Raw genomic sequence first — 71388 nt, forward strand, 5'->3', positions numbered from 1 at the left:
GAATCTCACACTCCGAATCGCTCTCGTCGCCTCCGCGACGCAAGCCCGAAGTGTGCTCGCTCTAGCGCTGAGAGCGCCGGTCTTGGCTTCCCTCGCCCCTCCGACCGGAAGGGCGATGCGAGGAAGATCCTTCTACATGATGCTGACCGCTAGGGTTGCGGCGTGCCCCGGGGTTGGGTCCCGGGGACTCCGACTAAGCCTGACTGGGGTCAAGCCGAGCGTGTTGCTGGTTGGCGGCGTCAAGGAGGTCCTTGACCCGCTTCTCCTGGAAAGCGCGCTCCTCGTCTTCCAGGCTCGCCATCTCCTCCATGGCTGCCTGAGCCGCTCGCATGTTGGCCGCACGGGTCTCGTAGGTGGGCAGATCGCCACCTAGGACTTCGGCGATTAATCGGCCGCGGCTGCGGACCGATCCAAGAAGGCTAGGGGCCTCGAAAATCGGAGTAAGGCCGTATGCGGAGTTATACTCGCGCTGCGTAGCCTCCATCCGACGTTTTGCCGAAGCTACGGCAATGCCCTCCTCCAGGATACGCTTGCGAGCCTCCTCCAGCGAGGCCCGAGCGTCAACAGGGTTTGCGGAAGCGGTGAGGGGTGTCTTCAGGCTGGCGATGGCGTCCCGAAGGGTATCGGCGGTGGCAGCGGCAGGCTCGCCAGCGCCTGCTGAGGCCTTGCCGGGAGCTGTGCTGGTGCCGACGCCGATAACCATCACCTCCACGGTGTTGGAGACGACAGCAACGTGGTATGGGGTAAAGAACCCCACCGGCGGCGGAGGGCCGTCGAAGACGAGTACGTTGCTGGGATACATCGTGGGCAGGCATCTCAGCGATAGAGAGCCTGCTGAAGCTGGCGCAGAGCGCCTCAACGTCGAAGTCCTCGTTGAAGTAGCGCGGACCGTCGTTGAGACGTAGGTCGCTGAAGAGAATGCCGAGGTTCTCCATAGCAGCGATGGCAGACGGGGACGTCGATCATCATGGGTGTTGCCTCGTCGAAAGCGGGCTCCATGGGCATGCAAACTGATCCGGACGCGATGCATGCGGTGGTGTAGGTGCGGGGCCCTGCCGAGCGCGTAAAGCCAGCCGATGCCGCGATCGGCCCCAAGGTGGGCGCCAAATGTCGGTGAATACTCACAACATATGCCATAGGTAGGCTAAAGTCGGTGAGAACCGAAGGGACAAAGGTGGATGCTGGGAACGAGGTTGGTACACGCATGGGACGCACGATGTACCCAGGTTCAGGGCTCTCCGTAGAGATAATACCCTTAATCCTGCCGGAGTGTTTGATGTGTATGAACAGAGTACAGGGTTGCTCCTGGAGCTGTGTTGGGAGGAGGAAGAGGGGAGCAGCCGGCTCGTCTCTTCCTCTCTCTCTGTGGTTGGTGAACGTAGAGTGTTGTGTGACTGTGGAATGATCGCCCCCCTGCATGGAGGGCGACCGGGGGGTTTTATAGACGACCCCGCCGGCCTACAATATGAATAAAGGGTACAAGCGTGGGACCCGGCTGGCAGCCTCGTCGGCTGGCCAGGGGCCCACAAGAGTCTTGTCTTGTCGCTTGGGGGGCCCGCCGCCTGCATGGTCTCGATTGGCAGTGGGACCCGCCGCTAGCCAATGAAGCTCTCGCGTAAGGTTGACGCCGAGCACGCGTTGTACGTCAAGCGTCGCCCCGCGAGATTCGTCATGAGCAGGTAGTACGGCTGCCTCCACTGTTCCCCATTCCGAGTGCAGTAATGGAGTGGGAGTGTGACGGTCCGACACTATGCTAGGTGATGGATCAGAGCTAGGCTAGGTCAGCGGCGTGGCCGCCGACGCTCGTACCTGCCGGGCGCCCCGATCCAGTACATTTGCTGACGCTTAGCTACCTTTAATCGTAAGGTCTTATCCTGACCTACGATCTGATGTGACTTGTGATCTTCGGCCGGCTAGCCTGCTTGGCTAGCCGGCTTGTGTGCGGCCGCCTCATTCCTAGCCGGGCTGGCGGGACCAGGCCGGCTTAGAAGAGGTAGCCGCCTCGACTCTATCCGGCGGGGGTTGCCTGGCCGGCCAGAGGGATGGCCGCCTCGTCCTCTAACCGGTAGGCGCTGCCTAGCCGGCCGGAAGACTTGGGCCTTGGGAATCTGTATACGTTCATGTCCTTTGGGCCGGAAATGAAGGAGCAGGCTTGATGAGCCTACCCCGGGGTTATCCCCCCGACACCTACCCTTACACCGGCAACGCTGCCTCACTCCCCATTCTGGGAAGTTGTCTTTATTTTGTATTTCCAGTCCAATCTTGAGATAAAACAATCCCTAATGACCTTTATGCACTAAGCGCTGACATCCGATATCTTCACTTAATGTACTATAAGTACTAAGAAGTGTCTACATGCTAAATTATTGCAAGCACTTGCTCATTTTTGAATAAACAAATTGTTGTGTCTCATACTGCCGTTTAACATTTTGTATTTTTTTAGTTCGATTTGTTTCACAAATAACAAGAAAACCATGTACTTGTCCTGGAATGACCTATACAACTTCTTTTGGGCTAAAAAGACTATGTGTTCCTGTAGGCTCTTTCATTCGTTGTTGCACACCTCAAACGTCTTTCCTAAAGTAAGAAAAAACTTTAGTTTCTTGAAGAACCCTTTAGTTTCTCAAAACTAAAGAAAGAAACAACTTTAGTTTGTGTAAGATCCCTTTAGTTTCTGAAAGAAATAATCTTTGTTCAATATTGTACATTCTTGAAACAACTTTAGTTTTAGGAAGTTTTGCAAGATAGTATGTACATTCTTTATTATTTTGACAAGTTTAGGTTATTTTTGGTACGCATTTACTTTTTGCAAGTTATGATCTAATTATACAGGAAGTTGTGATTATTTCCGTAATTGTTAAACAACTTCATTGCCTTGTTTATTCTTTTGTTCATCTTATTGATATATTTTCTTCCTGAAACGAATGATAAAAAAGTTACTTTTTTTAGTAACAAAAATTACATGATAATACGTGTGTTGCACGTGCAAGCTAACTAGTACTCCCTCCGTTTCTAAATATAAGTCTTTTAAGAAATTCCACTAGAAGTCTACATACGAAGCAAAGTGCGTGAATCTACGCTCTAAAGTATGTCTATATACATCCGTATATAGTCTACTAGTGGACTGCTCTGCTTCACAAAAATCAGCTCTGCTCTCAAAATCGCTAGCCAAACGGGTCAACTCCACGATGTCCAGCTCCACGAAAAAACTCGAATCTGAGGGCCAGCTTCGTGTTTTCTGTGAAGCTCCTCAAGGGGTACTCCGAAAATTGTAGTTTGATAACTAGACGTGAAGTTGTGAGATAATTACCCACCACTGCCACCCATAAGTCATATATCGTTTCGTTCCTTTCATTTTTTTTTGCCCAGCGACACCCTAGCTCGTTCGTTCTCCACAACGCAGGACCTCCAGCCGCCAGAACAGAACGCAGGAGCTTCAGCCGCCGCCGCGACCTGGATCGGCCGACCGGAGTACGTCTGCGGCGAGGAGACCACCGGAATGAGTCGATCTGATGGTCCTCCTCCACCTCCCCCCAATTCCTCCTTCCATCCCCAGCAGTCGGACCTTCCCCCAGCAGCAGCAGCAGCGAGGACAGCCATGGCGCCCGTGATGAGGGTCGGCCTCTCCCGGCCCGATCCATCCTCGACGACAGCAGGGATGGCCGGTGTGGCGTTCGTCTCTTCTGGGAGTACCCATTCAGCACCTGCTGCTGCTGCCGACATGGATTCGGTGCACACCACCTGCACGAACAGCACCAAGAACGGCACGAACAACAGGAAGAAACGTACAACTCCTAAGGAAGAGCAAGTATATAAATTTTTTCAGTTGTATTCGTTATAGATGACTAAATAAATTATATGGGTATGTACAGTAGAGATTGCCACAGTAGACATCCATGAGCGTGTATGGCAAAATAATAGAGGAAAATTGAAAATACACAAAAATTGATACATGAACACTGCAATGCAATTTGAGAATACACAAAATTGATGCAAAGTCATACTGAATCATACTATTATGTTCAGGGTGATTCAATGGAGTGGACCGACGAGTACGTCCAAATCATTTGTTCCTTGATGGCCGAACAAGTGGAACTAGGGAATCGTCCCAACACTCATTTGAACCCTTCAGCTTATAATACAGTGTCAGAAAGGTTCTATCAAATGACTGGAATTAGTTTATCAAAGATGCAACTGAAGAACAAGTGGGATAAGTTAAAGGGAGATTGGTCTTGTTGGAATAAATTAATGAGGAAACAAACTGGAACAGGTTGGGACAGTTCGATGGGGTTTATTGTCATGGACAATGAGTGGTGGAAGAAGGCGAGAAAGGTGAGTGTTCATAAATATTCCATTACGATGGTAATTCTAGTTCATACATGTTATGTTGATCATTTGTTTCTATATATAGGACATTCCTGGATGTGGCAAGTTTAGAAAAAAGCCTCTTCAAAATCAGCTGCACCTTTCCAAAATGTTTGGTAATATTTTGAATGATGAACAAGATCATTGGAATCCCATGAGTGACAATCCCATCATACCCCCAAGTCAAGAGAATTTGGTTGACGTTGATAATATTGTTGAAGTTGGAGAGGAAGAGCTTTATGAAATCCCTGAAGATGTTGGTAATGTGGTTGGAGGTGAGGAAGATGAGGTCCACGAGGTTTCTCCTTGCATTGCTAATGCAAAGAAGAGACCTCGTGTGCTTGTTGAAAAAAATAAGAAACAAAAGTCAAGCACAGCAGTTGTCATCCAAGATAAAATTACAAAGATAGCTGAATGTGCCGCCTCTTTCACATCAATGAAGCAAGGAGAGGTGACAATCAAGGGAATCATGGATATGGTCTTGGAATGTGAGGCCGTGTATGGTTTCGATGAGCATGATATTGCCACACAGTTATTTGTGAAGAAGGAGCAACGGGAAATGTTCAAGACCCTTCCTAAAGAGTGTAGGTTTAATTGGCTTAAGAGGAGATACAACGGCAAGTATGGAAATTGAAGTAGTAATGTGTTGGCGCGTGATTTTTTTTGTCTCATGTCATTTGAACTATTTGGTTTATGTATGTCGGAGTGAACTATTTTAGCGTTGTATGTCATTGGAACTATTTGGTTTATGTATGTCGGAGTGAACTATTTTAGCGTTATACGTCATTTGAACTATTTGGTTTATGTATGTCGGAGTGAACTATTTTAGCGTTATATGTCATTTGAACTATTTGCGCTACATATGTCAACTAATATTTGTCGGTTTTTGTTATTGTGCTATATGCAGATATCTGAAAGTGATAGTGATGATTCCGATGATGATAGTAACCAGTTTTTTAATCTTGTTTTGGGTGCTGCTACACTTGCACAAGTATATTGTCATCAATATCTTCATAAGAACCCACCGAGGACATCAATTCTAAGTGGTATGGGATGGTTGCAAGAGACTTTGAGGACTCCGGGCGAGTGCCTTTCACAGCTTCGCATGAACACGGAAGTGTTCATGGACCTTCATGACTTGTTGGTGCGAAGGTACGGGTTAGAATCATCCATGCATGTGAGCACATATGAAAGTCTTGCAATTTTCCTATTCACTTGTGGTGGCAATGAGTCCAACAGAAGAGGTCAAAATCGTTTCAAGCACTCGGGAGAAACCATTAGTAGGAAATTCGATGAGGTTCTCAACTGTTTGATGAAAATGGCAAAAGATTTCATTACACCTAAAAACCCCAACTTCCCCACTGTTCATAAGAGGATAAAAGATGATAGGCGGGCGTACCCACACTTCAAAGATTGCATTGGTGCACTTGATGGCACACATATTTCAGTGTCTCTCTGTCCCGAGGATAGTATCAGATATATTGGGAAATCAGGGATACCGACTCAAAATGGTCTTGCAATTTGTGACTTTGACATGCTATTCACTTATGTGTCTGTGGGGCAACCAGGAGCTATGCATGACACTAGTGTGTTATACAATGCAATAAGTGTTGATGAAAGGTTCTTCCCACACCCTCCAAAAGGTAACATTTTAGCATATGATCATACAATTCACTAATTGTTTAAATATGAAATGTTTGTACAAGAAATAGATGATATCATTTCCTTCTTTTATAGGCAAATATTATGTTGTTGATGCGGGATATCCCAATCGTCCGGGATACCTAGCTCCTTATAAGGGTGAGAAGTTTCATATGCCAGAATGGCGTAGAGGTATGGAGTCAAAAACTCCAACGGAAAAATTCAACCGAGTCCATTCATCTATCCGTAATGTCATTGAGCGATCATTTGGAGTGCTAAAAATGAAGTGGCAGATTTTGTATATGATGCGACCGTACCCGATGTTCAAGCAAAAAATGATCGTTGTTGCTACTATGATCCTTCACAACTTTATTCGTGAGCATAACAGCGAAGACTTGGACTTTTCTCGGTTCGACCGTGATCCTGATTATGTGCCTACAATACCGAACAGGTATAACAAATTTGTTGCTGCCTCTGATAGATCTACAACGGAACCGGATGCTCCGACCATGGATACATTCCGTAATGAGTTAGCCACCGCTATTGCCGATGGTTGGAACTAGATTTCTACTGTTCAAGATGGTTCGGGTTTTATTTGCATTTTTTTTATTCGAGGGAGTAGAACAATTGTATTGTTGGACATTCATGTGGATCTTTTTAATTATGTATCGCAATAGTTCACATCATTTTACAATAGTTCACTTAACATTTTTTTATGGTTGCCATTTATAGTTCACTTAAATTTTATGATACATGTACAAGACTTTAAAAAATATCTCAAGGCGCACAAATGTTGGGCCGTCAAAACATTACGCATAAAAAATAGGGGCAGAATAGACTATTTCCATCAAATACTACTGTTTTTGAAGTTGGAGCTAGCTGCAAGCCAAACAGTATAAAACTGCTTCAAGGTGGAGCTACAACTCCTTGGTGGAACTGCTCTAAAGTGAAGTTGGTGGAGTGAAGCTGAATTTTTTGAAGTGGAGTAGTCCCAAACAGGAAGGGAGGGAGTACTATTTAAAAGAAAATTCGTGACTGGCCCATCTATACAGTAGGCCTGCTTACATTACGGGATTAACAACAAACATGTCGGCCCAGTATCACAAGCACAGCCACAGAGCACAAACGACCAACAGTTTCCATTTTCGCTTGCCTCACCGCTCACCGGCGGCTCACACCAGTCGCCGCACGCCGTCGCAGCGTACGGTCTCAAAACCCACCGCCGCCCACTCCTCGCCTCCTCCTCCTCCATGGCGGCTTCAGTGCGAGGCGGCCTGGTGGTCCCGCTCCGGCCGCCGCTCGCTTCCCCACGCTGCCTCGCCCCCTCCCCGCGGAGGCGCCGCCGTCGCCTCCCCAGGGTCCGCGCGGCGGCCGCGGAGCCCGTCGAGGTGGTGGGCGTCGGGAGCCGGAAGGACGCCGTCATCGACTTCTGCCTCGGCTCCCGCACCCTCTCCTCCACCCCGATCCGCTTCTGGTACCGCACTGGAACCCTCGCTCTGCAGCGCAATGTGGTTTGGGATTTGGGCGTAGACCTTGTTTGAAGCAATGCCGGTGTTAATTTTTGAAAATGTGGAACTGTAGGACCATTTTGCATTCTCCTCCAGACAATGCAGATGCTAATTTAGTGCATGGCTTCGATTTTACACTAGTCTTTGCAAGTCGTCAGCAGATGTTTTTTTGCAAGTCGTCAGCAAGTGTTTTGGTTACAGTAGGTAACTAGTGGAGTGGCATACCATGAACTCCCGTCTGTCACAAACTCACAATGTTAGGCAGTAACTTCGAGGCCATTCCCTTGGCTGTCACCACACTTCCGAGGTTTATGGGGTGATGGATTGGAAATGCCTGGTAAAATTCTGTAGAGAAAATTAATCACATGAGTTTCTTGTAACCAGATACCTCCCTTATATCAAAATAAAACAGAAAAGATCGTAAGCAGTCAAATGTGGTATGAAATATTGAAATGATAGTCATGTGCGTCATGTTCACCACTTTGTAACTTGCCCTAATATGCTTTCCTTCACAAAATAGATGTCTTACACTTAGTTTGGTTTCAGGACAGTACGTGTGGATAATTCTGAAGTACAATTCATACCGAGAAGTCAGGATACAGGTCTCAAACTTTTCTATACCTGTACTTCTTGACCCGATTGTTTATTCTGCATTAACAACTTGTACACATTTTTCATGCATTTATTCTCAATCATTGAGTTTTTAGCATAAACCTAACAATTCCTATTTTCAGATACAGCAGTCGGAGACATGGAACACCCCTTATCTCTTCATCCTTGCCCGTCGGCGGTTATTATTGTTTGTACACTTCTCATCTCTTTGTTTGATGCAATTTGTTGTTTTCTTGTTCTTGTTTACATCAGAATATGAAATACGGATCAGTTGCTCTTTCGATATTAGAAAATCTGACTAATTGTTGTGTTTTATAATGTATTGTTGTCTTACTAGTTCTGGCTGTGATCATTTGTTTTTAGAAATAAATAATTGACCATGACAATTTCAACCCATTTTGCCTGCTTTCGGCATAGTTCTATTTTTATTACAAATCTGTACTGTCCCTGCTATTAATGTTATGTTTGGTACCTACACAAATACAAGGTCAAGGCAAGAAAACATACCTGGCTTGCCAACTATTAACATTCCAAGTATCAGTCCAGCGCATGTTTCATGTTTTCATTTTCCCGAGAGAGAGGTTCTGGTTCATGGACCAATTCTTGGTGTAAATTCAATATTGTGATTTGCCCCAAATATGAGAACACTCCTGGGCTAGGTTTAGAGATTTTATATAGAGGGCACCAAGTGAACTTACCAATTTACGATGCTATATGCAGTGGTACTCCACACATTTCTTGCTAGTTTTTTAGAAGCACTTTTAACCAATAATAGGATGAAATGACTTTTATGTGGAAAATGTCTGGCTATTTTGAATCTTTTAGAAGAAGAAGGTAAAATTGGTCTTTTTGGTGCTGATATAGGTGTCTCTGGATCACAGTGACATATGTTAATATGAACTTCCGGGCTCTATATCTTACTACTGATTTTCAGATTTTGTCAGCTAAGGTCGGTTAATTTTTCATCTTACAGTGAATGCAATCTGTAGGTTGCAAGTGCCGGACAAGAGGCTGATCAACTTGCTGCACTGGAGCTTCTAAGTACTACCAAATCTGCTAATAATCTGGCCGCATCAATATTTTTGAAGCCCTTTTGTTTTGAGGGACAAAGACGGCAACTAGAGGTGGAATACTTGTGCAGTAATATTTCCTTCATTTATTGAACTGTGCATTGTTACCTATAGCCTGCTTAAAAGAGTATAGGTATTCTATTGGTCTTTGTGATTTATCATTAACTATTGTACTTTTTGGTTCTGCAGGCATCTGATTTGATTGTTAAACTTCAAGCATGCTCGAACTTTCACATTGGTAACTAATTTTCTGACCTACTACCTCCGTAGCAAAATTTAAGACGTTTTTGTAGGCTAGTCCACAAAAATGTCTTGTATTTTGGTACTAGAGATGAAGTAAATTGACGATACTAAAAGAGAACTTATATATTTTTTTTCTACTTAAACTTTATCTTTGCTTTGTTATGGATCTTGATATATCGTTCGCCATACCCTTTGCTTTTGGATAGAATGAGAGTAAAAGTAGGTTGACATTTGAGCTTGTTAGGTATTTTTTATCAAAGTTGTAGTAGAAGCTCGTGATCAGAAAAGGCTAGTCATACGGAGATCCCTTATTTCCAAAAGCTAAAAAGGAGCCAAGGGAGCATGGGCTTCTGGTTCACTTTGTAAGGATCGCAGAAGGGATGATAGAGTAGCAGTATGTAATATGTTGACATTTTCTTATGGTGCTATAGGTAGTGAAATAGTAATGATCATCAACAACAACAGCAGCAAAGCCTTTTAGTCCCAAACAAGTTGGGGTAGGCTATAAGATCTCCAAACCTAGTCATGGTTCTTGCACGTGGATAGCTAACTTCCACGCACCCATATCCATGGCTAGTTCTTTGGTGATATTCCGGTCCTTCAGATCTCTTTACGGACTCCTCCCGTGTGAAGTTTGGTCTACCCGGACCTTTCTTGACATCATCAGCCCGTTTTATCCTTTCGCTATGCACCGACGCTTCTGGAGGCCTGCGTTGTATATGCCCAAACCTTCTCAGACGATGCTGGACAAGCTTCTGTTCAACTGGTGCTACCCCAACTCTACCACATATATAATCATCGGATCCAATCCTTTATGTAGTAATGATTGGTTATTTACTTCTACTGATCTACTTTGAAATTCTGTTATGTAATACGTAGTTGTTTGTACTTCAATTTGGCACCATATCACCTACACTTCAACATCCAGTCATTAATCAAAGCCCAGAACAAATGATATGTAGTCAACCATATATTTCTTCCACCCCAGTTATTGAAGCTGATTCACTGCTTGAGACGGAAGTGGAAACTCTTGCTGAAGCTTTGGAAAGCGCTAATAATGCTGTCCTCTCGACTATTAGTATGATATCTATCATGATGTCGGTGAGTTTTAAATGTTTATGTGTTGGATTTGTATCAAAAAAAATACATTTTACTATTCTAATTGACTAATCCCATACCGCTTGACATATCAGGGATTTAATCAGATGTTCTGGAGCTCCCTTGATGAACAAATTAAAGAAGTTGGTCCTGAGGAAGTAGGCAAAGTAATCTACTAAATTTTCTTACTACTCAGTTGTGTGACCAGCACGTGAGTTTGTTTCTTCATTCTTACAGTGTGCAACTCTAACAGCCGCTCAAAAGCTATGGGGAAGCTAGAGTTGGATTTGGTGCTGGTTATAATGTCCAATCAGCTATTAAACAGGCTGTTCTTCACTGTCCGTTTCTTCGTGGTGGCATAAAGGTGCACACAATAGTCTATTTGAACTGTGAACAGTTTAATCCGCACCCATTCGTACCTGGAGTAAATGCTGCTATCACTTGTGCAAAAAGTAGATACCTCTTGGCACAAGTGGGGAGTAATTCACCACTGCACCAGGCCTGTCCTCCTGGTTGTAGATAACTAATCAGTTAATAAAGAAAAAAGGAAAAAAGATCTTCAATGCTCCCTCTGTCCCATAATATAAGAGCGTTTTTAACACTAGTGTAGTGTCAAAAACGCTCTTATATTATGGGACGGAGGGAGTACTGTTTCCTCTCCTAAAATACTAGTGCATGATGATGGTAATATATATGCTGAACAAACAAACAACTCCTTGTTCATCTTGAGCATGTGGGAACCTGTTTTTTGAGGCTTTGAGCTCTCCCCATTGGAATTATTAGGACAATAGATTATTTGATATTTGTACACTACATATAACTATGATGTTTTTCTATTTTAGGGAAACCTCATTCCTGCTCATAACTTATCTTCTTCACTAACAATGTTCTGCTTTCACGTCAATAATCTGGGTATACATTATTTTCATGTAGGACTTGAACCATGTGGTTTTTCTGTCCCTTACAACTTCTCGGGTATTGGCTGAGAGTGACATGATCTCCACTCTACACATCTTTCGTCGAGTTACTGAGTTCACTAAGGATATTATATTTTCTAGAAATTCTGAACCTGATCTAGAGCCAAAACTCATAGTAGTTTCTCTATTAACAATTCGGTAAGCTCATCACACAATTTTACCTGATTGAGAATATATTTCAGTAAAATTAAACTATACTTTATTTCATGCCTTAACTGTATGATGAAAATAACATAGCAGTCTGAACCTTTGAGCTTGAAGTGGAAAAAAGAACATTTAGTATGTATATCAACCATCTATTACTTTCTACTCCCTCCGTTTCTAAATATAAGACCTTTTAGAGATTTCAATACGGACTACATATGGATGTATATACTATATAGACGCATTTTTGCTCTGTATGTATTCTATATTGGAATCTTTAAAAAGGCTTATATTTAGGAACGGAGGGAGTATCAGACATGATTGCTCCTTGAGATTCTTATACTTTCTATATCAGACTTAGTATCCCTTTCAACTTGAATATCATACTTTTAGTATCAGCAGGAAGTGGCCTGATCCATCTCACTATGTGTTAGATAAATGGATATTAGATAGTAGATACTTGATTCATGGGTTTTGTTCTAGTACTTTATGGTTTGGATCGCTATTTTCGCACAACCTTACTTATAAGTAATTTAAATCTACTTGTATTCAGAAGCTTACTGTACAAACAGTCAAACATTGTGTATTATCTGGGGTTCTGTCTAGTTTTGTTGATTAAAAGGATACTCAATTTCTAGCTATATTCTCCCACAGTTATTCAGAAACAGGGATTTCATTTTTCATTGTTTCTTCAACGGGGGTACCTTTCAGACAACCATTGCAATTCGTGTGGCGTCCTTTTCATAGGTTATACTTGTTTTCATTATATTCGTGTAGCATCGTTTTCATTGTTTCATCGTCTCTAAACTGAGACGTACAAAATTTACGTAGATTGCCATTTCGTTTTGTGTCTGTAACAAAATGATGGTCTGGATTGCAATTCGGCATATGATGTTTGTGCATATAAGTAGCGACATATAAATGAATGCCAAATGTGCTCAATTTTCGTTTCCAGGAACAGCCGCGATGAAAATGTTGCATCAGTAAATGAGGGTTTTCTTTCGAACTTGGCTTTGCATTTTCCTTTTATAACCTCTCTTATGGGAAGAGACACTCAGGAGCTTAAGCAAGCTTGGTCAAATCACTCATTCAGGCAACCGCCTGGCAGTGCATTCAGTGTGGAGGATCAAGGATTGCCAAAACTTTTTAGTGTTTCTACTGATGCTACTGTTTCTAATTTATGTTCTGATGAAATAGAAACTATCAAGACTGAGAGGTAATGTACATACCCATCTTTCTATTTCCCTGTGGATATTTGCCTTTCTTTAGTTTGACTTTCGGTTAACAAGCCAACTGATTTTCATTGTAATCTGTCTTAGGGAATCTAATAACAACAATGGGAAAATACAGCCAGAGTTTGAAGAAGCTACTTTTGAGTCTGATGGAGATACTAGCATAGATGTTGGCAGAGGTAGAATTGCTTGCACTAGGTACTCTATTTGCTTCTTTGCCTTTTTTTGGCGGAGCGTCCTAACGATATTCTTCATTGACAGAGAATCTAAGTTCACAACAGGAGCGTAATTTCTGGAGTAATACCCCTGCCTTTGCTATTGCACAATTGTGGGCTAAAGAGCGTACCACAACAGGTAGACACAATCAAAGGAATGAGCTCGATTATATCACTCTGCCTGTTGGTGTAAAATCTCTTGAGGTTCAGTATGATCACTCTCCAAATACGCAGCCTGAAACTCGTATGGCTACCGATAGCACATTTCTATCTAGTGGGCATGCTGCCTCTGCAGCGTCACTTTCTGGTGTTGGTTTGGAGAAAGTGATAGAGATATATAGTTCTGCAGCGGCATTTCTGAAGGGCAAAATGAATAAATCTCGAAAACGTGGCTCTGCTGCCAGCCGGGCTGCATCGATGTTGGTTAGTCTCTCCCTCCCTGTCTTCTGTATTTTTGTCAATTATGGGGACTTATGTTGGATTTCCTCCTGGTATAGTATGTTATTAAGATTTAAGACTACATTCTTCATCTGCAAATAGCTATCTGTCCTAATCAAGTTAAGTTGGAAAAATGCAAACTGAGTTAAGTTTTGTTTATCACGTTTGAGGATGAGAAGTGCCATCATGTTTTCGTACGATCTTTTGATTGCATACAGGTTCATCAAATTGGGTGGACCCAAAACCATCCTCCTAGTTCCCTCTCCAGCTACTCATCATGTATTGCAGTTGTTCCTCACACTTTTGCAAAATCATGTGCCTGGTTTTCCCAACCCAAATGTTAGAGTTATAATATAAGTCATGTACCCTTTTGTATTTATCCCAATATATAAGGGGTTTCCTGCATATAGTCCACCACCTGTACATGTATATATACTGGGCTATGGCCTCATGGGAATACAAGTTGCTTATTCCTAACATGGTATTAGAGCTAGGTTAACTTTTGCACGCCGCAACTCGTGCTGTTGATCCGCTCCTCCTCGTCATCCTCGTCGCCGGATCCCGTCCAGAACCGACTCTGCTCTCGCGGCGGTTCCCGGACTTCAGGCGCCAATCCGCTCCTGGATCTCGCCCAGCCTCGATCCGCCAGGATCCAGCGAGAAGCCGTCTCGGATCGCTCTCTGGGAAGGCTGGCCCCTCTTTTTTAGCTTCCGGTGAGAAGGCTCCGTCTCGTGTCAATCTCCACGTGAAGCCACCAGGCTCGAGCAGTACTAGTTCCTGTTGCTCTACGCCGCTGTCTGCTGTGTTCCTGTTGCTGTTTGCACGCACAGGAACCAGGATCCCATCAATCTCTCTCTCACGTTGGAGCAATCAATCTCACGTGAAGGCACCCTCCAGCGAGAAGCCGTCTCGTATCCAAATCCAGACGGGATCCAGATCGAGTGCCTCCACCTGCTGCTGCTCCAAATCCAGACGGGATTCCTGCTGCAGATCCAAATCCAGACGGGATCCAGATCGAGCGTCTCCTCCTGCTTTGACTTCGATTGGGACGCAAGTCGCTGCCTCGTCGTCTGTTTTGCTCCTGCCGGCCCTCTCTGATCTGCAACTCCTGTGAGTTCTAGAAAATAAAAATAAAAAAATGTTTGCTTCATCCGGCTACGTTGCTGTTCCTCGTTGTCCGGTGATCTTTGATGGCACTAATTACACCGAGTTCATTGGCTTCATGCGCATTCACATGCGTGGCATCCGCCTATGGGGTTTCCTTTCTGGTGAGGTCTGTTGTCCGCCATGTCCGGTTCCTCCCGTGGCTCCCACTCCGCCGACCCCACCGGCTTTTCCTGCGGATGTTACTCAGGCTGCCAAGGATGCGGCTAAGCTTGCTGATGAGGACGCTATCCGTGCTTATGATGAGAAGGTCTTGGCTTATGAGGAGGCTCTTCAGACATATCATGGTGCTCTGTCTGCTTACACCCAGTGGTTTGATGATGATGCTCGTGCTGTAGCTGTTCTCACTGCTAGCGTTCTGCCTCAGTTTGCCTCTGAGTTTCTGGGCCTTCCTACTGTGTTTGAGATGTGGACTCGCCTTCGTCAGCGCTATGAGCCCTCGGGTGATGCCTTATACCTCTCTGTGGTCCGTCAGGAGCATGCTCTTCAGCAGGGTGACTCTACTGTTGATGACTTCTATGCACAGAGTTCTGCTATCTGGCGCCAGCTTGATTCTCTCCGCAGTGCTGGTTGTCGTACTTGCCCCTGTTGCCAGGCTGTCCAGGCCGACTTGAAGTTTCATCGCGTCTACGAGTTCCTGTCTCGGCTCCGTAAGGAGTTTGAGCCCCGGCGTGCTTAGTTGTTTGCTTGTGGCCGTATTTCTCTCATGGAGGCGCTTTCTGAGATTCGTGCTGAGGAGACTCGCTTACGTGGTGCTGGTTTGCTGGAGGTTCCCTCGGTGCTCGCTGCTCGGACTTTTTCTACGCCACCTGCTGCACCGACCCCTTCTCGCTCGAGTGCTCCGCCGCTCTTGCCCACTCCTTCTGGCGGCTCAGGTCGCCCCCGTCCACATTGTAACTACTGCAACAATGATGGTCATATTGAGTCCCACTGCTACACGAAGAAGAAACACTTGCGCAAGGCGCGGTCATCATCTACAGCGACTTCGTCATCTACCTCGACAGCTTCAGCCATCGCTCTGACTGAGCAGGATATTCTGAGACTTAAGCGTCTGCTCGCTGCTTCAGGTTCTTCCTCAACGGGTACTACTGGTTCTGTGACTGAGGCTTCCCGCACTGAGCAACCACCTTCTACACAGTCAGGTACATCCCCATGGGTTCTGGACTATGGAGCTTCCTTTCATATGACTTCTAATTCTTCCACTCTGTCCTCTCTTCGATCGCTTGATTCTCCTGTTCATGTCCTCACCGCTGATGGTACTCCCCTTCCTGTCGTTAGTAGAGGCACTCTTACCACTCCTTATTCTGTTCCTGATGTTGCTCATGTTCCCCGACTTATCATGAATTTGTTTTTCGCTGGTCAACTTGCTGATTCTGGTTGTCGTGTCATCCTTGACCTTGACTCTTGTTCTGTCCAGGACCGTCGCACGCACACTCTGGTTGGGGCTGGTCCTCGCCGCCGTGATTCTGAGGGTCTTTGGGAGTTGGACTGGCTTCATGTTCCTTCCGCTGCCCACTCTATCGCCAGTTCTTCCGCTTTGGTCGCCTCGGCTATTGGTTCTTTCCAGCAGTGGCATCATCGACTTGGTCATCTGTGTGGTTCTCGTTTGTCGTCGTTAGTTCGTCGAGGTCTTCTGGGGTCTGTCTCAGGAGATGCCTCCTTAGAGTGTCAGGGTTGTCGTCTTGGCAAGCAGATTCAGTTACCATATCCACATAGTGAGTCAGTGTCTAAGCGTCCTTTTGATTTAGTCCATTCCGATGTATGGGGTCCGGCTCCCTTCGCTTCGAAAGGGGGTCATAAATACTATATTATTTTCATAGATGACTTCTCTCGTTACACATGGCTTTATTTCATGACTTCTTGTAGTGAGGTGTTGTCCATTTATAAGCGTTTTGCTGCCATGGTTCATACTCAGTTCTCTTCTCCCATTCGTGTGTTTCGTGTTGACTCCGCTGGCGAATATATCTCTAAGATGTTGCGTGGTGTTCTTGCTGAGCAAGGGACTCTCTCTCAATTCTCTTGTCCTGGTGCTCATGCTCAGAATGGCGTGGTTGAGCGCAAGCATCGTCATCTTCTTGAGACGGCTCGTGCATTGATGATTGCTGCCTCTCTCCCGCCTCATTTTTGGGCTGAGGCCGTCTCCACCTCCACCTATCTCATCAATTTCCAGCCTTCCGCTGCTCTACAGGGTGGTGTTCCTTTCGAGCGTCTTTTTGATCGTTCTCCTGATTATTCGATGCTTCGCTTGTTTGGTTGTGTTTGCTATGTTCTTCTTGCCCCCCGCGAACGCACCAAACTGACCGCTCAGTCTGTTGAGTGTGTCTTCTTAGGCTATAGTGATGAGCATAAGGGCTATCGTTGTTGGGATCCTATCGGTCGTCGGATGCGTATCTCTCGGGATGTGACTTTCGATGAGTCTTGTCCCTTCTACCCACGCCCATCTTCCTCGACCTTTTCAGTGGAGGATGTCTCTTTTCTCACTTTTCCTGACACACCTATCACACCTGTCGAGCCTTTGCCTATTCGTTCCGCTCCCTCTGCTTCTCCACCTCCAGTCGATTTGTCGCCACCATCTTCCACGGTCTCCTCGTCTAGCATGTCACCGGAGTCTATACCTTCCTCTCCGGTGACTTCGTCGTCACTCCCCGATTCTACCTTGGGGATTCCTCCTTCCATTGTTCCATCTTTTCCTCAGTGTTACACTCGTCGTTCACGTTCTGTGGATGCCTCTGTGGATGTGTCGTCATCCTCATCTCAGCCTACTTATGGTTTGCGTTCTCGTCCTCGTCCGCCTGTTGATCGCTTTGGATTTTCCACCGCTGGTGCTGCTGTTCTTGAGCCGACTACTTATCATCAGGCTGTTGTTCATTCTGAATGGCAGTTTGCGATGGCAGAGGAGATTGCTGCTCTTGAACGCACTGGTACGTGGGATCTTGTTTCCCTTCCTCCCGGAGTTCGTCCCATCACTTGTAAGTGGGTCTACAAGGTTAAGACTCGCTCTGATGGTTCTCTTGAGCGTCACAAAGCTCGTCTTGTGGCTCGTGGTTTTCAGCAGGAGCATGGTCGTGATTATGACGAGACTTTTGCTCCTGTGGCTCATATGACCACTGTTCGTACACTTCTTGCCGTGGCCTCTACACGCCACTGGTCTATCTCTCAGCTTGATGTTAAGAATGCTTTTCTTAATGGTGTGCTGCGTGAGGTGTACATGCAGCCACCACCTGGGTATTCTGTTCCTGATGGCATGGTATGTCGTCTTCGTCGCTCTCTCTATGGCCTTAAGCAAGCCCCCCGTGCCTGGTTTGAGCGTTTTGCCTCTGTGGTGACTGCCGCTGGTTTTTCACCCAGTGTTCATAATCCAGCATTATTTATTCACCTTTCTCCTTGTGGTCGGACTCTTCTTCTCTATGTTGATGATATGGTCATCACTGGGTATGACCCTGAGTATATTGCCTTTGTCAAGGCCCGTCTTAGTGAGCAGTTCCTTATGTCTGATCTTGGACCTCTTCGCTACTTTCTTGGGATTGAAGTTTCTTCTACCTCTGATGGCTTCTTTATATCCCAGGAAAAGTATATCCAGGATCTTCTTGCTCGTGCTGCTCTTACTGATGAGCGCATTGTTGAGACTCCTATGGAGCTCAATGTTCACCTATGCGCTACTGATGGTGATCCCCTGCCTGACCCGACGCGTTATCGTCATCTTGTTGGCAGTCTTGTTTACCTGGCTGTCACTCGTCCGGATATCTCTTATCCGGTTCATATTCTGAGTCAGTTCGTCTCTGCTCCCACATCGGTTCACTATAGTCATCTCCTCCGTGTTCTCCGATATCTTCGGGGCACGATCTCTCACCGTCTATTCTTTCCTCGCTCCAGTTCTTTACAGCTTCAGGCCTATTCGGATGCTACGTGGGCTAGTGATCCTTCAGATCGCCGTTCACTTTCTGCTCACTGTGTTTTTCTTGGTGGTTCTCTCATTGCCTGGAAGACGAAGAAACAGATTGTAGTTTCCCGTTCGAGTGCAGAGGCTGAGTTGCGAGCGATGGCTCTTTTGACGGCAGAGGTGACTTGGTTAAGGTGGTTACTTCAGGATTTTGGTGTTTCTGTCACTACACCGACTCTACTCTTATCTGACAGTACAGGTGCTATTAGCATTGCGCGCGACCCTGTGAAGCATGAGCTCACCAAGCATATTGGCGTTGATGCTTTCTATGTGCGCGCTGCTGTGCAGGATCAGGTTATTGTTCTTCAGTATGTGCCTTCCGAGTTACAGTTGGCGGATTTCCTGACGAAGGCCCAGACTAGAGCACAACATGGCTTTTATCTCTCCAAACTCAGTGTTGTTCATCCACCATAAGTTTGAGGGGGGGTGTTAGAGTTATAATATAAGTCATGTACCCTTTTGTATTTATCCCAATATATAAGGGGTTTCCTGCATATAGTCCACCACCTGTACATGTATATATACTGGCCTATGGCCTTATGGGAATACAAGTTGCTTATTCCTAACACCAAATTGGATAATTGTGCATCAAAAGCATTCTCCTAGTCTCCTCTCGAGCTACTCCTTATCTGTTGCAGTCGTTCCCTCGCATTTTGCCATTGTTCCTATGATGTACTGGCTCGTTTGTTTCCCTTTCTTTCTGGTACTGAAATGGGTTTTTCCCATTTAGTCATGTGTGCACTGTGGAGTGTGGTGGGCAGCGGTGTTTACGCTGCAAGTGCAGCTTGGTTATTGTTTGGTTCACACATACTGAACAAACTGATGTTCTTCTTTTTCAGCAATGTTTCTGTGATGAAATATTGGTTGGAAACCCAAGCACATTTTAACTTGTCCGCGGAACTGTTGTCCATCCACAGGAAAAAACTTTCCATTCTCAGTCATATCTGGGACACATCTGCTTGTCATTGCTAGAACTTTTCATGGTCTAAGACTTTGGTAGATAATGTCCAATAGCCTTAACATCTATAGACTGTGGTCAACAACAACAACAAAGCCTTTAGTCCCAAACAAGTTGGGGTAGGCTAGAGGTGAAACCCATAAGATATCGCAACCAACTCATGGTTCTGGCACATGGATGGCAAGCTTCCACGCACCCCTGTCCATGGCTAGTTCTTTGGTGATACTCCAGTCCTTCAGATCTCTCTTTACAGACTCCTGCCATGTCAAGTTCGGTCTCCCCAGCCTCTCTTGACATTATCCGCACGCTTTAGCCGTCCGCTATGCACTGGAACTTCTGGAGGCCTGCGTTGAATATGCCCAAGCCATCTCAAAGGATGTTGGACAAGCTTCTCTTCAATCGGCGCTACCCCAACTCTATCACGTGTATCATCATTTCGGACTCGGACCTTCCTTGTGTGGCCACACATCCATCTGAACATGAGCATCTCCGCCGAACCTAACTGCTGCACATGTCGCCTTTTCGTCGGCCAACACTCGGCGTCATACAACATTGCGGGTTGAACTGCCGCCCTATAGAACTTTCCTTTTAGCTTTTGTGACACTCTCTTGTCATAGAGAATGCCAAAAGCTTGGCGCCACTTCATCCACCCGGCTTTAATTCGATGGTTCACATCTTCATCTAATATCCCCATCCTTCTGCAACATTGACCCCAAATATCGAAAGTGTACTTTTGAGGCACCACCTGCCCATCAAGGCTAACCTCCTCCTCCTTGTGCCTAGTAGTACTGAAACCGCACCTCATGTACTCGGTTTTAGTTCTATAAGTCTAAAACCTTTCAATTCCAAGATTTGTCTCCATAGCTCTAACTTCCTGTTGACCCTCGTCCGACTATCATCAACTAGCACCACATCGTCCGCAAAGAGTATACACCATGAGATATCTCCTTGTATATCCCTTGTGTGACCTCATCCATCACCAAGGTAAAAAGATAAGGGCTCAAAGCTTACCTCTGGTGCAGTTCTATTTTAATCGGGAAATCATCAGTGTCGTCATCGCTCGTTTGTACACTTGTCACAACATTATCGTACATGTCCTTGATGAGGGTAATGTATTTTGCTGGGACTTTGTGTTTCTTCAAGGCCCACCACATGACATTCCATAGTATCTTATCATTGGCCTTCTCCAAGTCGATGAACACCATATGCAGGTCCTTGTTTTGCTCCTTGCATCTTCCCATAAGTTGTCGTACCAAGAAAATGGCTTCCAGGGTTGACCTCCCAAGCATGAAACCAAACTGATTTTTGGTCACGCTTGTCATTCTTATTAAGCGGTGCTCAATGACTCTCTCCCATAGCTTCATTGTATGGCTCATCAACTTAATTCCACGATAGTTAGTACAACTGTAACCCCCCCCTTGTTTTTGAAGATTGGTATTAATATACTCCGTATCCATTCTTCTGGCATCTTGTTTGCTCGAAAAATGAGATTAAAAAACTTGGTTAGCCATACTATCGCTATGTCCCCGAGGCCTCTCCACACCTCAACGGGGATATAATCAGGGCCCATCGCCTTGCCTCCTTTCATCCTTTTTAAAGCCTCCTTCACCTCCGACTCCTGGATTCGCCGCACAAAACGCCTGCTAGTATCATCAAAGGAGTTGTCCAGTTCAATGGTAGAGCCCTCACTCTCCCCAATGAACAGCTTGTCAAAGTACTCCCACCATCTATGCTTAATCTCCTCGTTCTTCACCGGGAGTAGATCTCGTCGTCCTTGATGCATTTGATTTGGTCAACATTCCTCGTCTTCCTCTCTCGGATCTTGGCCATCTTATAGATGTCCCTTTCGCCTTCCTTCGTGTCTAACCATTTGTAGAGGTCCCTATACGCCGACCCCTTGGTTAACTCTCAGCTTGCTTTGCGGCCTTCTTTGCCATCTTGTACTTCTCTATGTTGTCTGCATTCCTATCCAGGTACAGGCATTTGACGAATCCGAAAGTGGAAGTCAACAACCACAAGCTTATGCTGATGGAAAATACTCGCCAGGTATCACCTTACAATCTAGTCACGCACGCTTGTCTTCTCTTCTCGCGAGGATGAAATCAATGTGACTAGAGTGTTGACCACTACTAAAAGTCACTAGATGTGATTCTCTCTTTTTAAAGGTGTTATAAAGAGGGTGTTAGCTACGATCATGTTGTAGGCTGGCGCAAAGCTTAAGGCATCTTCTCCTTGATTCCTCATGCCATAGCTAAAGCCTCCTTGATTCTTCTCTTCTCGCGAGGATGAAATCAATCTGACTAGAGTGTTGACCACTACTAAAAGTCACTAGATGTGATTCTCTCTTTTTAAAGAAGGCGTTATAAAGAGGGTGTTAGCTACGATCATGTTGTAGGCTGGCGCAAAGCTTAAGGCATCTTCTCCTTGATTCCTCATGCCATAGCTAAAGCCTCCATGCACCCCTTCAAAACATGTGTTAAATGTGCCTACGTGGCCATTGTGATCTCCTGTGAAGAGCCTCTCGCCAATCGGTACACTCCTAACCATGTCCTCCAGGCCTTCCCAGAATTCCCTCTTGGTGTTGTCATTGTGGCCTACGTGCGGGGCATACGCGCTTATAACATTGAGAACTAAGTCCTCAACTACTAGCTTGACCAGGATAATCCGGTTCCCACGTGTCTCAACGTCTACCAGTCCATACTTGAGGCTCTTGTTGATCAAGATGCCTACTCCATTGCTGTTTGTTGTCGTCCCCGTGTACCAAAGCTTGAAGGGCTAGTTCTTTTCACCTTGTAATTCTCCAGAATCATAATTCTAGAAACTGCCCACAGAATTGTCTGGCCACAGAATTATCTGTCCAGTTCTTTTTTGTGATTCTAGCATGTAATTGTTGTATGAGTTGTCTGTTGAAATGTCTCAAATGCCCCTATATTGAAATGATTCCTGCCTCAAATTCCACATCTTGTTTGGAGCTCACCTGATGCAGAAGGGAGGCTCGACGGGTGGACGGATTGGAGGTTGGCCAGGAGGATGGAGCGGGTGGCGGCCAGGCGGACGGAGCGAACGGCCGCCGGTCGACGGAGCGGACTGCGGGCGGGAGGGAAGGCGGAGTGGACGGCGGACGGGTGGAGGGAGCCGATGGCAGGCCGGCGGGAAGGAGCGGACGGCGGCCCGACGGGAAGGGGCGGCCGGTCTGGGGACAAACCGCAGCCGGATCTGACGAGGCCTGTGGCGGCGCTGTCGGGAGCGATGGAAGTGTGCGAGGGGAGGGGCCAGCGCGATGGGAGGGTGCGAGCAGTGTGGGGGTAAGGTAGGAGTGGCATTCTGGCTGTAATACGCGTTTACAACAGGGGCGATAGTCATGATTTGGGCTGGCACGGTATTGGGATCGTTTGATCTTTGATCGCTACTTAATGGGCGTGCGCTCAAAGGATACAAACAGGGATTCGCAAACAAAAAGGGGAATTCGTAGTCACTTTTTCCTGTCGCGTAAAAGAAAGTCTTTACGCGAGAGCAATAGAGGTTGGGATACATCTATCTCTTCTGAGCAACTTCTTTTGGATTCTTAAGACTACCCTTGCAGTAGGTTACCATCTGCTTTGGGTTCTTTATTATCTCCTTCGAGGGATTTTTAAGATCGTTCAGGAACCGAACCTTTTTTTTACGGACTTGGCAGAATTGCCAAGTTTCGGCAATTCTAGATTACACTGTAATTCAGAGATAATTCTGGATCATTCCTGGGCAGATTTGAGTTCTTTTGTCATTCTCATTCCTGGACCAGTAATTCTCTGGAATTGACCCAAAAGAACTGGCCCGAAGCCGGGTACCCTCCACCTCCTTCGCCTCTTGTCCCCTCTATTTGGTCTCTTGGACGCAAAGGATATCAACACCTCTCCTCATCGCTGTATCAACTACCTCCCGAAGCTTACATGTCAGAGACCCTACGTTCCAGCTACCTAAGCAGATCCTCCTAGACTTGGCTAGCTTCCTTACCCTTCGCACTCGTCCAGTCAAATATGTGAAGACCCTTGCTCATTTTCCACCTACACCTGGGCGCCGATCCAGCGTGCCACTAAGGATGCGACGGCCCGATCCTTGCTCACTTGCCACCGTATCTGGATCACGATACAGCGCGCCACAGGGGGGGTGACGGCCCGACCCTTGCCCATTTGACACCACACCTGGGTTCCGATATGGGGTGTCGCTGAGAGGGTTACGCCCCAACAAAAATCTTTTGGGTTTCATCTCCATAAGAGTGACTGAGTTTTGATGTTGGCTCGCCAAGTCTATCACAACCCTCCCCTTTTACCCAGGCTTGGGACCGGCTATGCGGAGACTATATAGGCGGAGTTATCTATAGACTCTGGTCCACGTAATAAATTTATTAGCATGCCTGGGTTGCTGTATGATAACTGTAATCTCTTGTGTATCGTGTAGGATGCAGAAAGAGAACTTGAAAAAACATGGAGCCCAATAGTTGAAATACAGTTTGGAGAAGGGACTTACAGAGGGAGATGCCAAGAAGGTGTCCCTGAAGGAAAGGTGAAGCTCATTGAAGCACTTGATCTCTTCTAGTTGGTTTAGCCGGAAGTATTACCAATCTTGTTTTCTTAACTTTTCTACAGGGACGCTTAACCTACAGCGATGGTAGCATCTATGATGGACTCTGGAGGTATGGCAAGAGATCCGGTTTGGGAACGCTTTATTACAGCAATGGTGATGTATTTCATGGAACATGGAGGGACGATCTTATTCATGGAAAGGTAGGGTGCACTCAGTTGCCATCTGTACATCTACTTCTGAAATGTTCTAGTTAAAATTATCGGAAACATGGTGATATCAGAAATGTTCTACTCCCTGTGTCCCAAAATATAAGATGTCATTACATCCGATATGTGAGTATATTGGATGTAATAACATCTTATGTTATGGGATGGAGGGAGTATTTGATTACTAAATCAGGCACCCTCCATGTTAAATTGTGCTTGTTCTTCCATACTCTATTTGGTTATTGTCATAGGTACTTGATGAGAAATAAGAACTTAATGTTGGAATATAGTCCATCAGCATACTTTGATAGTTTAACCAAACATTGCCATGTGATCTGCAACATTTCGAATGTTGTAGATAGATTTGCTACCGAACAATTTATACTTGCTGTGCAGTTTCATTTGCATAGCTTATATGTGCATTTTTCCCCCTTATATACTTATATACACCAAAATCCTGTTTCAAGGCTTAGTCCAAAGCCTCCGAGTCTTGATTTTGATTGCTTATTGTAACTAAACATGTGCTCAGTTCTATACTTGGTAAAATCTGATAGCACGTCTTGTATGGTATTAAATATCGACCATGTATTTTGCATTTTGGATTGATTATTGCAACCCTCTTTCATTTATTTTCTGAAGTTCTGAGATTTCCTTCTTCTCTTTAGGGTTGGTACTATTTTCACAGCGGTGACCGTTGGTTTGCGAATTTTTGGAAGGGGAAGGCTAGTGGTGAGGGAAGGTTTTATGCCAAGGATGGGAGTATACTCTTTGGCCATTTTCAAAATGGATGGCGTCATGGAGAGTGCCTGTTGATAGATGGACACGGATCAAGGTGGTTCTCGTCTATTTCTCATTTAAATGTGCTCTGGAATCGGTAGACCTGCAAAAAGATAAAATCATACATTATTTTAATCTGGCAAATTTTTTACTTTAATATGGATTGTGACTACAGGTGGCTTGAAGTTTGGGACGATGGTGTACTTACGGGACGTACTAAATTGGAAGAATAGGATTCTGATTCCTCTGGACATCATTGGTGATGCCTTGCTGCTTAAAACGGGGAGGGCCATGCTTCAAATGCCGTAAGACACCATGGTATGACCTTCTACTACTCCTCATCCCTTCTGCGTCTAACATGTTGTTAATCTAGTCTTGCCCATCTGTCGATAGCTTTCCCGCTGGAAGCTTTGTTGAATGAAGTGATTGCGCTAATTTTTCAAAGCTTGTGAGCTGGTTACCCCCTGGAGATATGGGAGAGGTGTTTCCTTCATGCTTATGTTGTTCAAATTGGGGAAGAGCACCACAGATTCACAAGCACAAGTAAACCAGACAAGAAGTAGGCCTGCAGATTCATTTCGTTTCGTTGATAGGCGCCGTATGTTTCTTCTCTGATTAGCCAGGCTATGTACATGGATGAAGAAGCCCTTGCCTCCCACATTTGTTCTCCACAAAACCTGACAATGTCGCCTGTATGTGTATATATATGTGTGTGTGTGTGGTGTCCACTCTACATGCCGATGAGCATCTTCTTGAGTTTATTCATCTCCCGACGATTCAGTCAGTGGGCGCCCGAGAATTTGATGATCGGTGATCACACACTGTTGCTACCAAAAAGCGGCACGTGGTCAAATAGGGGAATCCCACGTGGCAGATTAGTGCCTCTGTTTCATCTTGACTTGTTGGTTCAATGGTTGGACGGCCGGAAGCATATGGACCCACCCGGAGTGAAACAGGGTCCTGTCAAAACCTGATTGGTGGTAGTATGATCGTTCCTTTTTGTTTTCTGATGATGGTCCAGATGAATGAATGAAATCCATCCCTTGTGCTGTGCCTACCCTGCCATGCAGGCAAACCGGTAGAGAAAACGACGCCTTTGTAGCTCAGGTTGTATGAAACAAATGCGTCAAGGATAATCAAGTTTATTGCTGGGATGGACGGTAGGGAAGACGCCGTATCATCATCATCAGTCAATGTCAAGCTGGATTGGTATTCCAAAATGTAAGACGCTATTACATCCAATATACTACTCACATATTGAATGTAGTAATGTCTTATATTACGAGACGGAGGAGGTATCAATTTTATTTAAAGTCTATGTATGGCGCCGCGTGGACCGTCAGATCTTGACATTGTTTTTGCTAATATGATTCGAGTTGTGAATAAGCGAAGGCAGCTTGGGATTTCGAATTCCGGATTTGTGGGAGATGTGACGAGCTTGGACGAGAAGACTGGCTGCTGCTAAAAAGAGAGAGAGAGGGTCTAGGACTCTGTTGCGTGCTGCTCGCTGCTTCTTTGTTGAGGTGGACTGCACGTCGGTAGCCACGGTTTCATTTCATATTCTGGGTGTAATAATCAACCAAGAGGATATGTACATGGAAAGTGCAGTTTAAAGCATGCATGGTTGGATGTGTCATGTGTGCATGCGCGGCGCGTGGCATGGCCCCACGGCACTCCCTACCATCCGGTTGACCGGTGGAGAGAAAGAAAAAGCAAAGTCCATCCATCCTGCCTGCCTGCCCTGAACGGTGAGTGCAGTCCCTCCCACTCCCACTCGCGGCGGGCGATCGTTGTCCTCCTGCTTGCTGACCGAGGAGGCAGGGAAGGCCGTCGTCGTCCATCGGCTTGCCTTTTGTTCCCGTAGCTGCTCCCCGTCGTCCACGCGCGTGCAAATCAACCGGCCGGACAGCTGGTCGCCGCCGCCGCCGTGCGTCCGGCGCAACATGATGCCACGCGCACGCGCACGGCGCGGTGACCGCGCGCGCTCGCCGCTGTGTGCCTAGCCTGACTGACTGCTACTAGCACTACGTACTGCAGCGGCAGGAACGCAAGGACGAAGGCCACGAGAGCCGACAGATGCGCTCAATCATGCATCTGCGCGACAGCGACTTGGACCGGCCCCGCCAGGTGCTCCTTGTCGCCTCGTTCCCACGTCCACGTGTCGGCCGGGCTCGATGCGCCGGACGTGGGACGGCGGGCGGCGGGCGGCGGGCCGGGGAAGGTGCATGCATGCATGCATCCATCCGTGACCCGCGGTGGTGGTGGACTGGTGGTCGTCATCGGATCGGTCGGGGATCCGTTCGTTCGGTGCTGGTCAAGGTCAATGGGCTGGCCGGTGCGATGATGCTGATATGGTGGTTACTCCACTAACCGTTGTTAACTGACACTCACATGCGCATGCGTGTGTGGACCTGTGGGCGAGACTGCTGGGTCGATCGAGGATTATATTCTACCGATCGATCATCTGGTCGGTAAGTTCAGAGCAGATATTCCTAGCTACATCGATCGTGTCGGTCCATCTATGCCTGCCTGAAGCTTCCTTGCTGGCAACAGAATATCCGTCCGTCCGTCCGGTCTACGTGCAGCTAGTGGCGCCGCGTCCAATCCAATAGCAGGAATTATTTATCCAAAACCATTAAGCTTGGGGCTAAGGTAAAAAATTAGTATCAAATTTAAGTCAGATCATAAAAAAACATCAATTGTGAGCCTAATACGTAACGTGGAGCACTGACACTGTGTTTCAGCCACAAAAACAGCGGAACCGATAGGTGAGGGCCCGCCTGTCGGACCGATGTGGCATGTCTACATGCATAAATTCTACAAGGGAGGCTCCATGATTCATTGGTTGGCGTCCTCGACGGCGTCCTGTCCGCGGACGGTGGCCTAGATGAGCTCGCACCGACTTGCTCTTCTCCTGCGACGACCACAACGACGAGATGAGCAGTGCCTAGAAACTGTTTGCTGAAATACCCATGAAGCTGGAGGTAGAAGTAAAAAAGAAAAAAAAAGAAAAAATAAACAACCACTCTAGTCATTGACAGATGGAACCTTGTCTACCTCAGCAACTGGCGGGCCTCACCTGTCAGTTCCGTTGTTACCGTGGCCAAAACGCAGGCGACGGTGCTCCGCGTTACGTATTAAGCTCATAATTGATGTTTTTTATGACCTGGTTTAAATCTGATAATAATTTTGGGTAAATAACTCCCAACAGGAGCTGCGTGCAGTGTGCTCCCTTCTCGTCTCCTTCCCCTTCATTTCGCGCGCGCACTCAAGTGCCGGAAGAAAAGCCGGTGCGGACCCATATGCTGATCCGATCCGACACGTGGCCACTCGGCCACACGACTCAACGTTACAAAAAGGAGGGTACCCAGGACCAAGGAGTGGCAGGCCACCGAAACGAGCGCGCACACCACAGCACGTCACTACTCACCAGCACCGATCGCCGTGCCTTTTCAGCCATGCTCTCCACGGCCCGCGCGGTGAGCGCGCCCGCTAGCGCCGCCCAGCAGCCCGGACGGAGGCCGGCGAGTAGCGTGATCCTCCTCCCGCCGGCCGACGACGGCAGGCGTGCGCCGTGGCCGCGCTCTGTGGCAGCACGCGCCGCCGGCTCGTCCCACCCCGTTGGCTGCCTCGAGGCGCCCGCGCCGTGGACCGGCATCGCGCCACGGCCACCGAGGACGCACGACAGCGCGCTGCAGCAGGCCGGGGCCATGTCGTGCGCGGAGTGCGTGCGCCAGCTCGTGCTCAAGCAGGCGGCGCTCGCGGCCTCGACCGCGCCGAGGAAGGCGCGGCTTGCCGGCCGCGACGCCGGCGTTCTGGACGCGGCCTTCGACCGCTGCGGCGCGGTGTGCAAGGAGTACGCCAAGACGTTCTACCTGGCCACGCAGCTGATGACGCCGGAGCGGAGGCGGGCGATCTGGGCAATATACGGTAAGCCACCGCCACCGACACCGATGCGAGCGACGGCACGGGGGGGAGACCATTGACGCGGGTGGTTGACTTGTTGGATGGATGTGTCGCGCAGTGTGGTGCCGGAGGACGGACGAGCTGGTGGACGGGCCGAACGCGGCGCACACGTCGGCGCTGGCGCTGGACCGGTGGGAGTCGCGCCTCGACGGCGTCTTCGCCGGCAGGCCCTACGACATGCTGGACGCGGCGCTGGCCGACGCCGTGGCCGCCTTCCCGGCCGTCGACGAGCGGCCGTTCCGGGACATGGTCCAGGGGATGCGCATGGACCTCGCCAAGTCCCGCTACGCCACCTTCGACGAGCTCTACCTCTACTGCTACCGCGTGGCCGGCACCGTCGGGCTCATGACCGTCCCCGTCATGGGCGTCTCCCCGGGCTCCCAGGCGGGCGTCGACACGGTGTACGCCGGCGCGGTCGCCCTCGGCGTCGCCAACCAGCTCACCAACATCCTCCGGGACGTCGGCGAGGAGTAAGTGTCAGTTGTACATGTTTTCTGAATTCAGGTGCTCTTGCCGCTGCCCGCTCATCTCTGACGCCGGCGTTGTTGACACCTGACAGTGCGAGGAGGGGCAGGATCTACCTGCCGCAGGACGAGCTGGCCATGGCCGGCATCTCCGAGGCGGACATCTTCGCCGGCCGTGTCACCGGCGAGTGGAGGAGCTTCATGAAGGGCCAGATCGCGAGGGCCAGGGACTACTTCCAGCAGGCCGAGCAAGGCGCGGCCGAGCTCAACCAGGAGAGCCGATGGCCGGTAAGCGCGCGACAGAAGTTCCATCGGAAAATCCAAATTTCTCAGCCAAAAGCGTTAAAATTCAGCAGTCTAAGTAAGTTTCAGATTAACATGTAATGATGCGATTTGCATGCAGGTGTGGGCGTCTCTGCTGCTGTACCGGCAGATCCTGGACGAGATCGAGGCCAACGGCTACGACAACTTCAGCAAGCGGGCCTACGTTCCCAAGGCCAAGAAGCTGGCGGCGCTGCCCAAAGCTTACCTAAGATCACTCATGCCTCCTCCTTCTTTGGACAGGCACCGTTAGTTAGTTAGCTTTGGTGTCTTGTGCTCTAGTGTCAGTGTAACAGTAACACTATACAGAGATCAGAGCCTCGTGGTATATAGCAGTGGTGTACACTGTACAGTACAGAGCTTGCGAGTACGTTTTTGCAGTGTACAAAGTGTTGAAGATAAATTATGTGCTTGTTAGAAAATGATGCAGAGCAGAGTGAAATGGAACAGAGATGTGTTCAGTGTGGAAGGTCATCTTGGTGAGCTGGGTTGGGTTGGCAATCTATCTGCAGGCCTGCATCATGCAATCATCAATCGTTTTTAGTCACACCTCTACCGAAAATGGCAAGTGATCGGTTCGTTTTATTGTATTGTATATTATGTGAATTGCTGCTCCTGTCAGCATAGCTGTCAGATTTGGTTAGCCAGAAAGATTTCCATCCTTGCAAGTCAACAGGCCAGTTTAGAAACATATAACAAATACAGATGGCATCATTTGGTACTGCAACAATCATATATTCATATTCATACCAGCATGACCTCACCAAGATCTTGAGTCATTTGGACCTGAAAATGTTTTTGCATCTATTCATGCCAGAGTGTGTTCTTTCTTTCGCATCGTTTGGTACTCACCAAGATCTTGAGTAACATCTAGCCGGCCGACTAGCTTTTTTGTCAGAAAAGAAGGAAGAGATAACTATGTTGGTTGACAGACACAAGTATCAATCCAGAACCACATGACATTATCTACTTGAGCAAAAGAGGTTGTAGCCTTCTAGATCCAACCGCGCGGCCCTTAAAAACATACATAATCTACTTCAGCTAATTAGATCTCTGCAATTCAAGAATCGTAAAACCGTAATAGCCAGGTAGATGCGTGACGTGACGCCGCCCCAGGCGAGTGGATGTGTGCATTGTGCCTTCTATAAATGGAAAGTGCATAAGTTCATTTCCTAAGATGAATATATAAGTTCAAAGAAAGGTAAGATGTTCGTTTAAGTTGGATTTGTTCAGTCCAACCTCTTTTGAGCTCGTTCAGTGAAATGCACATGTTGCATTGCTCTGAACTTCATATTTACCTGCCCTTGGCCACAGCCTGCTGCATTAGGTATATTTGAACTTAATTGTGTTCTGCTGTGGCGCCCTTTGAGATCGGTAACGTTATCTAGTGAACGTTAGCTGGGAGAGGGATCAGGGATGGCAAGCAGCTTTAGTTGCTTCTTGCGATCAAAAGGTGGCAGTTTTAAACAAAAAATACCCTGAGAAACTGCCATGCTGTCCTTAAGAAATTACCATCCCCTCACAATTAAAACTGTCAGCGAAATAATTCAAAATGCCACCACTCCCAGCAAACGCTCGCCAGCTAAGAGGATCCTTTGAGATTTCCCTGATGAAGATTTTTGGAACTCAAAAATTCCCAAGAGCAGTATCCTACACTTGGCAAACCATCTTGTATGGGATGGAACTTCTGCAAAAAGGATTACTATGGAGAGTGGGAGACGGCAAGCAAATTTCACAACTATCTCTCTTTTCAATGAAATGAAACGCAAAGGTCCATTGAGTTTCCCCAAAAAAAAAAAATTTGGTGCCGGATACCACAGGTACAGTATACACCTTAGTCCCGGTGCAAGATAAACAAACAGTGAATTCTCTAATTTTAGTAAGGTTCCTCATGAAAAGAACAAACTGTTAGAGAACTTCTTACTGAGAACATTGCAGAAAAAATTCTTAAAATCCCTCTAAGCTCTGAAGGGCGTAGCAACTTTGCCTCTTGGCCATACACCAAAACGGGTATTTATACTATGAGGTCAGGCTATAATGTTGCAAGAATACATCTGCTCTGGATTAATCAAAGCTCTGCAGGCAGCGGATCTTCTTGGGAACAGGGTGTCACGGAGATATTGTGGGAAAAAACTATGGAGAATTAATTATCCAGAAGAATGAAGATCACGCTGTGGAGAATAGCACAGAACTGCCTTCCTACAGTTGATCAGCTCCACAGGCGATCAATCCCAACAAGGTATGACTGCATATATTGTAACAAGATTGAGACAGTGTAATACTGTTTTTCTTCTTTGCCATTATGTCAAAGAAGTCTGAGCGGAGCTAAAGAAATGATTTGATATATCACTAAATCTGAAAAGGTTTGTCCATATGCAACAATGGCTATTTGAACTGGATTTCTAATGCCTCACATTTCCATTCAATGATCCTTGCTCTTGCAATTTGGCACACTTGGGAGAATCAGAACAATATGAGAAACGGTGAAAAAGTGCCTCAACCTTCACGTGTGGTGGGCAAGATCAAAGCTTATGTTGATTTCATCTTATTGTACAACTTCAGGTTGTCTGTCTCCATTAGGCGTGAGCACCAGACGACAATCCCCAAGTTGTCTCCGCCGCCCGCTGAGTCAGTCCAGGTAAATGTTGATGCTGCGATTTTCGCCCAGACCAGACACATGGGCATTGATGTTGTCATCCGCAGCCACCTGGGTCGGGTGTTAGCCGCAAGCAGAAGATTTGATCACATAGATAAACCTTTGCTGAAGAAACTAGCTTCCAACAGATTGTTGTGGCTTCCAATTATGCTGGTTTGATCAGTAAGGTGAAGAGTGGGGAGAAGGACGGAACCTCATATAGGTGAGATCGTCTTTGATACTCGGAGTAGGGCTTCAAAGTTCTTGTAAAGAGGCAGCACATGTTCTAGCAAAGTCAGCTGAACAGGATGCAGGGTCCTGCTGGTTTAACGTGTCTCCTGATATTATCAGGGCCATGTTACTGAACAAATCTCCAAATGATTGAATGAAGCTGCCTATTATCAAGATTTAGACAGATGCAGAGAGCTGACCTGAGATAAGTACAGCTGTACCAAGGAATACATTTTTCTGGTAAAACGTCTGGAACAGCAAAGGTCCAAGCCTGACTGAGTGGGTCTTCTTGTAAACCCAAGTGAAGGCATCAATAATACCACTCTTCATACAAGTAAAAACATCTTGAACACTGGCAAGACAAGCCATGGGGACTCGGCTCTTCGGCTTTACCACACCTGCATCTTGAACACCGTGAACTCAGGGCTGAACTCCCAAAATAGGTTCCATGAATGTTGTCCAGGGTCTCATCACTTTATCGAGGTGGTCTGCAAAACCACAAGAGTACTTGATAATCTGATAAGATCTTCATGAGATTCTAAATCTACATATTCAAATGACATATCAGGACATCCATGACATCAAGGCCATGGTCAGCATGTAATTGTTCCATGCACCTGAAGTTCAAAGCTGATAAAAGCACAGAGTTTAAAGACATATTCTTCTCAACCGTAGGAGAGCACTCAAAAACCATACAACAAGATAACTACTCCTATACACACCCAATGCATGCTGGTTCGCCTGAATTGTTCTATCAACTCCTCAACAAGCTTGATCGCCACATTAACAGATTCCAACATCACATCCAACTAAAAACTGAAAAGTGCTCTTTTAGAAATTCAATCATGTAGAATCTTGTGATGTACACTGTGTTTGCACTCTGTGTCCAAGCCCAATATCAGTTCTCCAACTCAGATTCATGCTATGATTAAGAACCCCCCTAAACAATGACAGCATACCGACCGGGCCCTACATTTATCGGGGAGCTCAAATCCTCACTAGAGTGAGGCACAGAGAGTGGAACATCAGCATGCACCCATGACCCCATGCCATGACAATATGACATAAATTGGTGGTGCGGGCCCTATTACCACTCCCTCCGTATTTTGGGATAGAGGGAGTATTTCTTAAGTCTTGTAAGAATAGTTGATATTTTAATCAAACTTGGAAATAATTATATTATATCTTGTTTTCAAATATCATAATGACAGAGTTCAACTTGTGACCACTGAAATTCGTGACCCGGACCCATAGTCTATCAAACCTTTAGCTAACTATATAGGTGTTGTATCTGTATGGAGCTTCAAAGTTCAGGTTAAGGTTGGTCAGAGTTGAAATGGAGCAGGATGCAATTGTGCCATCTACCCTATAAACACCAATATTCTACCGACAACTTAAGAGGGCTGTAAATGCACATTTGTTTGGTACTACCACCGTAAAGAAATATAAGAGCGTTTAGACCACTGGAGATGTCAGATGCTACAGTCCTAAATCGCAGATTACCATCATACTGATTTACGATTATGCACATCATTGCTCATCCCTGCATGCAGTTTTGATCTACACAACCAATTCTAGACTGATATCCAAGTGGGTCATTTCTGTTTCTGTTCGTCCTAACACCTTTGGCAAAAGTAAGAACATACTCTGTACAATCTAACCAAAAGACAAAAATGTTGAGCATCTTCCAATATTTCTTAAAATTATACCTAATTCTCTTCAAACTAAAAATGAATGACAAAAAACATGAGTATAGAAATTCAGAAAGATGCACTACACATGTGTGATGACTAAAGGAATAAAAAGAGGGAATGATATTCACCTGTATATCCAGAACACTGTGGGGCAAGATCACTCATATGAGGTGGCACAGATGAATTTTTCTCGAAGGAAAGCATCCTGGATCGCCTGGACACAACAGTCTGAATTATATCAGGAACCGTTGATGCCACAGCAGTAGAGAGAATTGACGAATACACCACCGAGCCCTATTTTGACCGTGTGGCTTACCACCGCACATGTCCTTCATGTTGCTATGTAATCATATCAAATTTTCCAATTGCTTCTAAGAAAGCTCTTGTTGAAAATGAGTGGGAAGAACAGGCGCATGAACGAAGTTAAAAGAACACTATACCTCCATGTATATTAAAATTTCAATAATAAGAGTGTACACCTGCTGGCTGCTGCAGTACTCTTGTGTTGCAAATAACAAAGTACTCTTGTGTTGCAAAGCCCACTGTGGTACTCTTTACTAATATGTGGTACTCTTAAATAATATGAATCTCCTAGGCATAAAATCGACACACCAGACCAGACAGTAAATAAATTAACATCTGAAAGACGAGCACTCTTCTTTCGCCGATTTTTGGGTGGTGAGAGACTCTCGTGGTGATGACAACTAATTTTGTTGCCAGTGCAATTCAGAGTGCAAGGTACAGTGTAGTACCTAAAACCATAGATTCTTGAATCTGGTGTTGGGTTGATATTGGTGTCGACAGCAAGAGCAAGAGTACACAGAGCCACACAGGTATGTGCCGTGCCGCCGTCCCACTAACTCTGCTAATAGTATATTCTAAGGTGCTTCAGTTCTCAAGCCACTGTTTGGTCTATCTATATTCGTTGCTTCCTCCCTGTAGGATAGTCAGAGTGATAGCACAACTTATGCACATGCTTTGTACATTAGTGCAGCTCAAGAAATTGGTGTGCTTGGAAGTTGGAACCCTGTAATGTTGGGATCACATCTATGGAGATATGATTCTCTATCTGTTATAATTTGACTTCAACGTTGGATGGCTATTTATTTAGTCCTCATGGCATGGGATTTCGTGACCAAGGCTAATTTTGGGATGGTAAGATCGGAATAGGCTTTTAAATAGCTTTTCCAAATAACACCCCAAAAGGTTACCCTATTGTTTATAGTAAAATAAAACACCCCAGAAGGCTTTTAAATACGCTTTTAAAGAGCTTTTGAATATGCTCAGTACCATACATAATCTAATTCAGCAAATTTAGAAGGCTTTTAAATACGCTTTTAAAGAGCTTTTGAATATATGCTCAGTACCATACATAATATACTTCAGCAAATTTAGAGTCTGCAATTCAAAAAACTTTGTTTCAGAAAACAATATTTGCAAGACTGAAAAATAAACTGAAAAAAACAACAAGCCTAGATCACACACAGCCTCAAGAAACCGACCTCAAGTCAAAGCATCCACCAAACTTCAGTGACAGCACAGCAACGACAAAAAAAATGGTTGTGCTTTTACATTATCATAACATGTGTGCAAGCTGGATATCAAAGCTAGGAACATTGTTTATAAGGCGGTAAGGCGACCTAAGGCAAGCACCACCCGCTCTAGTGCCTAGGCTACGCCTAAGCGCCTAAGGCGGGCATATTTGTAAGGCACTGCCAGGGCGCCTAAGAGTGTAAGGCATGATGCCTTAAAAACAATGAGGAAACTATTCGATTTCCAAATATCAAGAGTGGAATAAGTTCACAGCAGTGCACGACAGAAAAAAAAATCTAAATATGAACATTATCAAAGTATTGAAGACTCCATATACTTCTCATATCTGAATTTCAATCTCCAGACTGCAATTAGGATTTAGGAATGTACAGCAGTACATAGTACACTCTGAGTGTTTTTTGCATATCTAAACAAACAAGCAGAAGGCTCATAGTGATTTACCAAGACAGGGACATCAATGAAATGAGTGTAGATTTCAAAATTGAGATATGTACTGTGATTTCAACAACGTTACACAAATATCACCATGAACTTGCACCACCCCAGCTAATAGAGTTCTTATTCAGTAAGCGCACACATCGACGACAATGGGAACCAACTTTACACTGAGCCACTCTTTCTTACAATGGATGAATCAATCGGTCATAAAGCATGTATACTGACCTATCCATCGTCTTGGCTAGGAGGCGTACTGTGGTGCCCGTGAGGCCATCCTAGCAACCTGCGCCTGCTGCTGTGCATTGTTGACCTTGGTGCAGAGGACACGCTGGAAGAACTGCTCCCGTGCGAGTGCACGCACGCTCCTGAGGTAGCCGTCAAAGGGCACCGATCCTTCCTGGACAGCCTTGTCGAGCGCGTAGATGGTGTCCTCAAGCGCCAAATCAGTAGCTGTGCACTCAAGCATCTGCCTGGACAGCACATCGGCTGGCTGGATGGCCCCCTCTGCCTCGGCAGTGTCGTCACCAGCCCCCTTACGGTTCTCGGCGACCCAGGCCTCAATGACGTCAGTGGCCATCACCACGTCCTGAAGCCGGCGCTCGAGCGTCTCCTTCTCTTCTGTGATCCTACGCACCCCATCGTTCACCACCTCCCCCCGGCCACGCAGCTCGGCCTGCACGGCAAAGAGGGCGTCGACCTCGGCCTCACGGGCAGTGCGCAGGGCAGCGGCGTCAGCATAGGCGGTGTCGACGAGCTTGGAGATGGCGTTGCGCTTGAAGACCTCGGCTGGGTCCTCTGTGGGCGGCTGGCGCGCGGCGAGCTGGGGCGATGCTGGGAACCTGTACGGGCGAGGGACAGGGGCGTACACGGCCTCCGGTCGCATGGCGGGGGAGGCGGCGGCGGGAGGAGGAGTAGGATGAGCGGGAGGAGGAGCGGGAGAAGGGGCTGCAACGGATCTAGTGAAAAGCGGCGGGTCGAGGCCGAAGAGGTGGGAGAGGGATCTGACGAGGTCGAGGAGGTTGGAGGAGGGGAAGACCCATGAGCGGAGGTAGGGCGCGTTGGCGACGAGGCCGGAGCGGTCGACGAGCGGGTGGTGGGGCTTGATGAGCATGTCGCGGGTGGGGGAGAGGAAGACGAGGGGCGGGGAGCGCGGGTAGGTCTCGGGCAGCCAGATGACGGCGGGCAGGTTGTAGGTGGCCCCGGCGTGGTGGATGGGGACGGTGCCGTCGGCCTGGAGCAGGTGGGCGGCGCGGCCGTCGTTGTGGGTGAAGAGGGCCGCCTTGGGGTGGAGCGAGGGGAAGGCGTCGGCGAGGGCGACGAGGTGGTTGCGGATGAGCCACTTGACGTCCTCCGCGTAGGGGAGCGCCGAGGGCCCCCGCTGCGAGAGGGCGGTGTTGAGGAACTGGTGCGCGTACTGCGCTCCGCTCGCCGGCGGCGGCGGGGACGGGGACGGCGCCATCGGATCGGGGGAGGGGGGAGCTAGGGTTTGGTCCTCCTGCCTTCTCTGTGTGTATTTGGGGGAAGCAGGGGAAGGAGGAAGAAGAGTGCACGATACGAAGGGGAAGGAGGATTCGGTTCCTTTGCAACGAAGTCGAATACCTTCTCTTAAGAAAAAAAAAAGAGAGGAAGGATGGTTCGCTTTCTTTGCAACGAAGGAAGTGATTTTGCAAGCATTAGTAACTGCGCCTTTTTGCGAAAAAAAAAACCTCGGGGCTTCCGCGACCGCTAAGGCCTCGTTTGGTTAAGGGGGATTGAAAAGGTTTTGAGAAGGAGGGATTCAAGGGATTGGGTGAACCCCTTTGTTTCACCCAATTCTCTCAAATCCCACGAGGAGGGTTTTGAAACACATGGATAGAAAGGGATTGAAAGGGAACGGAGGGGATTGGGTTAAACAAACCCCTCCTGTCAAATGGACGCCCGAGGATCTGTGGGATTTATGGGTCCCCGGGGATTTTCCTCTCAAACCCTTCCCAATTCCCTTAACAAACGAGGCCTAAGGCAATCTGACGGTGATGGAATCGAGTGGGTGAGATGGCTCCTCCGACGCCGGTGGCCCCGTCAGGGGAGGGGGTCTCGGCCTTCGGAGTGGGCCTTGATGGGGGCTCCCCCTGCGTACGAGAAGGGATTCTCTCGGGGACGAGTCCGAGGCGTTTTTTGCGAAAGGGGAAGAAGCAGGGTGCGGCGACTCCAGTGTCGGTGATCCCGCCGGTGGAGGAGGGATCCTATACAGAAGTAAATCTTGGCGGGGGTCTCATCTTCGCACGGGATTGGGAATCGCTTCGGGTGCAATCAAGGTAAATCCTTCGGCGAACACAGAATCGGGAAATCTGCTTGGAGCTGTCAAGGAAAAGAGCAAAGGAAATCCTCGACAGCTCGGCAGGTGAGTTCCCCTACGATCCTAATTCAACAGGTACTTCTGGGGCTAGCAAAATTGTTGGCCCCGTGTTATCTGCCGATTTGGGGAATGATTGTATGATGGAAACTGTCTAGGCTGGAAAGGGGGATTTCCCGGGGGATATTGGTCTGCCTCATGTTTTCTTTGGGAATTTTTCTAGTGGATTGAGGGAAACATAGAGGAATCAAGGGGGAGAGGAAAGGTAGCGGGAGTTTCTCAGGTTGTTGATGATTGTAATTCCATTGTGGGCAAGAGTTTGAATACTGGTCGTATTGTTAGGAAACTGAAATTTTTAGGACAATTAATCTATACCTAATAATAAAGCGGCTATTGCTTCCGTCGGAAAACCCACCACGACATTTTTATAAAAAAGCTTTTGTAATTTTTGTTATTCAACCCATGCATCATTTATCTGCAATGCAAAAAGAAAAAACAATTCGCTATAAAAATTATACCCGTACGCATCGCCTCCTCCCGACCCTGGGCTACCCTGGCCTGTGCCCAGGCCGCTGCCACACCACTCGCCGCCGCGTCCGACCTCAACCACCAGTGCTGTCAATCTCAACACACCCGCCTCCGCGGTCGTACCTCTGCCCACTTGCTGCCTCCGTTTCGGCGCTCGAGCATAGCTTCTGGATCAAATCAACGCGACAGCTACAACGACTTGGGATGATGTGTCTGCTCGATGCAGAACGGCGGCGGCGCGCGGATAAGGTGTGGCGGAGCGAAGTACTTGCTGGTGGAGGCGGGCCTCCATGGCCCACACGGGAAACTCCGAGGTTATGGCGCGGCAACGACGACTCCTTATAGCCAGATAGAGGCGCCTAACCCTTGCTCCCCTCATCGTATCCCCTCCTCCGGCACGAACTCATCATCTGGTGAGATCCCCTCCCCATGCCTCCAACCGTGTGCCAAGCACCGGTAAGAAATTTTGTTTTGTGGGAATTTGTTTGCTGATGAATGAATGTATTGAATGAAAGATTGCATTATTGTAGAGAGAGAATGGAACACCACCTTCAGTTTGTCATCTGATCCCACATTCTCTACCCCATGAGTGAAATAAGATAACAGTCCATTGATCAATTCACGTAGCCTCTTTGTTTTGCTTTGCTTGTCCCGCTCAATTAATTTCTCATCATGATGGAATTAACATTGGGCGGGTTGATTTCTCAATAAAATAGGATAGGACTGACTACATTAGTTAGTTAGCTTATTATTTTAATAAATCAAAATGATTATAAAAAGATTAAAAGCGTGTGGTATTTTTATCTCCCGTTGCAACGCACTGGCCCTTTTGCTAGTATGTGATAATTGTATTAATTCTTGTGGAGAGGTTGCGTCACAACGGGAGTCTCGGGGCTATATTTGTTCTAGATGTGGAAGTCGCTAGTCTTCTTGTAGCTCTTCCCAGGGATCAAAGACACGTGCTTTTTCGCTTCCAATTCGTGGGTCTGGGTCGAGGGACATGGCTAGCCGGGGAGAGGCAAAGGAGAGGCATGATGGTCGAAACACAAGAGAGTGGAGAGTTCGGGAGGGATATTGGCTCAGGCGACGGGGATGGTTTCTCCGCCGCCAACTGTAGGGACAACGGTTACTCGAACCCCGTCTACTCCCGATCGTTTGGGGAAGACGGCGTCAAGGCGTCTCCAAGGCGAATGCATCCCTCTTGTCATCGACATGGAGGCAGCTCGCAAGGCCGTCAGTGGGTTCATGGTGGTCGGACGCCTCCTTTTACCCTTCTTGTCAACCCACATGTCATCGTTGATGAGCTTCGTGCCACGGAATGGAAGAGCCAAGGGGTGGTCACCGTCCAAGAAGTGGCAAGCGATGACGGGAGGTTTGTCCTCAATTTTGTTGCTGAAGGAGATCGATGGTTTGTGCTTAAGGCACAACCGTGGCATTATAGGCGGGATGGTGTCATTTTTGTCGAGTTCGACGGAGGTCGACTTTGGCGTCATGGCCATCTGGGCCCAGGTACGCAACCTCCCTTTCGAGCTCAAGACCGAGAGTATCGGCCAGACTCTTGGGGATGAATTGGGGGAGGTGCTCGAGGTCTCACACCGTAATCATATCATCGTTGAAAAAAATTGCGTGTGCGTGTAGGGATTATGTTACATGAGCCTCTAAAGAGTATTGTAGGATTCACTCCTTTGGGTAGTTCAAAGAAAGTTAAATTTGATGTACGTTATGAGAAACTACCCCTGTATTACGAGTGTTGTGGGTTGGCAGGACATACATCTGTGATATTTTGTAATATCCTAGTGAGAAAAGAGTAGCCAGCTACCCAAAAAATCTTAGTGTTGAAGCATACTGAAAGGGTCAAGGCGCAAACAAGAGAGCTCTTAAATTTGGGAGCTTCTCTAGTGGTGAGAAGTTTCCAAGTGCCGGCATCGACAACAACAACACTGATGGCATTGTCATCAAGGTGGCCACGGCGGTGAGCGGTCTCTTGGTGGCTGAAAATGATGCTGCAACTTTCGTCAAGATGGTCGCCTCGACGACGGCAGCGATGACTGCGTGTGCAACGGCAATGATCACTGCGACGGCGGAGGAGGGTACAATAGAGGCTACTCCCATGCTTGGCCAGGAGGGTCAGGCTTGGGGGCATCGTTGTCTACAGGTGGTGCGACACTTGGTCAGGAGGACCGAGTGTTGGTGCAGGCTGCGCCCGCTAGACTCGGCCAGGAGGAACGGGGGCTGGTGGACACGGGTTTCCCTGGTTACCAGGGACATTGGTATATAGTCTATGTTATACTGTTAAATAACAAGCCTTCTATTATCTATATTCTAGTTAATACGTGTGCTTGGGAGTCCTTGCAATTTGAATAAACCAAGATCTTACCATGACTGCAATTTTAGAGAGACGCCGAAAGTGGATATGGAAAAGCTACAGCCGGAACAGTCTAGCCAGGTGCCCACGACTGTTGTTGATGTTGGAATTATGTGTCCTGCAGCTATATTTAAATAATAGGAATTGCTAATATTCGGAATACCTTAGTATGGAATCATACATGTATTTGTACATGGAATTACTTTACATTATTATCATGGAATTATTACTTGTTGGAATACTTAAGTTATATACTTAAGGAAGCTGGTTAATTATCGGTGGAATACAATATATTTTATATATTAGAAAGACTATCCGGGTACGCTGATAATTGGAAGGAGCTAGATCGTATAGTTAGATTACAGCCCTAATGTTGATCTATATAATTAGAGGAATTTACACTCTATTATGGCGCGTGGCTCACAAACGTGTGTTCCAGGGACATAAACGGGTAGAATCCGTTAACAGACAAATATGATCGTGGTTGGTAATTTGATCTGGAGTCTATCCCGGAAACTAGTGGAAAATACTAGGAATCTTATATCTGTATAAGAGGTGGACTCTTTGAAAAGACGGTATAAGAAGGTCCCTACCCCCTAGCCTCAGATATGCGATTGTGAGCGGCACCACGGATAAGCGCAGAGGAATAGGGGGTAAACCATAAACCCTAAATTTCTAACATTGGTATTAGAGCCGATTAAAGTTCACGACGTAGTCATCCACTCGATTCGATCCGTAATCAAATCCGCTGCGTAGTCTGCTCGTGGTCAACTTGTACAGGAATTCCACGCCATCAGGACTGAGATTGATTTGATGTGCTCTTCGTGTACAGACGCGCTGGTTCAGCCGCTCAAATCGCTCCAGGTCGATTTGCTCGCGCGCCGCACTACCGCCTTGCCACGCCGCTTGCTGTCTCGCGCCGCCGCACTACTGCCGCGGAGCGCCGCCTGTAATCCGCGGAGGACCAATCTGCAGTCGCCCCTCACCTGGAGCTCGTCTCCAATCCCACGTCTTGCAACAGTCCCCACTACTGTCGGCCGTCGTCGTCGACCGCTGCAGCACCAGGTCCCTGCTAGGTGCTTGTCGTCAATTCACGGACCTGACTCTGGTTGCTCTATTGCTGATCCAAGTCAATCCACGTCAAGGATTCATCAGGTACACAAGCTAGTCCCCTACGGCTGCTTGGAATTTGTCAGTTTTCTCATCTGCTACTACTGCTCCGATCAACTCCACCAAAGGAATTATTATCCCCTGAACTTTGTGGATTGATGGCTTCGAATAGTGTATTTGATGAGTTGCCCATGAATTAGTGACTCCTCACATGGTCCAACCGCACTCTGCCTCGGTGATTAGGTCGTGTTGTATTTCGTTCCCGCTGATTGCCGATGTCTCTGCCCCCGTCTTCGTGCATTGCATGAAGCACCAAGTCGCCGGAGCATGGCAGGAATTGTTGGAGAAAATTGTTTACAGATTCGTCTTAGATTGGATCTGGGATTGAAGATTTACTCAGGCTAACAGTGCCTTTCTTCGGAATCGAGCCCACGAACGACGAATCCTGCACACGCGTCAAGTGAGACACGTTGTTGCTCATCGACCTCACGTGCAATCCGACGCCTCCTGCAGCATCCGGTCGTCCGCATACTCGCCATGTCTTTGCGTGATGATTTTTGCGTGTGCTGCTTTATTATGCCAAGTTGAACGAGCTAGCTGCTCGGAAACTGCACATCATGGCCCACGTCTACTGCCGCTACGAATCTACATCACAACCGGACGACCTCACTCAAGTATTCAATGAGATGAGGAAAGGGACTGGAACAGGGAATGCCTTGCTATGTGTTAATCTACAGTTGTTTACTGCTTGCTAACATCTAGCCAAATGCACGACCGACAAGAACCAGGAAATTTGCTTAACACAGATGAATTCGCGAGGATTTCAAATAAGGATCACTCATATTTTGAGGAAGGAGGGACGCAAGGGATTAAATTCTTCTCTGTATTTTCAGAGTTGTTTGGAACCTACAGTGACACACTGGAATAGCTTTTTTTTTGGGTGAACTCTGCGTGTGGATAGCAGGGGAAATACGTGTAATGGCTGTCCTAAACTCCATGACAAGTTGATCAAGGAAATTAAATATAATATGATATGTGGAAACTTTTCGGGGGAATGACTCGGTCAATTATGGTTGACTACACCTTGAAGAGGAAGATACAGTACCTCAAATAGAATTGGCCAAGAGGAAGTGTCTATTATGGAACAACCCTTTTTTATGGAGGAAGATGGGAACCACTCTGTAGAACTGGAAATTTGCTCTCACCTAATGGTATTTTCATTGTCAATGTGCATTATACATCATTTATTGTTGGAATACTATAGCGACTTTATTGGCATGCAACAATTAGAAAGGAAAATTGATGCACTTTGGAATTGGAAATTTTGCCATGGAACTCCCTGGTGGAGGAAAAGTATTATTTTTATAGGACACTCTGTGCAACTTCTATAAGAAGGTATTTGATTTATATTTATCTTGGAATCCTTTGAGTATGACATACTATTTGGAAAAGGAAGAGCGGAAATATTGCTCAATGGTTAAATTAGTGCATTATGAATTTTCACACAATGGTTTATCTTTCTTGATGTCCATTGGAAATTGGCAAACAAATTTGTTTATTTGGAAAAGATAACTCTATATAAAGGAATACTGACAATGGGAACACATGCTTGGAATTTTACTATCTACGTCATCAATGACTTGGTCACATATCTTGGAATTAGATGAATTAGCTTATTGATTCTGGAATTCTAAACTTTAGTGGGAGGACTTTGGTATTTTGTGAAGCATATATACTGGACATTTTTACTGGCACACCTTTTATTAAGGTGGAAGGAGATTACAAAAGGAAACTTCACATCATTTTTTTAATACAGTTATGGTATTCTTTTCCCACTCCCACTAGAGGCTAGATTACTTATTTTATCACATTCATTGATTCTTGCACTTGATATGGTTATGTTTATACTAATTGAAATACAAGTCGGAATGTTTTATTGTGCTTGTCACATTACATACTGAAGTGGAAAATCAGTTGATTAAAAGATATAAAAGTTTTAACAACTGATTGGTGGGGGATAGTACACTTCAGGAATATGTCAATTGAACATGAAAAGAGCATGGAACTATTCACCATTGTAATAGATCGCACACTCTGCAATTAAATGGAGGAATTGAATACTTTTTACTACCATTTGTTTTTTGGAAGAAGCATCGCATATATACTGTTGGTTGTCAATATCGCACAGTCACTTGGCAAGGAATTCCTAATTAGTACAAAGCACACACCAGGAATTTTTCATGGTTATTCTAGTGGATGAAAGAGTGTTTTCTTTTTATCTGGGAAAGGAAAACTGGTGGAAAGGAGGAACACAGTTATTTTTATGATCAAGTGGAATCTATACAATCATACTGGAATATAATCTTGACCCCAAGAAAACTACAAGTGACACTCCCAACACCGACATGCTTAGAATAAGTGGGAGGAATTAACTTGGAATGCCATCTATGGATAATTGTTATGTGTTTTGGGGGAAAACTCACTCTATATTTTGGAGGAAGTCTCTTGAGAAGGCTCAATTTTTTTTTCTCAATGTCAACTATGGGTGGAAGAAATGAGGGAAGGAATAAACTCATTGAGGAATTATATAGTTTGGGAACTTATTATCATACCATATATCGCAAGCCCATTGTTTGTAAATGTTTTTATTCATTTGTGAGGAAATTTGACTCACTGGAATATGATAATGTCACTCTTGTTATTCACTTCTTCACACAAAGGGAAATATACTTTGTGGAAACTCTCTCTCCTGGAATTTTGGGAAAGAGGAACTAAATCATAGTTTGCTAATTGAATACACTATTGTATGATGTTATAACAAGCTTCACATCAATGGAATAGCAGGTCATATGGTTTTCTAAATGAAGCAAGGAGGTCATCTTTAAATGTAAGTGTAAACTATTTTGCATCATTATTGTATACATTAACATTGTTTTGTTGTTTGCAATGATAAAATCACATTGATGGAAGTGAAAGCTTGGTCATGTTTTAACTTTCATATGAAAGGAATGTTTTGAAGCTTCCTATGTTTTGGGAGTGGAACCACATAAGACATGTTTTTGAAATGTTTCTATGGAAAATTGCAAACTTGTTGAAGTACCTGAAACCAAACTCGGTGAGGAATTATGTTTGAACTCCTGAGGAAAAAGGGATAATACATGGTGTTAAAATTTATTGTATCTTTGTTATACAATCGTACCTTAGCTTCCGGAATTTATGCTGCATTCAAGTAGTGGAAGGAAATACAAGAAGCTAAGGGAATGTCACACATCATATTAGATTGTGGAAAGTGCATCAAGACAAGTCACTTTTAAAATACATTGAGGAAGCAATTACCGTATCTACGAGATGAGAAATAAGTCCAGGTACGCATGTTCAATTTTATTTTTTGTAGTACTAATATGGTGCAGGTTCACTGACTAAAGTCAGGAATTTCATTAAAACAAGGTTACTTATGGAACTTCATTTACTGATTGGATTTGATCTTTACGTGGTTTTGAAAATTTATTCATCATGATTATCATATATTTTGACTTAATGTGGAATTATTCATAGTATTGATATATGTGACTGGAAATAATTGATGCAGAATTTTACTTGAGGAAACAAAATACTCAAGGTGCCTCTAAAGGTGGAATTGCACTCGAGGAAATAATACTCGAGACGCCGAAGACAACTATGCTGGAATAATTAGGCGGAAACTAAGGTCTCTAGTGATCTTAGGGATCACAACAAGGAAACATATTTAAGGAATATATCACAATATATATTTATGAAGTTTTCAACATAGTGTTAATATGATTGCTGGTCCCTTGACTAAGTTTCTTAGTCGGGAGGTATTTGGCAAGCATGTTTAGGCTATGGATTTATGAATATTTGAATGATCGTTTTGGACAAGTGGGAGATGTTGGAATTATGTGTCCTGAAACTATATTCAAATAATAGGAATTGCTAATATTCGAAATACCTTAGTATGGAATCATACATGTATTTATACATGGAATTACTTTACATTATTATCATGGAATTATTACTTGTTGGAATACTTAAGTTATATACTTAAGGAAGCTGGTCAATTATCGATGGAATACAATATATTTTATATATTGGAAAGACTATCCGGGTACGCTGATAATTGGAAGGAGCTAGATCGTATAGTTAGATTACAGCCCTAATGTTGATCTACATAATTAGAGGAATTTACACTCTATTATGGCGCGTGGCTCACAAGCGTGTGCTCCAGGGACATAAACGGGTAGAATCCGTTAACAGACAAATATGATCGTGGTTGATAATTTGATCTGGAGTCTATCCCGGAAACTAGTGGAAAATACTAGGAATCTTATATCTGTATAAGAGGTGGACTCTTTGAAAAGACAGTATAAGAAGGTCCCTACCCCCTAGCCTCAGATATGCGATTGTGAGCGGCACCACGGATAAGCGCAGATGAATAGGGGGTAGACCACAAACCCTAAATTTCTAACAGTTGAGTCTAGTAATCAGCTTTTGTTCCAGTTAGGCATTTTGGAGGCGCTATCTGGTGTTGTGGCTGCGCGACTTGCTTTTGTTGGGGATGCTAATGCTAATGATGGTTGCTTTACATTTAGTGCTGCTAAGAATACAATGCAGGGCCTACATAGAAAGAATGGAAAGAAGGACAGGAAAAATAGGGAGGCTGACAGAGGTGAGGAAGCACGCAGGAAGGTCCTAGGCAAAAAAAAGAGACATTTTTCACATGCCCATCCAACGGGTAGTGAGTTAGAGTGTTCTTTTGAGAAATACTAGTAAATGTGCCCGTGCGTTGCATCGGGAAAAGAAAATCAATGAAAAATAGAAAATACAAATGTTATACGCAATGACAGATGACACACGTCAAGGAACTTATTTGTGAAGGATCGAACTAACAACATTCATATACTGTTTTAAAGCTTGTGGCTTTCCGTGAATGGCAACACTCATTTAGTTCTACACCGTTCAACGTAGAAATTTAAAGAACAACATAAAAAATTAACCAAAATGTTACAGAATAATTTAAAAATGTAAGGCCCAAATCTGGAATGGTCATTGTGAATTGGCCCACAGAATGCGATCCATATAACCAAGAAAGTGCCATATATAATAATATAACTTAATATTTATCAAAAAATTCATTAACTGTCAACCTCTACCGACAGAGTTATGCCCGTTCAAAATATCACCAAATTTGAGTACTACATAATATATATTTCAACAATACTATATGAAAGTTGAAAGAATCCCGAGCCGACACCCGAGTAAGTTAGGTGTGAGCTTTAGTGTTCAAGTATCTTTGTGCATAGTACTATGATACATTACACGAAGGTGAAAATTAAATTTAATAAACATGGTAATCACTGAGTTGCCTTTGTTAGCAAAGTTACCAATAGCATGCATGGACACCATGCTTAAAAGAAAAACTTACTTGATGGGACCTCAAGTGCTACTTTCTTCATACAATTAAGACATTGAAGGAATTAGAAATATATACAACATTATACATCAGTCAGTATCTGTCGGCATATAATTCTACCACATTCAACAATAATAGCCTACTATGAAGCAAAAAGAATTGGTAACTTCAAAAACAAATGATGGAATCGTGCTTGCATAATTAACCTATTTGAGCACTACAGGCGGTATTGTTGGCCATGGACCAAGATCATAGTACCACTTAGCATAGAAATTACGATGTAAAATTGCAAACACAAATACAAAAAATTAGGTTTATAGGACATTGTTGTAGGTCAGTTCTCTTGCAGCACTATTTGACAATCGCAATATTACAGTTTATTCTCTTACTTCAGGTAAGATGTTGCATTGAGCAGCTGACTGTAATATTAAATTTATTCACTATAGTATTAAGTGTTCAATTATCCGAGAACAACAAGCTATAATCAGACTGTCCCAAAAAAGTGTGGATATGTGCTGATTGTAGTCATTCTTAGGATATTAGACATGAGTTTATTAGCAGCTGGCTGGTATGCAGTTAGGCGCTGCATGCTATGATTTCTCTATTATTAATATAATTACATGAAGCAATTGGATCCAAAGCTTATAATCTGATGTGTGCTCGTGTTATCAGTTTCTCATCTAATCTGAATCTAAACATTATGTTACCTCACGCTTCAAATATCTTGCATCTACTAATTGCATCCATGCATGCAACTTTAGAGTGGAAGAAACACATATGATTAAGGTTGGAAGAAACAAACCTGAGGATATCAGCACACCTCAAAATTACCTACGAGCAGCAGCAGAAATAAGTACCTAGAATTCATGGTAATTAGCTTGTTGTTGGAGGAAGCTAACGATCCAGCCTGGTCTTTTACCCTGCGGAGGAAAGTAGATCAGATCACATCGCTGCATCTTGTGAACCTAAGCTAGAGGCTTCCTTGGAAAATTGGAATTTGTACTACCACTACTAATTATTTGTGATCCATATGAGGTGAGCAAAGAGAGCTACAGGGGCACTAAACCATATAGATTGTTCTGGTCAGAATGTACAAAACATGAGCAGTGTATCAATGAAGACTTTCACATTAGTGCCGCCATAGTAACATAGTAGGAATTAGTTTAATTAAGGAACATCACATTGACAGTCTGTGACACTGCATGTGAACGACAGAGATAATTGATCGAATCCCTGTGACATGCACATGACATCTCTGAACAAAGTTTCAGTTTTTTCATGCGCTAGTACAATAAACAGCAAACTGGGCACCAAATTCGTGAGGAATAAAACTCACACGCCTCGATGGTACAACCAGAGCATGAGAGAGATGGAAGGGGCGCTACCTCGACGAGCTCCACGGCGTTAGTGCAGCGCATGCCGCGAAGGTGCGCACGGTGGTCTGCGCGCGTAAGGAAAACACATCAGGGAGAGGCCGAATCGAAACGAAGAGAGGGGGAGAGAGAGGCGAGGAGGAAAAGAGGGACCTTGGCGAGCTCCAGCGGTGGGGAGACCTTCCATGGATGCGACTGATGTGGGTTCGGATCTCCACGGTGGCGTCGCGGGAGAGAAGAAGCGCACGGAGGAAGGCCCTCCTCTGCCGGTGAGTGGTCGTGAAGGAGCCAGAGGTGGATCCAGCAGGCCTTTGTTTTCATCGTGGTGCACGAGCTCACCCGACGCCGAGCTCGCACGCCCCGCATCCAGTTGTGCCCGCATCAGCACCTCGGCCCCATGTTCCCTCCAGTAGCCTCCTCTTCACCCCGATCCTGTCAAATCCAATGGCCTCACCAACACCCTCAGGAGGAACAGATCCCATTCACGGAAGGCAGTCACTAGAACGAGCGACGTGACGGTGGGGCGCGTTCCGGCAGCGCAATGGCAAGGCGGGGTCCGACGACGCGCATCAGCATGGCAGGGGGTGGCGGCGCACTTGAGGTGGAGATGAGATGGGAGGCAACCAAGCACAACTCGCTGCTGACGGCGGCCAAGCACAAGGTGGCCACCTCCGGAGAGCTGCCGGCGACCCATCAGGGAGAGCTGCCGGCGGCGCATCGGGGCGCCTGGGAGTGTATAAGAGGAAGAGGTTGACCATGTGTTGGATCAGATAGGGGGTGTTCTTGCAAAAGTGAAACAGTATCTCATATGAAAACATGATTGCGGGTTGATTAATTGAAAACGGAGGGACTTTTTCGTAAAAAAGCCACGACGGACGACCAGAAACTATATTTGCTTTATTATTAGGGAGAGATTTGGATAGTTATGATTGCATGTTGTATGGTGATGTAATAGTCTCGTCCAAGCACGTGTGCATGGGGTAGAGTTGAAGTAGTGCAGGATGTGGAGGGTATTGTCTCACATGTTGCAAAGGAGATAGACGAGGAGGATGAAGAGTACGTGTAAAAGGGTGCAGAATCTGTTGGAGAAGAGAAGGGAGTCTATGGTGCATCGGCGGCCTCCGAGGAGGAGGAACGCCATGCCAAATGAAAATCCTGGGATGGAACCATTGTGGTATTCTCTCAAACACAGCATTTCGCGAGCTCTTGGACCTCCAAGGGCGCATAAGGGCAGATTTAGTTTTTCTTTCAGTGTCTCATTTGAATAAAGAGATTTTTATTTCTGTGCCCCTGGTTCCTTAGCCATACTGATTCATCCCCACGCTCTTAACGTTTGCTCACTTTTCCCCACTCCCTTGGCCGAAACCCTCAGAACTGGTCACAAACGGTGGATGTCGTCGGGTCAGTGCTTTGACCGTTTACTCTGACGAGTGGGGCCGTGCTGACTGTGCCGCCCGTTTGAGCTGATGAGTGGGGTAGCGGCGGATGGTGTCGCGGTTAGCCCATTGGGCCATGGTTAGAATTGGGCCGTGCGTGCGCCGCAACGACAGAAGCCTGTTATGCATGCACGACATGTCCAGCTAGACTGCATGCATGCACATAGCTAGCCTACCTTCATGCGCCGCCGCCCGCCGTCACGATGCGCTGAACGGCCTCTTTTTCACGTGAGCCGCCACGGACGCTGACCGGCCTCATTTTCACGCGAGCCGCCACGGACGCAGGGACGGTTGCTGCTGCTGGTTCGTATCATCTCCCACGCGTGTCTCCTCGATGTAGAGCATTGTTTCACACTTTTCGATCCACTCGCATCTATTGAACGTGGCAATTAAAGCCTGTTGGCAATTAAAGTGGCATATCGATCGACACGGCTCGTTTGAACGTAGCAAATCCAAAGCACAGCCGGTGCCACTCCCCTTCCCTTCCCCTTTCCCTATTTAAACCACCCTCTCCACCTATTCTCCACACATCCATTTGCACCGTCCCCTTCACCCAAACCCAGAGCACTCTCAAAAGCGAGGCGAGGATGCAGTACAACGGCCCCACCTTCGAGCTCCCACCGACCGTGCCGGAGAGACAGTATCCGGCCGTCGTCATCGTGGAGACGACGCTCCGCGTGTGGGTGTTCTCACACTGAAGGGGTGCAAGGGGGTTTGCTGAGTGGTTCCTCCGTGCGGGCTTCGCCCACCTCCCGACGGGCTCGCCGGTGATGTTTCGACTGGAGGAAGTGCGTCCAAACTCCAGGACTCCACCGATAGGGCTCACCGTCACCTTCACCAACTGATTTGATGAGTACTACCTCCTCGACAAGGTGTTTTGGTGTGGATACGAATTCATCGCATTCACAACCCACAACATCTTCACAAACTTTGATCGATTGCATCTTCCCCACCCGCAATGGTATGCACAGCCTCCCCTGCTACATCGGCCAGGACGGCATGGAGAGGGAGCAGTGAAGAGAAGACGCAGTGAAGATGGTGGTGAAGTCCCGGTCTCGATCGTGAGCTTGTCTTACCCCAGGGTGTTAAGGCTTTTTATATTTTGTATATTTCTAACTTAATTATGTCGTTTGTTGTACCGTGAACTTTGTTATGCTTGCTACCCTTATTTGATAAGGAATCCCTATTTGATAAGGAATCCCTATTTGATATGTCGTTGGTTTTCAGTGTTTTTGCTTGCTATTTCTATCTTATTTGACGTGAGATAAGTCGCTAGATGGATATGGTGTCATACACGAGCCCTTCTGCATTGCTCAATGAAACCAGCAAGTTTTCGCCCATCTAGAGTAGGGTCAAGTTTTTGAACGCGCGGATAATGGAGTAGTTGAAGTGTCAAAAAGGAAACTAAAGCTAGAAAAATGAGCCATGTTGATGTTGAAAAGAAGAAGAAGAAAAGCTATTTTCTTTGAATTGTTGGTGGCCCTATTCCGTATATTGTATGAACAAAAACAAGCTAATTTTTGAATAGTTTGTGGACTATGCTATGGTTTAGGGTACCCTATGTTTTATGTAAGAAGTATGCTATGGTTGCTACTTTTTATGTTATGGATGCATGCTTTCTACGTGAGATATTGGTCGATGGATATGGTGCCGTAGCCAAGCCATAGACAAGCTATCTAGATGGATATGGTGCCATAGCCGAGCCTAGACATGCTCTCTAGATTGATATGCTGCCTAATGGTGCCACCGGACTTTATTTTAGACGTGGTTTCAGATGGATATCATGATCTACATAATTTGCTCTTCGCATAGTGGATGCATGCAACCTCCACCTACACCTATCATAAGGGCAATGAACAGTGAATCTTCCTGGCTCACTCCTACCAACCTCATAAGAGTTTTCAGTGAGAATGCAATATGTAGTCACTTCATTACGACAGTCCACCATCGATTCGAATACGGTTCCTGGAGTAAGATTAGGATTCTCCCTGTTCCACTCAATTGTTGGTATGTCCTCACCATCATATTCTTGTAAAACTAAGGAGTCGATGTTCTCCTCCCTCTCTTCATCATCAGTGTCATCAAATCTAGCACGGCTGCTAGGCTCCTCTGCATATTCATCTTCCACTGCCTGTTGACTGACTCTATCTACCAGTTCAGGGAATAGAATCTCATCCTCATCATCATGTCGAGTCACTTCCTCGTCAGGCTCTGCATCTACTCCTACATTAGGTGCAGAAGGGAGAGGAGAAGTGGTAGAATTAGCGGCAGCCGACATGTTGTGGCTTTCAGAACCACTAGGTTTACTTGGTCTCAACCTATGTTAGAGCATATATCTCCATATGTGGTTTTGGTAATTGATGACAATTCCTATGGACTAATGGTTGCCTTAAGTTACATTTATAGGATTTGTCCATAGGCACTTCTTGAAGTCCATCTGTTGGGTTCAAGGAGTTTATGTGATGACCAAGATGGTATTCAAGGTATTATCCAAAGAATGGTCATAGAGACACATGGTTGATCAAGATCTCAGACAAAGAGCAAATCAAGATGATCAACACACAAATCGTACAAGATGTACCGAGAGGGATCAAGTGATCCCATGGTACGGTAAGCATTGTCCGTTACGTATTTGTGCACTAACCCATGGTCTTCGTGAGAGTTCTATGTGGGGGTTAGGTGTGTTTCCATGGGCTTGCGTCAAAGGGAAGATCTCATACAATCCATGAAGTATGACGTCAAGTTGTGATCGTCATCAAGATTGCGATGTGCAAGTTCAAGCGGATCAGCACGAAGATATCATGCTTGAAGCTTGCCGTCCGTTGTGGTGGCAATGGACTTATGAAGATATGTTGAAGAGTGGCTCACCCATAGTGAGTATGGGGGAGCAATCAACTAGTCTTCATCAAGCCAACACAATCAAGAAAGGTGGTCCATCTTGAGGAAGCCAAGATCATCATCATCTAGCTCAAGAGGACGAGGTGCAAGGTATAGGTTTGCCCTTGATAGGTTTTCTGTTTAGGATAGATTGCTGTACTATCAAGGGGGGCTCTCAAGTGAGTAGCTTGATCGTATCGTTCGTTGAGAGCTCAAACCATTTGCATCCTTGCATCATACTTCTTGGTTCTTGTTTGGTGTTTCTCTTTGTGAGTTTTAGAGCTTATGGTCATCTTCGTGACAAGCTCGAGTTCATCGAAAACGGAGTCCATATGCATCTACTATGATGTTTTCGATGTTGGAGTTTTTACCGGTTCTTCATTCATAGAGGACTCACATCTCTATATCATTGGCATTTTCATATCTGTTTGGATAGCTCTTGTCGTCCTGAATCCAACAACCTTGGGTTTGCTCGATTCAGAGCTCGTATGCGAAAGTTATGGCTGTTTCAGTGGCGAGCGGTAGTATCGCTGGACCTAGCGGTAGTACCGCTGGACCTAGCGGTAGTACCGCTGGACCTAGCGGTAGTACTACTGGAGTTGGCGGTAGTACCGCCCCTGGTCAGCGGTAGTACCGCTCTAGGAGCTTAGTACCGCCTGCCTAGCGGTTGTTCGTGGATGGACCTTTTTGTGAAGACTTTCTTGGCGGTGGTAGTGCCTTTGCACTACCAGGGGCCCAGCAGTAGTACCGCTGGAGTGCCAGCGGTAGTACCGCTGCAACCAGCGGTAGTACCGCTAGCTGGCGTTAGTACCGCTGGAGTGCCAGCGGTAGTACCGCTGCAGCCAGCTGTAGTACCGCTGGAGCTCGGGCAGAGAGTGGGGGTAACGGTCTGATTCCTTCCCCCACTATATAAAGGGGGTCTTCTTCCCCCTTGGCCTTATCCATTCGTTGAGCTCTTGTTCTACCTCCATTGTTGACATTCTTAGAGCTTGCTTACTCTCAATCCCTCCAATGATTCTTGCTTGTTCTTGAGGGAAAAGAGAGAGGAGATCTAGATCCACATCTCCACCAATCACTTTCTCCTCTATGTGAGGGGAACCCCTTGGATCTTGATCTTGGATTTCTTTGTGAGCTCCTAGTTCTTCCTCTCATATTTCTCCATAGCTTTCGTTGTTGTGGAGGGATTTGAGTGTGAGGGACTTGACCACTTCGTGTGTTCTTTCCATTGCATTAGTTGCATCGGTTTGAGTTCTCCATGGTGATACGTGGAAGTGAGAAGTTGAGAAGCTTATTACCTTTGGTACTTAGTACCCTAGATATTGTTCTTCGTGGATGCTTTGGCGTCCTAGAAGCTTGGTGGTGTCTCGGAGCTCAATCATTGTGGTGTGAAGCTCCGGGAAAGCGTCGGGGTCTCCAATTAGGTTGTGGAGATTGCCCCGAGCAATTTGTACGGGTACCGGTAACCGCCCCCAAGGGTTGCCACGTGTACGGGTTCGGTGACCGCCCCCAAGGTTTGCCATTTGTACGGGTTCGGTGACCGCCCTCAAGGGTCCCTTAGTGGAATCACGACATCTTGCATTGTGCGAGGGCGTGAGGAGATTACGGTGGCCTTAGTGGCATCTTGGGGAGCATTGTGCCTCCACACCGCTCCAACGGAGATTAGCATCCGCAAGGGTGTGAACTTCGGGATACATCATCGTCTCCCTGTACCTCGGTTATCTCTTACCCGAACCCTTTACTTATGCACTTTACTTTGTGATAGACATATTGTTTATTGTAATATATCTTGCTATCACTTAGTTGTTTAACTTGCTTAGCATAAGTTGTTGGTTCACATAGGTGAGCCTAGTTGTTTGTAGGTTTTGTGCTTGACATATTAAACGCTAGTTTTATTCCGCATTTGTTCAAGCCTAAACCTTAATTATTTTAAAGCGCCTATTCACCCCCCCTCTAGGCGACATCCACGTCCTTTTCAACCTATAAGGAGTGTGAAGACGCTCGCTATTAGCAGAGACAAATGATGTCTGAACACCCTTCGGAATACGTTGTTTGCGTGCCTGAAGCACACCGATATGGATTTTACCGAAAAGGTTGTCAGCATTCAAACTAAATAGCAATCACAGGTGTTCATCACAAGTTAATGGGAGAAATCTCTGCTCGGTACTGTCGAAATATCTCAGTTCAACAGCATCGGCTGGGCTCCACGGATACTCACAACAGAGTGCCTCGCGGAAATTTCTGAACAAAACGGTGGTTTCTACCACTTTAGGATAGAAAAATCTAGAAATCGCACACGGTTTAGTTCCACACAGCTCGCTAGTTTCCATTATAACCGCCAGCCGAAAAGCAAGTGCAGGATCAACCCTATTCGTTTGAAATAAGATAAAGGGCGCAATTAGGCCTAAAATTTTCAGATAAATTACGCTGATTCACGCCAACAATGGTCAAATACAACCTAATTTACGGATCTCCTAATCAATTTGAGAGGAAAACGATGGTTACCCAGGTGGAATCCATGAATTATCAGCCTCTGATTCGACCCAATCATCTCCACGGTCGATGGCCCGGACGGGGTGCCCCCCGACATCGCTTCCTAATCCTAGATGGGGAGAGAGGGTAGATGCGGCGGAGGCGGCAAGAGTGCGGTGGAGGCGGCACGACGGCGGCGGACGGGGCGGCGCGGAAGCGACTGGATCTGATTCAGGTGAGTGTCAGTTTCGCGGCCCCACTGGTTACCACGTAACGGTCAAAATGTGTACTCCACCCTATGCGGCCCCACTAGTCAGAGTTAACGATCAAGCCATTGACCTGACGACAACGTCCGCTGTGACTAGCTCTAAGGGTTTTGGGCAAGGGAGTGGGAAAAAGTGAGCAAAAGTTAAGAGCGTCGGGATGAGTGAGTAGAACTAACGAACCAGAGGCACAGAAATAAAAATCCCTTGAATAAATGTAAAGCCGATTGCATCGCGTCTTAAATTTTGATTCCATGTTTGTAGTGGAAAGTGATGGTAGGGTCGGTGGTCTAGTTTTGTTTTATCAAAAGATGAATAAAGTTGTGTTAAACTATGCATTGTCTCATTTTATTGATATTTTGTTCATGTATGAGGACATTGTAAAGTGGCGGTTCACAGGTTTCTATGGTTATCCCGCCTGGAATGATTGCAATTTATCTTGGGATGATATTCGCAACTTGCATAGTAAAGGTGATCACCCTTGGATAGTTATGGGAGATTTTAATGAAATTTTATTTTCTTCGGAAAAAGAGGGTGGTAACGCAAGACCTATTGCAATGATGAGAGCATTTCATGATTGTCTAATGGATTGTGGACTTGAGAATTTAGGCTACATTGGTGATCCTTTTACTTGGAGTGGACTTGAGAATTTAGGCTACATTGGTGATCCTTTTACTTGGAGTAGAGGTGAAATAAGAGAGCGCCTAGATTGAGCTATTTACAATGTTAGGTGGGAAAACAAATTTGCTTGGGCGGTGGTTATTAATGAAGAACATGTTCATTCTGACCATCGTCCTTTGGTTCTGTACATGGATTTTATGGGTGAAAACATTTTTAGGCGTCGAGAGGGGCGTGTGAAACAGTTTGAAGCAAGGTGGTTAAAGGAAGAGACTGTTGCTGAAATGTGAAAGCATCTTCGGTAAAAGCCAAATTAGTTGGTATTGGGCCATCCCTAGCTGATCGCACACGAGCTGTGCATGTTGATATGCATTCTTGGGATCGTGAGATCCTTAAGGGGATGAAGCGGGGAATTAATAAATTAAAAAAGGAGTTAGAGAAATTGATGCGTGGTCTGTTGAATGCAAAATCCCTTTCCCGACAGAAGGAAATCATAGTATTAGTTGAGAACCTTTTGGATCAAGAGGAAATCTTCTGGCTACAAAGAGGTCATGCAAACTGGTTGATGCATGGGATCGTAATACTTCTTTTTCCATAACGCTGCAACAACCAAGGAAAAATATATAATATAAAGCAACTTCTCCATGACTCTAGAACTTGGAGAAAAGATGGAGAATTGAAGGATCACATAACAAATTATTTTTCTAAACTCTTCACGTCGGAGATTTTGCATCCGAGTCAAGAAGTTTTGTCTCTTGTTCGCAGGACAGTGTCTACTGAAATGAGCAATTCTCTTCTTGCTCCTTATACTATGGAGGACATTCATAAGGCTTTGTTCAATATTGGGGATTTAAAAGCTCCAGGACCAGACGGATTCCATGCTATATTCTATAAAATATTTTGTCCCATGCTTGGAGATGACTTAGTTGAAGAGATCCTGCAAGCAATCAATACATGCACTATCCCAGAGGATTGGAATGGTACTGCGATTATGATGATCCCTAAGGTTAATACACCAAAAAGGGTAACCCAGTTTAGGCCAACCAGTCTATGTAATGTGGTTTAGAAGATAATTGTTAAAATGGTGGCTTCTCGGCTGAAGGTTTTTTTCCCGATATTATTAGTCCTACGCAGAGTGCCTTTCTGCCCGGTAGACTGATAACAGATAACATTTTAGTGGCTTATGAGTGTTTTCACACCATCAAGAACAAAAGAGAAGGTAAAGAGGGATTTTGTGCTATTAATCTTGATATGCGTAAAGCTTACGACAGAGTTGAGTGGCCTTTTTTGAAGGAGATTATGTTGAGACTGGGCTTCCATCAAAATTGGGTAAATCTTATTATGCAATGTGTCTCGACTGTCGAATACAAGGTATTAATTAATGGGGATGAAAGTGAAAGTTTTAAACCAACAAGGGGTTTGAGGCAGGGTGATCCGTTGTCACCCTATCTTTTCTTATTATGCATAGAAGGTTTGAATGCATTGCTAGCACATGCTGAGGAAAATGAAAATATTCTGGGAGTGAAAGTCTGTAGAGATTCCCCACCCATCACAAACCTTCTCTTTGCGGATGATTCGTTGATTCTTATGAAAGCCAACAATCATAGCGTGGTAGCTCTCAAATCGGTACTTGATTCATACTGTGCGGCTTTGGGACAATTGGTTAGCGTTGAAAAATCTAGCATTTGTCAGTCCTAATATGAAGGTGGAAATTAGAGAACAATTATGTACTACTCTGAATATTTTGACTGAGGCCCTCAATTATAAATATCTGGGCTTGTGAGCAAATGTGGGATTAGATAAAACAGACTGCTTTCAATTTCCGATTGAGCGAGTAGTTAAAAAAATTAATGGTTGGAAGGAAAAGCTACTTTCTGCTCGAGGGAAGGAGATCCTACTCAAGGTGGTTATGCAAGCCATACCCACCTATGCAATGTCGATCTTTAAAATTCCTAATAAAAATTGTAAATAATTATTGACGCGATAGCGCATTTCTGGTGGGGAGTCGAGGAGAACCAGAGAAGGATGCATTCAATGGCCTGGTGGAAGATGCGTGTCCCTAAAAACCAAGGAGGAATGGGATTTTGTGATATTCACTGTTTTAATTTAGCAACGCTCGCTAAATAGGCATGGCGCCTTCTTGATAGACCTGATTCCTTGTGTGCTACTATTCTTAGGGTCAAGTACTATCTTGATGGTGATCTACCGAACTCTAAATTAAGGAAATGCTCTTCCTTCACGTGGCAGAGTATTATGGCTGGGGTGAAATCTCTAAAAAATGGTTATATTTGGCGAGTGGGGAATGGACAAAACATCAATATTTGGGATGAGGCTTGGATTCCAAATTATGCTAATAGGAAAACTGTAACGCCAAAGGGAAGACTTTTGTTATCTAAAGTGGATGATTTGATTGATCCTGTTATGAATAACTAGGATGAAGACCTTATTAGACAAACAATATGGCCCATTGATGTTCAACGGATTTTTTCAATTCCACTATCACAACATGACATGCCATATTTCATTGCGTGGAGTTATACGAAGAATGGTATGTTTTCGGTACGGTCTGCTTACTCGGTGGAGTGGGACCATCAGTATGGAAGTAAACTGAGACATTCTAATGAGATGGGACGGTCTACACCTAACCCTATCTAGAGTAAGTTATGGAGGTTATCTTGCCCGGCAAAGGTTAAAAAAAATCTTGGCTTACGCTACATGGCACCCTTCCTTGTCGTGTAACGCTTGCGAATAGACATGAAAATTTCACCAATTTGTCCCACTTGCTATGAGGGTCTTGAAGATACTAAGAATTTGCTTTTTCTGTGTTCAAAAGCAAGGGAAGTTTGGAAAAGATTATGGATGGATGATATTATTGCAAAAGCTTGTGAGGTTGATCATGCTGGAGAGGCGGTATTGGAGACTTGGAGTACTTAATTCTTCTACCAGAAGTAGAATTGAGGATTATGGGACGCCACAATGTGCGTGAAATGATCGCTATCTCAGCATGGTATCTATGGTGGGAAAGACGAAAATTGGTGCATAAGGACAAACTTTGTCAATGCATCATCCCCAAAGGCCTCAATGGGAAGGGAGGGATGGTCTTGTCCCCAGGCGATTTGTGAAACTTAATGTGGATGCTTCTTTTGACTGTAATATGCTACGGAGCACGATGGGGGCGGTCCTTAGAAATGATAAAGGAAGATTTATTGTAGGAGGAAACAACAAGATTGACTATTGTGCAGATGTATTTATGGCTGAAGAATTGGCACTCAAAATTTGGCCTAACACTGGCGCAAAGGGCCGGTTGCAATCGTCTTATTATTAACTCGGACAATATGGAGGTCATTGAGACAATGAAGGATGGATGACGATCTACGAGTGCGGCGGCGGCAATATACTATGACTGTTCTCATTATGCGTGTGATTTTGTAGTTACTAGAACTGAACATTGTAATAGAGAAGCAAATAAAGTTGCTCATGAGCTCGCTAGACTAGCAAGATTTTCTCAGATTTCTGAATGTCTGAAAAACCATTAGATGAAATTGTAATGTTATTCATAAACAATGTTTTGGTTGTTTCTAATGAATAAAGTTCATGTTTTCCTCAAAAAAGGAAGTGAGTTTGCATCTAAAAAAAGGAAGTGATTTTGCATCAAAAAGGTGATTTTGCAACGAAGTCTTGCATTCAGTGTAGATGGTGCGTCGACAAGCGAAATTTAGTGGGAGGCGTCGGTCTTCAGAGGTGTCCGGCGTGCGTCGAGACATAGTGTTGTTAGAGGATCTATAGCCAGACCGCTTAAACCCTCCTCAAACGTCCAGACAGGCCGCCCGGTCACTGCTCGGTCATAAAAAAATTGATCCGGACGCGCCTTTTGAATCGACTTCAAATGCCCGGGCTAACCGACATCCCCATTTCGAGCCCAAATATGGTGCGGATATGGGGGAGCCCAAACGCGACCAAGAACGTCCACCACGTCGGATCCGACAGCCCAACCCTACCTTGAATTACACCAAATCACCCAAACCCTTCTTTCTCCTCCAGCCGCGTGTCAATATTTCCCGCGCCCGACCCCTCGCCGTCCGGCACCCTTGCTCTCCATCCTCACCACCTGTCCCGATCTGCCGTCGTGATGTATTCCACCCCATCCCCGACCGCAGAGACGGAGACGCGGTCCGCCTCGTCCGTCGACAGCCCTTCCTCCGCTTCATCTTGCATCCGGAGAACATCGCATGTAAGTTGCATCATTGCCGACAACTACAAAGGGAGTTGGCAGCATAGGTTATGTTTGTGGTATCCGACACCATTGAGACCAAAGAGGAGGATGAGACGGTCGGCTGGACCCTTCCGGAGAGCTTTCCAGCCAAGCAGGAGTCGTCGGTCCATGAGTGTGAGACCCCGCAGCTCGTTTAGGAGCGGGTGAGCACGGGCAACCCCACCGCCCGGGCTGCACTCGACATGTTCGACGAAATGTCTCAACAAGACTGTGTACATTTGCTCTTGTCCGATCTAATGATTAATGTTTCGTATAGTTTATTAGTTCGCACATGATGATTGCTTGCAAACCATGAACCTGTAGGAACATACTTGGCAAGTATGATCAATGAGAATGAAGATCCAGCCCATGTGAAATATGAAATGAAGGATACAGTCGCATTTGTTATTGGGGCATCATGTGATCCCAATCCTACCAAGAAGAAGAAGAAGGGCAAGACGACGAAGGAAAGAGGGCTTGATTTCTCAAGATTTGAGGACATCTTGATGGTCAAATATTGGTTGAACACAACATTGGATCCAATAAGTGGCACCGAGCAAAAGGAGAGCACGCATTGGGATAAGAATTGGAAGGACTATCATGAACGAAAGGAGCATGTGGAGCTGCATGCTATCGTGAGCACCCCTAATGTTGCATCTGTCCAACATTAATGGGGGGTCATTCAAGGAGAGGTTGAGCTCGAGAAGGAGAAGTTGTAACTCTCACGCGACGCGGAGGATGCAAAAATCATGTTCGTGGATGAATCTACTTTGGATGAACATGCCAAAAAATGGCTTGTGCACAAGAATAAGGAGATCAACGACCATAGAGCATTGCAGGCGGCCAGGCCGGCTACGACTGCGACACCGGAGCAGGCGGTCGGGATGTAGGAGGAGGAGGCAGCCCGGATACAGGTGGCGATTGTTGCGAGGATGCAGGTAGAGATGGATGCCCATGCGGAGCAGAACGCATAGGTGAACTCGTCCGGCCAGTGATCCGACAATCGGTACTTGTTGGTCGGACATTGTTTCATTTTGGCATGTCCATTTGGTTTAACTATGGTATCATTTGCTTTTGTTTATAACTGTTGAATTCAAACAATTTGTATCGGATGATCGACGTGCATGGCTATGTATGGATTTGAGAGTCATGATATGAGGTATGTGCATGCACGGAGTGAAATATGAGGGGTCGTCCGGATGCGTTCGCGGGCGCTGATACGTATCCAACGTATCTATAATTTTTTATTGTTTCATGTTGTTATATTACCATTCTTGAATGTTTTATAATCATTTTCTAGCAATTTTATATCATTTTTTGGACTAACTTATTGACATAGTGCCCAATGCCAGCTGTTGTTTTTTGCTTGTTTTTTACTTCGCAGAAAATCAATATCAAACGGAGTCCAAATGTCACGAAACTTTTTGGAGATTTTTTTGCCCAAAATACATCCAAAGAGTCAAGGAAGCACAAGAGAGGAGGCCCGTGGGGCCCACTAGACACCAGGGCACGCCTACCCCACATGGAGCGCCCTCGTAGCCCATGTGGACGTGAGATTGACGCCAAAAAGTCCTACAATTACAGAAACCCCTAGAAATAACTCTAGATCGGAAGTTTTACGGCTGCAATCCTCTGTATCCACGAAAACTCAATCGGGAGCTTGTTCTGGCACCCTGTCGGAGGGGGAATTGATATGTCTCCATCGTATCTATAATTTTTGATTGTTTCATGCCAATATTCTACAACTTTCAAATACTTTTGGCAACTTTTTATACTATTTTTGGGACTAACATATTGATCTAGTGCCCAGTGTCAGTTCCTGTTTGTTAAATGTTTTTTGTTGCGCAGAATATCCGTACCAAACGAAGTCCAAACGTAATAAAAACTTACGAGGATTTTTTTTGGAATATTTATGATTTTTGGGAAGAAGAATCAACGCGAGGCGATGCATGGAGTGCCCACAAGCCCTGTCGCCGCGACCAGGGGGTGGGCCCGCGGCAGGCAGGCTTGTGGCCACTCCTTAATATCCGGAAGAAAATTTTGTTAAAATTTCAGCCCAATCGGAGTTACGGATCTCCAGAAATATAAGAAACGGTGAAACGCAGAATCTGGGAGCGCGGAGACAGATGGACACAGAGAGAGAGATCCAATCTCGGAGGGGCTGTTGCCCCTCCGCCGCCATGGAGACCATGGACCAGAGGGGAAACCCTTCTCCCATCTAGGGAGGAGGTCAAGGAAGAAGAAGAAGGAGGGGGGCTCTCTCCCCCTCTCTCCCGGCGGCGCCGGAACGCCGCCCGGGACATCATCGTGTGACGGCGATCTACACCAACACCTCCATCATCTTCACCAACATCTCCATCATATTCCTCCATCTATATTCAGCGGTTCACTCTCCCGCAACCCGCTATACCCTCTACTTGAACATGGTGCTTTATGCTACATATTATTATCCAATGATGTGTTGCTATCCTATGATGTCTAAGTAGATTATCATTGTCCTATCGATGATTGATGAATTGCTATGATTGGTTTAATTTTCTTGTGGTTATGTTGCTGTCCTTTGGTGCCCATCATATGATCGCGCGCATGGATCACACCATAGGGTTAGTTGTATGTTGATAGGACTATGTATTGGCAGGCTAGAGTGACAGAAGCTTCAAACCTAGCATAGAAATTGATGCATATGGGATTGAAGGGGGACCAATATATCTTATTGCTATGGTTGGGTTTTACCTTAATGAACGTTAGTAGTTGCGTATGCTTGCTAATAGTTCCAATCATAAGTGCATGGAATTCCAAGTAAGGGATGACATGCTAGCAGTGGCCTCTCCCACATAAAACTTGTTATCGGTCTAGTAACGTAGTCAATTGCTTAGGGACAATTCCGCAACTCCTACCACCACTTTTCCACACTCGTTAGACACTCGTAGTTGTTTCTTTATCTAACCAGCCCCTAGTTTTATTTATGTGTTCTTTACTTTCTTGCAAGACTATCCTACGACTCCTACAAAGTACTTCTAGTTTCATACTTGTTCTAGGTAAAGCGAACGTAAAGTGTGCGTAGAGTCGTATCGGTGGTTGATAGAACTTGAGGGAATATTTGTCCTACCTTTAGCTCCTCATTGGGTTCGACACACTTACTTATCGAGAAAGGCTACAATTGATCCCCTATACTTGTGGGTTATCAAGACCTTTTTCTGGCGCCATTGCCGGGGAGCAATAGCGTGGGGTGAATATCCTCATGTGTGCTTGTTTGCTTTATCACTAAGTAGATTTAATTGCCTTTTCTAAGTTGTTCTCTATCTTTAGTTATGGATATGGAACATGAAATACCAAAAAAATTAGGTGTACTTGCTACTCATGGAGATGGGGAACCTCCTAAAACCCTCGAGGCTCGTTATGTGCTAAACATTATGCACTTCTTTAATAATCCTGAGAAAGCCCCATTCAATTATATAATGGGATACACATTGGATCAACGTGAATACTTTAGGGATTATCACTTGACTCAAAAAGGGAAACTTTTATGGGATCAAATCCATTTGTTGAAATGGTATGCTTGGGAACTATGCAAGAGATATGGTGTTACTTGTTGCTCAAGGATGAAGGCTCCACACCTTCCCTTTTCTTGTGAATTTAATGATCATAGAACCTTGGCTTCTTATGCTAATGGTATATATGATTACTATGATGTGGATCAAATAGAAGAGTTTGTTGTTTTTATGGATGCTTATGAAATTGAGGCTCTGTTTAAAAGGTGTGATGATAATGATGATGCTCCTTACCGATCTGAAAATTTGGCTATGCTTCGTTATTGTTATACTAATTATGAATATAATGCCCATACTGAACGATTTAAGGAGAAATCCTATGCTGCCCAAGAAGAGACTATTATTTTGCAGGAAACTATGAAAGAAGAAAATGCTGAAATTGTGAGCTCATTAGATGAAAAAGATGAAGAGGAGAGCGAAGAACAAAAGGAGGAAGAGCGGACTAGCTACCCGTGTCCACCTTCTAATGAGAGTAACTCTTCTACTCATACATTATTTAATTTCCCTTCGTTCTTACCAAAGGATGAATGCTATGATCCCTTGGATTCGTTTGAAATATCCCTTTTTGATGAACTTGATGCTTGCTATGCTTGTGGCCATGATGCCAATATGAATGATGCTTATGAAGATGAGTTAGCTATAGCTCCTTATGTTACACATGATGATTTTTATGAATATAGTATGCATGTGCTTGCTGCTCCTACTTGCAATTATTATGAGAGAGGAACTACATCTCCGCCTCTCTATGTTTCCAATACGATTAAATTGCAAGAAACTGCTTATGCTATGTATTGGTCTTTACTTGATGTGCATGAATTGTTCTTTTATGACATGCCAATGCATAGGAAGAGAGTTAGACTTCGTCATTGCATGATATATGTTACCTTGTGCTCACTACTAAATTTCAAATCATTGCTAATTAAAATTGGCTTTGATATACCTTGGGATCCGGATGAATCCATTACTTGAGCACTTTATGCCTAGCTTAATGGCTTTAAATAAAGCGCTGCCTGGGAGACAACCCGGAAGTTTTGAAGAGTCATTTAGTTCTGTTGAGTGCTTTTATTTAGTTTAAAAACAAAAACAAAATATAGAGGGGAACTTAAAACTTTTTCAAAAAGAGAAGAGATTGAAAGGTGATGCATTGCGGAAGTGAGGGTCGACCTTGAACACTTTTGTTCATGCTCATGGAAACAATGTAGAGTTTTTCATGGAAGTTTCTCACAAAAATAATTATCCCCTTGTACAATTCCTTTGTATTTTAAAAATAATGTGCCAAGCAAAGCCTTTACGATTAGTTTGGGTGATAGTTGTTTGATCACGCTGAGAAAAGACAGAAACTTTCTGCTCACGAAATTAATTTTCATTTTTATTATGGAATAGATTTTGAGTTGATTCTTTTTGCTTCTGATTGATATGCAAATTTTCCAGACGTTCGTAATTTTTCAGATTTTTTGAGATATCTCAGGTATACGGAATATACAGATTGCTACAGACTGTTCTGTTTTGACAGATTCTGTTTTCTATGCATTGTTCTCTTATTTTGATGAATCTATGGGTAGTATCGGTTGGTATGAACCATGGTGGAGTTGGATAACAGTAGATATAATGCTAATATGAATTTAGAATGAGTTCACAACAGTACTTGAAGTGGTGATTTATTTTATTATACTAACGGATCTCACGAAGTTTTGTTGAGTTTTGTGTGATCGAAGTTTTCAAGTTTTGGGTGAGAGCACAATGGATGAAGGAATAAGGATAGGCAAGATCCTAAGCTTGGGGATGCCCGAGGCACCCCAAGGTAATATTCAAGGAAGACTCAAGCGTCTAAGCTTGGGGATGCCCCGGAAGGCATCCCCTCTTTCGTCTACAATCTATCGGTAATTTTACTCGGAGCTATATTTTAATTCGTCACATGATATGTGCAAATGCTTGGAGCGTCTTTTGTGTTTATTTTCCCTTTTTATTTTATGCACCATGCTGGTATGAGATAGTCCTTGGTTGTCTTTATAGAATGCTTCTTGTGCTTCACTTATATCTTTTGAAGTTTGGATTGCCTGTTTCCCTACACATAGAAAACCACCATTTGTAGAATGCTCTTTTGCTTCACTTATATTTGTTAGAGCGGGGCATATCTTTTGTAGAAAGAATTAAACTGTCATGCTTCACTTATACCTATTTAGAGAGTTAACAGGAGTTGGCCATTCACATGGTTAGTCATAAAATCCTACATAAAACTTGTAGATCACTGAATATGATATGTTTGATTCCTTGCAATAGTTTTGCAACATGAATATGTGATATTAGAGTCATGCTAGTGAGTAATTGTGTATTCGTAGAAATACTTGTGTTAAGGTTTGTGATTCCCGTAGCATGCACGTATGGTGAACCGTTATGTGATGAAGTCGGAGCATGATTTATTTATTGATTGTCATCCTTTGTGTGGAGGTCGGGATCGCCCGATGGTTAACTCCTACCAACCTTTCCCCTAGGAGCATGCGTGTAGTACCTTGTTTCGATGACTAATAGACTTTTGCAATAAGTATGTGAGTTCTTTATGACTAATGTTGAGTCCATGGATTATACGCACTCTCACCCTTCCACTATTGCTAGCCTCTCTAGTACCACGCAACTTTCGCCGATGCATTACACCCACCATATAGCCTTCCTCAAAACAGCCACCATACCTACCTATTATGGCATTTTCATAGCCATTCTGAGATATATTGCCATGCAACTACCACCGTTCCGTCTCATGACATGTGCCACCACTTTCATATTGCCATTGCATGATCGTAAGATAGCTAGCATGATGTTTCCATGGCTTGTCCATTTTTTATGTCATTGCTATGCTAGATCATTGTCACGGTACATTACCGAAGGCATTTCATATAGAGTCATCATTGCTCTAAGTATTGAGTTGTAAGTGTGATGATCATCATTAATAGAGCATTGTCCCATGTGAGGAAATAAAAGAGGCCAGCGAAGCCCATTTACAAAAAAGAGGCCAAAGATGCCCACCAAATATATATATATATATATATATATATATATATATATAAAGGCCAAAGAGCCCACAAAAAATGAGAGAAAAGAGAGAAGGGACAATTGCTACTATCCTCTTTCCACACTTGTGCTTCAAATAGCACTATGATCTTCATGACAGAGAGTCTCCTATGTTGTCACTTCCATATACTAGTGAGAAATTTTCATTATATAACTTGGCTTGTATATTCCAATGATGGGCTTCCTCAAAATTGCCCTAGGTCTTCATGAGCAAGCAAGTTGGGTGCACACCCACTAGTTTCTTTTGTGAGCTTTCATACACTTATAAGCTCTAGTGCATCCGTTGTGTGGCAATCCCTACTCACTCACATTGATATCTATTGATGGGCATCTCCATAGCCCGTTGATAAGCCTAGTTGATGTGAGACTATCTCCTCCTTTTTTTGTCTTCTCCATGACCACCATATTCTATTCCACCTATAGTGTTATGTCCATGGCTCACACTCATGTATTGCGTGAAAGTTGAAAAGGTTTGAGAACACTAAAGTATGAAACAAATGCTTGGCTAAAACCGGGGTTGTGCATGATTTAAATACGTTATGTGGGGAAGATGAAGCATAGTCAGACTATATGATTTTGTAGGGATAACTTTCTTTGGCCATGATATTTTGAGAAGACATGATTGCTTTGTTAGTATGCTTGAAATATTATTGTCTTCATGTCAAATGATAGACTATTGCTTCGAATCACTCGTGTTTTAGTATTCATGCTATGATTAGATTATATGATCAAGATTATGCTAGGTAGCATTCCACATCAAAAATTATCTTTTTTATCATTTACCTACTCGAGAACGAGCAGGAATTAAGCTTGGGGATGTTGATACGTCTCCGTCGTATCTATAATTTTTGATTGTTTCATGCCAATATTTTACAACTTTCATATACTTTTGGCAACTTTTTTAAACTATTTTTGGGACTAACATATTGATCCAGTGCCCAGTGCCAGTTCCTGTTTGTTGCATGTTTTTTGTTTCGCAGAATATCCATACCAAACAAAGTCCAAACGTAATAAAAATTACGGGGATTTTTTTGGAATATTTATGACTTTTGGAAAGAAGAATCAATGCGAGGCGATGCACGGAGTGCCCACAAGCTCTGTCGCCGCGGCCAGGGGGTGGGCCCGCGGCAGGCAGGCTTGTGGCCACTCCTTAAGGCGGTTGGAGCCCTTCTTTCGCAAGAAAGATAATATCCGGAAGAAAATCGTGTTAAAATTTCAGCCCAATCGGAGTCACGGATCTCTGGGAATTTAAGAAATGGTGAAACGTAGAATATGGGAGCGCCGAAACAGAAGGACACAGAGAGAGATCCAATCTCGGAGGGGCTCTTGCCCCTCCGCCGCCATGGAGACCATGGACCAGAGGGGAAACCCTTCTCCCATCTAGGGAGGAGGTCAAGGAAGAAGAAGAAGGAGGGGGGCTCTCTCCCCCTCTCTCCCGGCGGCGCCAGAACGCCGCCCGGGACATCATCGTGTGACGGGGATCTACACCAACACCTCCGTCATCTTCACCAACATCTCCATCATCTTCCCCCATCCATATTCAGCGGTTCACTCTCCCGCAACCCGTTGTAACCTCTACTTGAACATGGTGCTTTATGCTACATATTATTATCCAATGATGTGTTGCTATCCTATGATGTCTGAGTAGATTATCGTTGTCCTATCGGTAATTGATGAACTGCTATGATTGGTTTAATTTGCTTGTGGTTATGTTGATGTCCTTTGGTGCCCATCATATGATCGCGCGCATGGATCACACCATAGGGTTAGTTGTATGTTGATAGGACTATGTATTGGCAGGCTAGAGTGATAGAAGCTTCAAACCTAGCATAGAAATTGATGCATATGGGATTGAAGGGGGACCAATATATCTTATTGCTATGGTTGGGTTTTACCTTAATGAACGTTAGTAGTTGCGGATGCTTGCTAATAGTTCCAATCATATGTGCATGGAATTCCAAGTAAGGGATGACATGATAGCAGTTGCCTCTCCCACATAAAACTTGCTATCAGTCCAGTAACGTAGTCAATTGCTTAGGGACAATTCCGCAACTCCTACCACCACTTTTCCACACTCGTTAGACACTCGTAGTTGTTTCTTTATCTAACCAGCCCCTAGTTTTATTTACGTGTTCTTTACTTTCTTGCAAGCCTATCCTATGACTCCTACAAAGTACTTCTAGTTTTATACTTGTTCTAGGTAAAGCGAACGTAAAGTGTGCGCAGAGTTGTATCGGTGGTCGATAGAACTTGAGGGAATATTAGTCCTACCTTTAGCTCCTCGTTGGGTTCGACACTCTTAATTATCGAGAAAGGCTACAATTGATCCCATATACTTGTGGGTTATTAGGAATCATCATCGGAGGTCATCTTCATCATATCGGCAGCCACCATGACGAGGAGGGAGTAGTCCACCCTCGGGGCTTAGGGTTTGTACTAGTAGCTATTGTTTAATGCCCCCCCTCTCTCTCGTGTTCTTGAATTGGCACGATCTTGATGTATCACGAGCTTTGTTGATATAGTTGGATCATATGGTGTTTGTCCCTTGCTATTGTTGTGATGAATTCAATCTTTTATTTTAAGATCCCGTTATGTTGGATTGAATATTCAGGTTTGAGAACACTTGATTTATGTCTCGCATGCAAATACCCGTAGTGACATTGGGGTATTCAAGTGATTCACTTGATATATATTATGGCATTAACTTGCGGATTCCGATGACCTTGGGGATCTATGCATATGTAACACCCAAGATGCGATCCTATCCTTATTTTGGCGCGAGGGCCTCGACAGGGATAGAAGCACATCTCGTCATTTCGCAAGAATGGATATTGTTACAAGTACATGCACAGAATAGATGAGTACATGGAATTGTCTTACACTCACCATAAGCTACACCAGAGTCACATCAATACAACATCATAATGAGTCATCATGCAGAAGATCAGGGTCCGACCAGGGACAAAAACAAACGATAAAAGAATGATGTCCATCCTTGCTATCCTAGACTATCGGCCTGGAGCCTGCTGCGACAACAAAAGTCCTTCCCTCGCGCGTAGGAATTCCTCTTGTTACTGCTCTGATTTGCGTTGGTTTTTCCCTTGAAGAGGAAAGGGTGATGCAGCACAGGAGCAGTAAGTATTTCCCTTAGTTTGAGAACCAAGGTATCGAACCAAAAGGAGGGCCTCGTCAAGTCCAAAGTACCTGCGCAAAAACAAACAAGCTTGCACCCAACGCTTCAAAGGGGTTGTCAATCCCTTCAAGAT

General features: G+C 45.2%; 3 protein-coding genes and 1 long non-coding RNA gene across 10 annotated transcripts; 3 read left to right on the forward strand and 1 right to left on the reverse strand.

Annotated features, from left to right (window-relative positions):
• The first annotated feature begins 7077 nt into the window (after nt 1-7077).
• On the forward strand, nt 7078-25935 carry LOC123451927 (protein ACCUMULATION AND REPLICATION OF CHLOROPLASTS 3). 4 transcript variants are annotated; one of them, XM_045128489.1, is made up of 17 exons: nt 7078-7480; nt 8061-8116; nt 8249-8317; nt 9116-9250; nt 9386-9434; nt 10428-10540; nt 10633-10704; nt 10791-10901; nt 11471-11652; nt 12614-12874; nt 12978-13069; nt 13152-13528; nt 24043-24147; nt 24231-24368; nt 25040-25206; nt 25327-25469; nt 25545-25935. In XM_045128489.1, exons 1-16 carry the CDS (start codon nt 7093-7095, stop codon nt 25382-25384), a joined length of 2373 nt encoding a protein of 790 aa, XP_044984424.1. In that variant the 5' UTR covers nt 7078-7092; the 3' UTR covers nt 25385-25469; nt 25545-25935. The 4 variants fall into 4 exon arrangements, with proteins under 4 accessions (XP_044984424.1, XP_044984425.1, XP_044984426.1 ...); XM_045128490.1 differs by having other exon boundaries at nt 8255-8317; XM_045128491.1 differs by having other exon boundaries at nt 7170-7480; nt 8249-8313.
• Nucleotides 25936-28527: 2592 nt separating this feature from the next.
• On the forward strand, nt 28528-30351 carry LOC123451928 (phytoene synthase 2, chloroplastic-like). The gene is made up of 4 exons (XM_045128493.1): nt 28528-29081; nt 29176-29587; nt 29677-29869; nt 29985-30351. Exons 1-4 carry the CDS (start codon nt 28610-28612, stop codon nt 30153-30155), a joined length of 1248 nt encoding a protein of 415 aa, XP_044984428.1. The 5' UTR covers nt 28528-28609; the 3' UTR covers nt 30156-30351.
• A 1778-nt stretch (nt 30352-32129) lies between these two features.
• Nucleotides 32130-38024, reverse strand: LOC123451929 (protein ELC-like). 3 transcript variants are annotated; one of them, XM_045128496.1, is made up of 5 exons: nt 36680-38024; nt 34591-34676; nt 32969-33256; nt 32752-32875; nt 32130-32609 (listed from the first exon to the last, which is right to left on the reverse strand). In XM_045128496.1, the coding sequence occupies exon 1, from the start codon at nt 37911-37913 to the stop codon at nt 36696-36698; it is 1218 nt and encodes a 405-aa protein (XP_044984431.1). In that variant the 5' UTR covers nt 37914-38024; the 3' UTR covers nt 32130-32609; nt 32752-32875; nt 32969-33256; nt 34591-34676; nt 36680-36695. The 3 variants fall into 3 exon arrangements, with proteins under 3 accessions (XP_044984431.1, XP_044984429.1, XP_044984430.1); XM_045128494.1 differs by having other exon boundaries at nt 32130-32875; XM_045128495.1 differs by having other exon boundaries at nt 32130-32875; nt 34591-34690.
• Nucleotides 38025-38748: 724 nt separating this feature from the next.
• LOC123451931 lies at nt 38749-46683 on the forward strand. 2 transcript variants are annotated; one of them, XR_006632533.1, is made up of 4 exons: nt 38749-38834; nt 45634-45676; nt 46069-46154; nt 46379-46683. It is a non-coding gene; the product is annotated as an uncharacterized LOC123451931 (long non-coding RNA). The 2 variants fall into 2 exon arrangements; XR_006632532.1 differs by having other exon boundaries at nt 46069-46683.
• Nucleotides 46684-71388: the final 24705 nt, after the last annotated feature.

Source organism: Hordeum vulgare, chromosome 5H, assembly GCF_904849725.1.
Source record: "Hordeum vulgare subsp. vulgare chromosome 5H, MorexV3_pseudomolecules_assembly, whole genome shotgun sequence".
Classification (NCBI taxonomy): domain Eukaryota; kingdom Viridiplantae; phylum Streptophyta; class Magnoliopsida; order Poales; family Poaceae; genus Hordeum; species Hordeum vulgare.

Coding starts and splice junctions, on each gene's coding strand:
- LOC123451927 (XM_045128489.1), top strand. CDS start 7,093: ATGTCGGCCCAGTATCACAAGCACAGCCACAGAGCACAAACGACCAAC. Junction 8,117..8,248: donor ACCGAGAAGTCAGGATACAG/GTCTCAAACTTT, acceptor TCCTATTTTCAG/ATACAGCAGTCGGAGACATG. Junction 24,148..24,230: donor AAGGTGTCCCTGAAGGAAAG/GTGAAGCTCATT, acceptor ACTTTTCTACAG/GGACGCTTAACCTACAGCGA.
- LOC123451928 (XM_045128493.1), top strand. CDS start 28,610: ATGCTCTCCACGGCCCGCGCGGTGAGCGCGCCCGCTAGCGCCGCCCAG. Junction 29,082..29,175: donor GGCGATCTGGGCAATATACG/GTAAGCCACCGC, acceptor TGTGTCGCGCAG/TGTGGTGCCGGAGGACGGAC. Junction 29,588..29,676: donor CTCCGGGACGTCGGCGAGGA/GTAAGTGTCAGT, acceptor GACACCTGACAG/TGCGAGGAGGGGCAGGATCT.
- LOC123451929 (XM_045128496.1), bottom strand. CDS start 37,913: ATGGCGCCGTCCCCGTCCCCGCCGCCGCCGGCGAGCGGAGCGCAGTAC.